Source organism: Stegodyphus dumicola, chromosome 10 (assembly GCF_044657685.1).
Source record: "Stegodyphus dumicola isolate Sdum_Otavi_A_Nest chromosome 10, ASM4465768v1".
NCBI classification, from domain to species: Eukaryota; Metazoa; Arthropoda; class Arachnida; order Araneae; family Eresidae; genus Stegodyphus; species Stegodyphus dumicola.
Genome location: NC_140777.1, coordinates 150,951,128 through 151,023,216, shown reverse-complemented (window position 1 = coordinate 151,023,216; position 72,089 = coordinate 150,951,128). Strand labels below are relative to the sequence as shown.

Below are 72,089 nucleotides of genomic sequence, written 5' to 3'. Positions count from 1 at the left end.
AACATTTTATCTGATATTTTCAACAGTCAGCAGTCTGAAGGAAAAACGATAGCCAAAACCACGTTTCTAAAAGAATTAATCTATTGAAAATGATACCATAAAATCGAAAAGATAAAATAAAAAAAAAATATAATTCGAATTTTGAAAAAATCTCTTCGAGGTGCCCTGGCTCTTGTCTAGATGCACCCTATATATCAAATTTCGTAGTTCTGGGTCTATTAGGTTACGCGCAGCACGAACTAAAGACACACAGACTTCTTCTTTTATTATATGTAGGGATGTTGTGTCATGTGATACTGAAGGAAGAATATGAACCATTCATATGCCATTTTTATAAGTTAATATGTGTAAAAATTATACTTCAAAAGGAATATATTAGCCATCTATTTCAATTCCAAAACGGCATATATACTTTAAAAGTTTTTTTCTAAAAATATTTTTAATACATTAAGGAAATTTTGTAACTTTGTAATTGTAAAAGTTATTTTAAAAACACTAAAATGTATTATGAACATCTTTATTTATGCTTTTTTAAGTAATGATAATATTTATCATAATGAAATCATATTTTAGTCCAAGGTAGAAATAAAATAACTAAAACTACCGTATTTACTCGCACTTTTTCTGCCAATTTTTTATTTGTAACAGTCTAGCTGCGACTATGGTGCGGGGGAAAATGTACTACACCATACTGTACCCTTTTGACGATTTTTCTGCTTCAAAACGGGGGTCCAACTTTTAAGTGAGAGGCACTATTACGTGAGTAAAGACGGTATATACACTCCCCTTTTGTGGTAATAAAATTTTGATTTTTACAAAATTTGTTAAAAATACAGGCATATTAAATATCAGATTTATATAACGTTTAAAATCAAGTTCTATCTATGCAATAAATTGATTTAAGAATATATTATAAAAAGAATTGGTACTTTTCAGTTTCGCCGGCGCAAATCTTGCCAAGCAGACGTTATTGGCGACAACATACCATACACAAGTACTGACGTAAAAAATGTTAACAAATGTTAGCCCTAAGAATTGTTTATTTGGAAGGCATATATTTTAATATCGCTTAATTTTTTGTCTAAAGCCAATAAATAAAGACAATAAATCTGTAAAAAGGCGTTAATTATGAATTTACTATGCTTTCTTGGTTCAACATTGAGATTCGAAGGTTCATATCCCATGACCACAAGTCATCTCACGTAAACTACGCTACAAAAATCTAATTCTCTCAGTAATTATCTACATTAATTTCAAGTTAAATCTTAATTTGGAATACAAGTTTAAATGCAAGAATTATTTCAATTCGTATGAATAGCTAACTGAGAAATTATGTAAAACCGCAATGTTGTACTTCGCTAGTGCATTCTCATTAGATTTGATGAATTCCCTTGACTGTGCCTTTTCTGAATTTTCGCCTTCGGATGAGTGGTGTTATTGCATTCTAATTGACTTAATTACCGCGAATGGCTTTAGGGCCTGGTAAAAATTCTATGTAATTGTTATGCCAGTATTGAAAGAAAGAATCAATCTGATAAGAAATGGCTGCAACTTGTTTCGAGGATGAGGCGCAAAAGGTTCAGCGAGGATATCCCTTTTCGTATCAGTTGTACCATTATTGGCGACTTTATGGCCTGCGCCGGCAAAACTGAAAAGTGCCAAAAAATTCAACAAAAGAAATTTTGTTGCATATAATCCTGTTAAAATTTAATGGACGGAACTTCTAACGGTAGACGTTAAGTATACGGTAATATTATATAATGCGATGCTGCTGCAAAATGAATGATTTTTTCATAACAATTGCCATTTACTCGGCATTAAGACTATTGAAAAACCATTTTTATCAAAAATGTGAATCATTGAAGACGAAATTTATTAAAAAGGAGTTCTAAAAATTCTGTATATTACCGGCAGCGTATGAAACTCCGGCATTGTATAGAATACCTAGGTATTTTACAAAATACCTGGCGTTTTTAGGCAAACTATGAAACATGATAATTATTGCATACTTTACCTAGGCAATGTATAGAACGACTCGGCATTTTGTAGAATGACAAATGCCTTTTAGTCAAAGGATGGAAAAAGTCTTTCGGTGGTCTCTGTGATATTCTGACTGCAAGTTGGCGCTACGCTTCTGCTACACTTTGCGATGTTTACAATGAGCGTACAAATGTATCAAAAACGAATTATGTCTTGTTATATGCAGAGTTTAAAAATTATTAATCCGTAGTAGTCAGAAACTGTTGATTTCATTTTAATAAAAATATTTTCAATTAGAAGGAAAGCATGAAATTTTAAGCTAAAGAACCTTTTATTTATTTATTTATTTTTTGTCCCCATATATAAATACAAGCTTTTTTATCTCGATTTTAATTCCTGCTTGCATCCACTGCACTATTCTGAATTGTTTGCATAACAGCTATTTATTCTAATTTAAAGGTAATTTAGAGCACATATCTTATTTTTCAATGATTTATATAGTAAGAAGTCAGTAGATATGCTATTTTAGTTCAGAACATGCACTATTTCAGTGTAAAATTTTCAAAATATTTCTCTCAGTTGTCCTGGGGCGAAAAATAATTCCCTACTTTCATCAATAGGGCTACTAAATTCATCTATATATAATCAGCATATTAATACACCATGATCTAAAATTTGTATATCTGTTTCCACGACATAGGAATAAAAATATTACTTAAAGAGATTAAATTGTACGTACTGAAGAAGTTTTTTTAAAATTATTAACAAATAATTGTTTTAGAACATCCTACACAATAAAAGTTTAAAAAATGCAGATTTAGATCTCTGTGCAGTATTTGCAACATTGCTTATATTCAAAGCAAGAATAAAATTGTCAGGCCAAAGAAATAGCTATCTTTCTTTGGCATAGATTTTGAATGAAACTCAAACTTAAAGTTGCTTTTTGACTAATTTTAGTACTACACAAGTGTGTTTCTCTTTCCAGTTTCATTTGCATTTTAGATTTCATTGATGTTAACATTCATAAATTAGACATTGAATTAAGTGCATTGCAGCAATTTACATTTTCAGTCATAGAGAATATTGAATTTTTCCAATGAAAATAATGAAATTTTTGATAAAGCTATTGATCAAATCAATCTCAGTTTGTTATAAAGAAAAGAGACACAGACATTATAAAATATATTTTAACAGCACAACAAAGCAAGATAATAACTCTCATGATCACAATATATACTTAAGAAAACATTTAGTAATGTATATCATAAAAATTTGAAAACTTTGATAATAGAAAGGGCACCCTTGAATCTACTCTAACCGAGAGCTGATATCCGAAAATAATGCAACGAATGTGGGCGTGGTTACAAAAGCTAATTCCATTTGGACGAGGTTAAAGTCGGCAGATAATGCTATCAGTGACGTGCAGTCGTTTCTTCTAAAACGATATGACACATCAAGCAGAATCAATATTTATTGGGGACATGTTTAGTGCCACTTTACATTATATTGGTGTGGGCGTGGCCATTCTCACCAATAACGCACGCAGTGCGATTTTGATATTTCACATTATTTACTAATCTGTGGATACAATGTCTATTTACAAATGCACATATTTACATATTATCCGCGGCATATTATTTCATCGTGTGTTGACATCTCTTCTCTCTTGCGTATTTCTCTGTCGGACCCCGGTGCTATGTTCTTTGTAAATGTCCCTTGAAAATCTGATGAAAATTAATTTCCACATGAGTGCGGCATATCTCCTTGAGCAAAGGCGGCGGTTGATGCGGTCATTTATGGGATCCCAAGATCAAAAGGCCCCAACGATATGGGCTTCCACTCGTACATCACTGAAACGAGTCTTTAAATTGTGGGGTAGTTCCCGAAGAAAACGCAAAGCTAATATATTTCAGCGTAGTTAAAGCCCTATTTCTTTGATAATGCAGTTTTCCAAGCCTTCAGTGGCGTCAGAAATGGAGGCAAATATAGGCATGTAAAAATGATGCACCTCCATTTACTTGGAATTTGGAATTATTTGAAAGTAGTAAAATTTGAAATGGCTAGATTTTTGGTGTGAGTTATCTCTATCTTTTCTAACCTTCTTAATGTTTTCATTAATCTTCGTAACGGTAGCCGATACTTCGAATAGTAGGAATATGTGTTCTTGTTAGATTCTGTAAATCTTAAATAATAAAAAAAATTTGAATATTTACAGCTGGTTACAATAATTCTTCCATAAGTAAAACTTCATTTGGTTCGCTTGAATGCAACTATCGACTTAACGGCAGGTTCTTAATGAGAAGGCTTTAGATAGAATCATAAATTCTCCTGAATTATAAAAATCTCCACCGAAATCATATTTCACACTAACATCAATAAATTTTAATCTTTACAATTTTCCGTCTATGTTTAACTTACTCACATAGTGTTGTATAAAAGTCTTTCATATAGTGTCCTTTAATAATATAAATTCCTACACACGGAAATTTGTTAATAATGATATTTAGTCACCACTTTTGTGATGAAATAAATGTAAACACGAATTTTAAGAGGGCCTTATTAGAGCAAGATCATACTTCATAGGATCATTTCTATAGTATGTTTAGCGAGTTCACTCACCGAACTTCGCAAAAATCCCAGCCACGATGATGTGTGAAGGTGTTTTTTCCTGAGCGTGAAGCGGACTGGATTTAGGGCTTCGGCTATTATCGAGTCATTGATGATCGCACCTCTCGCCATTGCGGCGACGGGAAGGAAAGAACTCGTTCTGAGTGGTTTTTTATAACTGTAAGGCTAGATTATGGTCCAGTGAGTTTTTAATCTCTCATTGTACGAAAGTCAATTTATAGTCAAAGAATGTCTAGCAGGACAAATGTGCATTGGCAGTCAAGGAGGTTAGAATACATGGAGATGGTTTCTCTGCTATTACAGTACGAAGAAAGTGAAACACGCCACGTGAGGGCAAGAAAACGATTACCTTACAGAGCGAAGTGAGGTAAAACACCAGCTGGTTTCAAGTTCTCAGTCTGTTTTCTGATTTTGTATGCGTAGATCTGAAAGGCACTGAATTGTTACAGCGAAATAATGTCTACATTTCCATGTAAAGGAATGTTTTAGAACGTGTGTTTAAATGACCTTCAAGAAAGAGTTTGATTATTTTCTTTGTGTACAGTACACGAAGAAAGATATATAGTTCTCAGATTTACCTTTTCATAATAACACTAAGAGTGATATTCGTAATTAACTTATATGTGATGACAAAACGATAAGTAAACAAGGGGAGTGGCAAGCTCTCCATGGAAAAGAAAACAGTTTACTTTAATGTCTGATCATAATTACAATACAGGTGTGTTACCTTTTATATGTTTAACTACATTTTATTTTGTGCTCAAGTAAATATATAATAACTGGATTTGATATTTAGTCACATTTGTTGTGTGAGTTTTAAAATAACAACGTAAAATTTACATATTTCTATCATTGTTTATTCAAATTAAGTGTTTTCGAAACATAAGTAATATTTATCACGTGAAAAATTTGAGAATTATATACATACTTAGAATAAATAAAGTATAATTAAATTACAGTTTGAGTACATAGTTACTGTTTTGTGTTCACAATACTTTTAACACAATACATTCATTAATTACAGGATGCAATCATATAATGTAGAAATTTACATAATGTAGAAATGAAATGAAATGGCAAGAAAAGGAAAGGAAAAAGGGCGTGAAGAATCTGCGCAGGAACAAAATTGGGTGTGGTTAGAGCACATCAATCTTTCTAAGGCACCACTACTAAGGCCATGCTTTCCCCCTTTTTTGGCTTCCCTTCGACTGCGTGGAGGGCATCTCCATGAGTTCTAACCTCTTTGTCGGCAGTGCTTTTCGTGAATTTCATCACTGGGTGGCAATCGCAAACCGCAATGCTTAGGCTATACATTTAACATTTGTAAAATAGCTCGTTAATAACAAGATGTGTATTTCATTTAAAAATTATCGCTCTTTACTAATAGTAATACCGGATGCTATATTGTAGCATGCCATACTGCAAAGTTTTCTTCCTTTTAACAAATTTTTTATGGTTTCATTTAAATAATTAGTCGCAACATATAACTGATGTTACATGTAATACAGATTTAATATAAATATATAATACAGAATTTCTTTAACAAAACCCATCATCACGCAAGGTTTTAAACCTTTAAAATTGTTTTGAAATGTTCTTTTGTATATAAACAAGCTTCTTAATATGTATGTGTGTTCGACTCAATACTTCTCGTCTTACCGTTATTCGAGTGTGCTGTAAAAAATCTCTTTGTCAACTCCAAATTTGTTTGATAGCCAAGTCATATTTAGAATTATTTTTTAATTTAGTTCATTTCATGCAAGTTACTGCTCCCTACTTCTTGTGTACCCTCACAATCCTCATGGAATAAATGAATCTGTCAGTAACACCTTCTAAATCGCTGTAAACCTAGCTCATGTGAATTAAATCTAATTTTTTTTTCCTCTCAAAGAATAGAAATATTTGTGTAAATTTTTATTCTGATCCGCACTGTAAACTTCTGTGATGTGTATTTAGTTTACATTCAGATACTGCGTGCTAAGTGTACATTCAGTGTGTTGAAATCTCAGAAAATGTGCATGCCTATAGTATATGAGCACTGATTATTGATTATATTGCACTATTTATTATGTTCTTACATTACATATTTCTTCATCTTCATGTCATAAAAATGTTCTATCATACTGGACAAAATCTCTGTTTTTTACTAAAATGATATTTTAACCTACTATATATGTATACTGTTTGAGGCATATTTATTTATTTATTTTTTTCCCAATTGCATTGCAATCCACTCTGAGAAGTGAATTCAATGCAATTAAAATTTAAGGATGCATATAATTTATAAGAAATGTTAATTGCATTCATTTTTTATGAAATTTATTACTTTTTAGCTGTACTATCTTTTAACTTTGAGTCAGGTCATTTGAATACTCTCTGTCCTATCTTCAAAATTCTCTAGAGCGTACCTCATTTTAATCAGTGTCATGTATGAGTGTGTTGAACTTGAATTTGTGGTTACCTTGTTGAGTGTTTTGCGATTGTACTTCATGTAATGGAAATTCATGAGGTAATATATGTAAATTAATAGAGAGAATACATTTTTATTTTCTCGAATAAGGCTTTATATTTTATTAAATGCTGTCAACGATATTGAAGTACTTAGTATTCAAATTTTATATTTGATTCATTGCGGTTAATGCCATGTATGTCATTATTATATGCTGGTGATATTGAATTCCTTGGTACAAATGTAGCATTTATTTGGAGACAATTTTACTGAGGCAAATTTAGAGGGTTCGCACGGTTTTAAGCCACGCCCCATTTTGTAAGTAAGTACCCTTCCGCCAGTAAATCGGAACGATCACGTTTATGTGATTAAGGCAAACCTACGACGGATGTCTGCCTGAGAAATGCCTTCATGGAGGAATTTATAAGGGAAACTAACTCGTATAGACGGGACACATCAATGAATTCACAATTCCTTAGCTTGAAGATAGTTTTTTGCGAATACTGATGAGGAGTCTTTACAAAATGGGGCGTGGCGTAAAGATGTGGCAACTCTAGATTTTTTAAACCAATTTGGTACTGATATGAGGAGGGAATACTTGGTAAGTAAATGTTGTTGATTGGTAACGTAACACCCTGAAATTTGTGAAAAATGTTGAAACGAAATTATAAAATTTACAGTATCAATAATCAGTACAAATGTATTCAAATATAGCAACTAATTTGGGTCAGACGCATTATATGATTCATTGTGGTTAATGTCATTATTATATGCTGCCGGTGATATTGGAATACTTGATATTCAGGGTTACTTTGTGATATTGGAATACTTGGTATTATTTTGAATATCTGTAATGTTGCATTACTCTTCAGAGCTCTAAATCTGCATTATTTTAACATTTATCATTTAATCCAACCCCCCAAAACATTATTTGATAATAATTAGGAAGGAAAAAAGTCTTCAGCACTTAAAATCAAATCTCTTTTAGTAATATTTTTCTCTTATGTATTAAAAAAAAAGATATACAATTTTAGATTTTAATTTATTAATTATATATTTAATATAGGGTAGTAAATTATTTTGTTGCCCAGGACAATTGATAGGAATATGATGAAACTTTCGCGGTGAAATAGTTTATGTTCTGAAGCTTGCTAACTTCGTTCTGTATAAATAACTGAAAAGTAAAACAGATGTTCTAAATTTACCTTTAAATTAGCCCCTTCGAGCCGGGTAGCGAAAACGCGCGCGGAGGCCGGCAGTGTCTTCCGCGAACGTCTCTCCAGGGCCGGGGGCTTTTTTGCTACTAAGCCTAAATCCATGAAATTTCCGAAGTATCAACGCATTGTTTAATAATGCTCTATAGAGTATTTTAACGGTTTATGCTTTGTAAATATTTATATATATATATATTTTAATTACCTTATTTCTTCTTTAAATGCACATTTTACACATTTTATTTTAATTACTCACCATTTTAGGACTTTTAACATTATACATCTGAAAACTAAATATATTACTTAAAACTCTCTTTTCGTATGAAAAATTTGGAAAGAGGGATCTACACACAGTCCTACGTTACATTCCTTGAACTAGTAATAACTCATTTGCCGTTTTGGAGTATTTTTCCGAAAATGTGAACAAACGAAGCATCGTCGTCTCATTTTCTTATCAGTCTCTTCTGAACAAAGTTTTGGAAAATGTCTTTCAGTTAATCTTTCAGAATCAATATAAGAATATCAGAATTTCAGAATCAATATTTGAAATATTTTGCATCATTCCGACGCTTCGACATTGCAACGGTAAAAACAGAAAGAATTCACGTCTAACAAGATATAATTATTTTCTAAACACTGAACTGCAAACCGAAATACTCAACGCTTTAGCGCATATAAAACTTCTGCTTACAATAAACAACTACCACGTGCGAATAAAGTGCGATTTAAAGAGACGTCATAAATCACGCCATTCTGAAACATTTAGTTCGCCGTTTGTTTATATAATCAAAAACACGTGTATGTGAGTCATGCTTCTCTTATTTGGAGTAGAAGGTCTAATGTACATGTATCTGAAACCATATGGACATACAGTGCCATCTTGTGGCAGAAATTATAGTTTGAAAAACGTTCCAGGACAAATACGTGGCACAAATTCGTTTCAGGACAAACACATGACAGTAGGTAGTAAACGGGAAAATGCTCTGTCACGCCTGCGTGTCGGCCGGTAGGTGAGTGTGTTCGTTGCTGGCACGTAGACGTGACAGTCGGCGCGAAGGGGTTAGAATAAGAAGCTCTAATAAGTACAATTCAAAATAGCATATATCTAGATGCAAGCAGGAATTAAAATCGAGTGGGATAACTTGAAATTTCATGCTTTCTTTCTAAATAAAAATATTTTTGTTTAGAAGAAATGTATAATTTCTGACTACTAGAGATTAATTGTTATTAAATTTTCCATATAACAAGAGCATACTTGTTTGTGGTATACTTCTGCTCATTGTAAACGTCGCAAAGTGTAGCAGAAGAGTACCGCCATCTCGCGGTCAGTAGAAATTTCACGGAGCGCAGCGAAAACACAAAAGAATAGTTTCACACTAGCACAGGCCTTGAGTATAATTTGGCCTTGACAAAAGAAAATGCGCATGAACTTTCTACCGAAAGAAAGGTATGAAAAAATTTGGGAATGTGCGTTTCTAATTTTATAAAGCTGAGGAGAAAATGTAAAATATTAACTTCTATTGAAAATATAATCTCCGCGTAAGAACGGTCAAAAACTGTTCGCGTATGAATAACTACAGAATGATAAAACTGCAAATTTCAACAGCTCGCTGTGTTGTTCTACACAACGTACCCACCAGTTTAGTTATTCCATCATTAAATGTTCCCATATATAGGTGTGAAATGCAAATTCGGATTGTACTTGCTTCGGCAGTGCATATATTAAAATTGGAACGATACAGAGAAGATTAGCATCTCGTAGATTTAAAAGTTTAATGTTGCCACTCAGCAAAGCATAAAATATTTATGTTTCAGATTTAATCAGAAAACTCAGTGAAATAAAAGAAGTGTGTTGCTAATCAGCAAAACGCAATATTTCCAGTTTAATCGTATTGCAGAACAACTTTTGGAACCAAATTTTAAACACTCTATAGTCCTCTACCCAAAGGTGTGCAATTTGAAACCCGAATTTTAAATTTCGGTTTTGATTTATTTCATATTTGTGGGAATTTAAGGAATTTGTGGTATAAAATTCAGAGATTTAAAAGCCGTTCATAAGCTCTTCATAAGCCGTTCATAAGCATAATCATATTCAGAGATTTAAAAGCCGTTTAAAATCATGAGATATTTATCATTCAAATTTAACCAGAAAACTTGGCGATATAAAAGAAGTGTATTCCCACTCGGCCAAACCAAAAGATAATTTGTCTCTCAAATTAAATTTAAAAAAAACATAGCAATTTAAAGCAAATGGGTTGCCACTGTCCAGCTTAAAATATTTTAATTTTTAAGCGCTGCGTGGCGAAATGTAAGATATTTAATTTTTCTTTCAAATTTATTCTGTTATCAATTAACAATCTAAGAGATTTAAAAGAAAAAAAAAACGCAGATTCATTTAAAGTATGTTACTCTTTTGTTATCAGGACCGGGTATCCATAAATGTATGTATAGATATATATGTTCATGTGTGCATGTACTTATTTATCTGTGTGTGTACACACATATATGCGCACATACATACACTCGTGCATACATATATACGCTTCTGAATCCGGCCCTGATGATAGAAGAGTACCCAAATTATTATTCATTACTAAATAGACGCGCGAAATTACATTAGTTGAATACATTAAAATTTTTATATCAGGCTTTTAAAGAATGTTTCTCGCCACCGCAAATATCGTCTGCGCATACAGTTCGCGTTGGAGTGTTTAATCATATTTTGTAGAAGGATTTTTGGCATTTGAAAGTAAGATACTAACACGCTACCAGATTAGAACCATCATTTACTTCCAGTTCCATTGCCAAAAGTTAGCCACAGAATGTCACGAAATTATGTGCACAGTTTTAGGTACTAACTAGCATCTACGCGACTAGCCTTCGTCTGGCTTTTAAATGTAACGAAAAAATGCCTAAAGGGAACATCAAACGTTAAATTTAAAAACTGTGCGGAATTTTACCTGCAGAACAACTTCTTTAAACAAACACCCACATTTCTTTTTTAAAAAATGTCTTACATGTAACAAAATTACAATGAAATAAACAATATCCTTTAATACAAATTTAACTATCCTAATAAATAAATTAACCAACTTCCCGTTGTAAAATCTTCAGAATTCAAATGGTATAAATGAAGTCATGAACTTTGTTTCCAAAAGAAATAATGCAAAACGTTTTACATAATTGAAATTATATGTAATTAAAACGTAATAGAAAAAAATTGCAATAAAAAAACAATAAATAAAATATGTAAACCTCCTTGCCATTAGCTGATAAAGAGAGGGAGAAAAATGAAAATTCTTTCTGTTGTGCCTAGCGAGACACATGCGCGTCAGAATAAGAAGATTGCGATGTGCATATTGGGTGTCCAAGAAACAAAAGGAAAAACAGCAACATTTTATCTGATATTTTCAACAGTCAGCAGTCTGAAGGAAAAACGATAGCCAAAACCACGTTTCTAAAAGAATTAATCTATTGAAAATGATACGATAAAATCGAAAAGATAAAATAATTAAAAAAAATATATAATTCGAATTTTGAAAAAATATCTTCGAGGTGCCCTGGCTCTTGTCTAGATGCACCCTATATATCAAATTTCGTAGTTCTGGGTCTATTAGGTTACGCGCAGCACGAACTAAAGACACACAGACTTCTTCTTTTATTATATGTAGGGATGTTGTGTCATGTGATACTGAAGGAAGAATATGAACCATTCATATGCCATTTTTATAAGTTAATATGTGTAAAAATTATACTTCAAAAGGAATATATTACCCATCTATTTCAATGCCAAAACGGCATATATACATTAAAAGTTTTTTTTTTTTTTAAATATTTTTAATACATTAAGGAAAGTTTGTAACTTTGTAATTGTAAAAGTTATTTTAAAAACACTAAAATGTATTATGAACTTCTTTTTTATGCTTTATTAAGTAATGATAATATTTATCATAATGAAATCATATTTTAGTCCAAGGTGTTTCTGTATATTACCGGCAGCGTATGAAACTCCGGCATTGTATAGAATACCTAGGTATTTTACAAAATACCTGGCGTTTTTAGGCAAACTATGAAACATGATAATTATTGCATACTTTACCTAGGCAATGTATAGAACGACTCGGCATTTTGTAGAATGACAAATGCCTTTTAGTCAAAGGATGGAAAAAGTCTTTCGGTGGTCTCTGTGATATTCTGACTGCAAGTTGGCGCTACGCTTCTGCTACACTTTGCGATGTTTACAATGAGCGTACAAATGTATGAAAAACGAATTATGTCTTGTTATATGCAGAGTTTAAAAATTATTAATCCGTAGTAGTCAGAAACTGTTGATTTCATTTTAATAAAAATATTTTTAATTAGAAGGAAAGCATAAAATTTTAAGCTAAAGAACCTTTTATTTATTTATTTATTTTTGTCCCCATATATAAATAGAAGCTTTTTTATCTCGATTTTAATTCCTGCTTGCATCCACTGCACTATTCTGAATTGTTTGCATAACAGCTATTTATTCTAATTTAAAGGTAATTTAGAGCACATATCTTATTTTTCAATGATTTATATAGTAAGAAGTCAGTAGATATGCTATTTTAGTTCAGAACATGCACTATTTCAGTGTAAAATTTTCAAAATATTTCTCTCAGTTGTCCTGGGCCGAAAAATAATTCCCTACTTTAATCAATAGGGCTACTAAATTCACCTATATATAATCAGCATATTAATACACCATGATCTAAAATTTGTATATCTGTTTCCACGACATAGAAATAAAAATATTACTTAAAGAGATTAAATTTTACGTACTGAAGAAGTTTTTTTTAAAATTATTATCAAATAATTGTTTTAGAACATCCTACACAATAAAAGTTTAAATAATGCAGATTTAGATCTCTGTGCAGTATTTGCAACATTGCTTATATTCAAAGCAAGAATAAAATTGTCAGGCCAAAGAAATAGCTATCTTACTTTGGCATAGATTTTGAATGAAACTCAAACTTAAAGTTGCTTTTTGACTAATTTTAGTACTACACAAGTGTGTTTCTCTTTCCAGTTTCATTTGCATTTTAGATTTCATTGATGTTAACATTCATAAATTAGACATTGAATTAAGTGCATTGCAGCAATTTACATTTTCAGTCATAGAGAATATTGAATTTTTCCAATGAAAATAATGAAATTTTTGATAAAGCTATTGATCAAATCAATCTCAGTTTGTTATAAAGTAAAGAGACACAGACATTATAAAATATATTTTAACAGCACAACAAAGCAAGATAATAACTCTCATGATCACAATATATACTTAAGAAAACATTTAGTAATGTATATCATAAAAATTTGAAAACTTTGATAATAGAAAGGGCACCCTTGAATCTACTCTAACCGAGAGCTGATATCCGAAAATAATGCAACGAATGTGGGCGTGGTTACAAAAGCTAATTCCATTTGGACGAGGTTAAAGTCGGCAGATAATGCTATCAGTGACGTGCAGTCATTTCTTCTAAAACGATATGACACATCAAGCAGAATCAATATTTATTGGGAACATGTTTAGTGCCACTTTACATTATATTGGTGTGGGTGTGGCCATTCTCACCAATAACGCACGCAGTGCGATTTTGATATTTCACATTATTTACTAATCTGTGGATACAATGTCTATTTACAAATGCACATATTTACATATTATCCGCGGCATATTACTTCATCGTGTGTTGACATCTCTTCTCTCTTGCGAATTTCTCTGTCGGACCCCGGTGCTATGTTCTTTGTAAATGTCGCTTGCAAATCTGATGAAAATTAATTTCCACATGAGTGCGGCATATCTCCTTGAGCAAAGGCGGCGGTTGATGCGGTCATTTATGGGATCCCAAGATCAAAAGGCCCCAACGATATGGGCTTCCACTCGTACAACACTGAAACGAGTCTTTAAATTGTGGGGTAGTTCCCGAAGAAAACGCAAAGCTAATATATTTCAGCGTAGTTAATGCCCTATTTCTTTGATAATGCAGTTTTCCAAGCCTTCAGTGGCGTCAGAAATGGAGGCCAATATAGGCATGTAAAAATGATGCACCTCCATTTACTTGGAATTTGGAATTATTTGAAAGTAGTAAAATTTGAAATGGCTAGATTTTTGGTGTGAGTTATCTCTATCTTTTCTAACCTTCTTAATGTTTTCATTAATCTTCGTAACGGTAGGGTAGCCGATACTTCGAATAGTAGGAATATGTGTTCTTGTTAGATTCTGTAAATCTTAAATAATAAAAAAAATTTGAATATTTACAGCTGGTTACAATAATTCTTCCATAAGTAAAACTTCATTTGGTTCGCTTGAATGCAACTATCGACTTAACGGCAGGTTCTTAATGAGAAGGCTTTAGATAGAATCATAAATTCTCCTGAATTATAAAAATCTCCACCGAAATCATATTTCACACTAACATCAATAAATTTTAATCTTTACAATTTTCCGTCTATGTTTAACTTACTCACATAGTGTTGTATAAAAGTCTTTCATATAGTGTCCTTTAATAATATAAATTCCTACACACGGAAATTTGTTAATAATGATATTTAGTCACCACTTTTGTGATGAAATAAATGTAAACACGAATTTTAAGAGGGCCTTATTAGAGCAAGATCATACTTCATAGGATCATTTCTATAGTATGATTAGCGAGTTCACTCACCGAACTTCGCAAAAATCCCAGCCACGATGATGTGTGAAGGTGTTTTTTCCTGAGCGTGAAGCGGACTGGATTTAGGGCTTCGGCTTTTATCGATCATTGATGATCGCACCTCTCGCCATTGCGGCGACGGGAAGGAAAGAACTCGTTCTGAGTGGTTTTTTATAACTATAAGGCTAGATTATGGTCCAGTGAGTTTTTAATCTCTCATTGTACGAAGGTCAATTTATAGTCAAAGAATGTCTAGCAGGACAAAGGTGCATTGGCAGTCAAGGAGGTTAGAATACATGGAGATGGTTTCTCTGCTATTACAGTACGAAGAAAGTGAAACACGCCACGTGAGGGCAAGAAAACGATTACCTTACAGAGCGAAGTGAGGTAAAACACCAGCTGGTTTCAAGTTCTCAGTCTGTTTTCTGATTTTGTATGCGTAGATCTGAAAGGCACTGAATTGTTACAGCGAAATAATGTCTACATTTCCATGTAAAGGAATGTTTTAGAACGTGTGTTTAAATGACCTTCAAGAAAGAGTTTGATTATTTTCTTTGTGTACAGTACACGAAGAAAGATATATAGTTCTCAGATTTACCTTTTCATAATAACACTAAGAGTGATATTCGTAATTAACTGATATGTGATGACAAAACGATAAGTAAACAAGGGGAGTGGCAAGCTCTCCATGGAAAAGAAAACAGTTTACTTTAATGTCTGATCATAATTACATTACAGGTGTGTTACCTTTTATATGTTTAACTACATTTTATTTTGTGCTCAAGTAAATATATAATAACTGGATTTGATATTTAGTCACATTTGTTGTGTGAGTTTTAAAATAACAACGTAAAATTTACATATTTCTATCATTGTTTATTCAAATTAAGTGTTTTCGAAACATAAGTAATATTTATCACGTGAAAAATTTGAGAATTATATACATACTTAGAATAAATAAAGTATAATTAAATTACAGTTTGAGTACATAGTTACTGTTTTGTGTTCACAATACTTTTAACACAATACATTCATTAATTACAGGATGCAATTATATAATGTAGAAATTTACATAATGTAGAAATGAAATGAAATGGCGAGAAAAGGAAAGGAAAAAGGGCGTGAAGAATCTGCGATCCTTTACGACTACCAGGAACAAAATTGGGTGTGGTTAGAGCACATCAATCTTTCTAAGGCACCACTACTAAGGCCATGCTTTCCCCCTTTTTTGGCTTCCCTTTGACTGCGTGGAGGGCATCTCCATGAGTTCTAACCTCTTTGTCGGCAGTGCTTTTCGTGAATTTCATCACTGGGTGGCAATCGCAAACCGCAATGCTTAGGCTATACATTCAACATTTGTAAAATAGCTCGTTAATAACAAGATGTGTATTTCATTTAAAAATTATCGCTCTTTACTAATAGTAATACCGGATGGTATATTGTAGCATGCCATACTGAAAAGTTTTCTTCTTTTTAACAAATTTTTTATGGTTTCATTTAAATAATTAGTCGCAACATATAACTGATGTTACATGTAATACAGATTTAATATAAATATATAATACAGAATTTCTTTAACAAAACCCATCATCACGCAAGGTTTTAAACCTTTAAAATTGTTTTGAAATGTTCTTTTGTATATAAACAAGCTTCTTAATATGTGTATGTATGTGTGTTCGACTCAATACTTCTCGTCTTACCGTTATTCGAGGGTGCTGTAAAAAATCTCTTTGTCAACTCCAAATTTGTTTGATAGCCAAGTCATATTTAGAATTATTTTTTAATTTAGTTCATTTCATGCAAGTAACTGCTCCCTACTTCTTGTGTACCCTCACAATCCTCATGGAATAAATGAATCTGTCAGTAACACCTTCTAAATCGCTGTAAACCTAGCTCATGTGAATTAAATCTAATTTTTTTTTTCTCTCAAAGAATAGAAATATTTGTGTAAATTTTTATTCTGATCCGCACTGTAAACTTCTGTGATGTGTATTTAGTTTACATTGAGATACTGCGTCCTAAGTGTACATTCAGTGTGTTGAAATCTCAGAAAATGTGCATGCCTATAGTATATGAGCACTGATTATTGATTATATTGCACTATTTATTATGTTCTTACATTACATATTTCTTCATCTTCATGTCATAAAAATGTTCTATCATACTGGACAAATATCTGTTTTTTACTAAAATGATATTTTAACCTACTATATATGTATACTGTTTGAGGCATATTTATTTATTTATTTTTTTCCCAATTGCATTGCAATCCACTCTAAGAAGTGAATTCAATGCAATTAAAATTTAAGGATGCATATAATTTATAAGAAATGTTAATTGCATTCATTTTTTATGAAATTTATTACTTTTTAGCTGTACTATCTTTTAACTTTGAGTCAGGTCATTTGAATACTCTCTGTCCTATCTTCAAAATTCTCTAGAGCGTACCTCATTTTAATCAGTGTCATGTATGAGTGTGTTGAACTTGAATTTGTGGTTACCTTGTTGAGTGTTTTGCGATTTTCCTTCATGTAATGGAAATTCATGAGGTAATATATGTAAATTAATAGAGAGAATACATTTTTATTTTCTCGAATAAGGCTTTATATTTTATTAAATGCTGTCAACGATATTGAAGTACTTAGTATTCAAATTTTATATTTGATTCATTGCGGTTAATGCCATGTATGTCATTATTATATGCTGGTGATATTGAATTCCTTGGTACAAATGTAGCATTTATTTGGAGACAATTTTACTGAGGCAAATTTAGAGGGTTCGCACGGTTTTAAGCCACGCCCCATTTTGCAAGTAAGTACCCTTCCGCCAGTAAATCGGAACGATCACGTTTATGTGATTAAGGCAAACCTACGACGGATGTCTGCCTGAGAAATTCCTTCATGGAGGACTTTATAAGGGAAATTAACTCGTATAGACGGGACACATCAATGAATTCACAATTCCTTAGCTTGAAGATAGTTTTTTGCGAATACTGATGAGGAGTCTTTACAAAATGGGGCGTGGCGTAAAGATGTGGCAACTCTAGATTTTTTAAACCAATTTGGTACTGATATGAGGAGGGAATACTTGGTAAGTAAATGTTGTTGATTGGTAACGTAACACCCTGAAATTTGTGAAAAATGTTGAAACGAAATTATAAAATTTACAGTATCAATAATCAGTACAAATGTATTCAAATATAGCAACTAATTTGGGTCAGACGCATTATATGATTCATTATGGTTAATGTCATTATTATATGCTGCCGGTGATATTGGAATACTTGATATTCAGGGTTACTTTGTGATATTGGAATACTTGGTATTATTTTGAATATCTGTAATGTTGCATTACTCTTCAGAGCTCTAAATCTGCATTATTTTAACATTTATCATTTAATCCAACCCCCCAAAACATTATTTGATAATAATTAGGAAGGAAAAAAGTCTTCAGCACTTAAAATCAAATCTCTTTTAGTAATATTTTTCTCTTATGTATTAAAAAAAAAGATATACAATTTTAGATTTTAATTTATTAATTATATATTTAATATAGGGTAGTAAATTATTTTGTTGCCCAGGACAATTGATAGGAATATGATGAAACTTTCGCGGTGAAATAGTTTATGTTCTGAAGCTTGCTAACTTCGTTCTGTATAAATAACTGAAAAGTAAAACAGATGTTCTAAATTTACCTTTAAATTAGCCCCTTCGAGCCGGGTAGCGAAAACGCGCGCGGAGGCCGGCAGTGTCTTCCGCGAACGTCTTTCCAGGGCCGGGGGCTTTTTTGCTACTAAGCCTAAATCCATGAAATTTCCAAAGTATCAACGCATTGTTTAATGATGCTCTATAGAGTATTTTAACGGCTTATGCTTTGTAAATATTTTTATATATATATATTTTAATTACCTTATTTCTTGTTTAAATGCACATTTTACACATTTTATTTTAATTACTCACCATTTTAGGACTTTTAACATTATACATCTGAAAACTAAATATATTACTTAAAACTCTCTTTTCGTATGAAAAATTTGAAAACAGGGATCTACACACAGTCCTATGTTACATTCCTTGAACTAGTAATAACTCATTTGCCGTTTTGGAGTATTTTTCCGAAAATGTGAACAAACGAAGCATCGTCGTCTCATTTTCTTATCAGTCTCTTCTGAACAAAGTTTTGGAAAATGTCTTTCAGTTAATCTTTCAGAATCAATATAAGAATATCAGAATTTCAGAATCAATATTTGAAATATTTTGCATCATTTCGACGCTTCGACATTGCAACGGTAAAAACAGAAAGAATTCACGTCTAACAAGATATAATTATTTTCTAAACACTGAACTGCAAACCGAAATACTCAACGCTTTAGCGCATATAAAACTTCTGCTTACAATAAACAACTACCACGTGCGAATAAAGTGTGATTTAAAGAGACGTCATAAATCACGCCATTCGGAAACATTTAGTTCGCCGTTTGTTTATATAATCAAAAACACGTGTATGTGAGTCATGCTTCTCTTATTTGGAGTAGAAGGTCTAATGTACATGTATCTGAAACCATATGGACATACAGTGCCATCTTGTGGCAGAAATTATAGTTTGAAAAACGTTCCAGGACAAATACGTGGCACAAATTCGTTCCAGGACAAACACATGACAGTAGGCAGTAGACGGGAAAATGCTCTGTCACGCCTGCGTGTCGGCCGGTAGGTGAGTGTGTTCGTTGCTGGCACGTAGACGTGACAGTCGGCGCGAAGGGGTTAGAATAAGAAGCTCTAATAAGTACAATTCAAAATAGCATATATCTAGATGCAAGCAGGAATTAAAATCGAGTGGGATAACTTGAAATTTCATGCTTTCTTTCTAAATAAAAATATTTTTGTTTAGAAGAAATGTATAATTTCTGACTACTAGAGATTAATTGTTATTAAATTTTCCATATAACAAGAGCATACTTGTTTGTGGTATACTTCTGCTCATTGTAAACGTCGCAAAGTGTAGCAGAAGAGTAGCGCCATCTCGCGGTCAGTAGAAATTTCACGGAGCCTAGCGAAAACACAAAAGAATAGATTCACACTAGCACAGGCCTTGAGTATAATTTGGCCTTGACAAAAGAAAATGCGCATGAACTTTCTACCGAAAGAAAGGTATGAAAAAAATTTGGGAATCTGCGTTTCTAATTTTATAAAGCTGAGGAGAAAATGTAAAATATTAACTTCTATTGAAAATATAATCTCCGCGTAAGAACGGTCAAAAACTGTTCGCGTATGAATAACTACATAATGATAAAACTGCAAATTACTACAGCTCGCTGTGTTGTTCTACACAACGTACCCACCAGTTTAGTTATTCCATCATTAAATGTTCCCATATATAGGTGTGAGATGCAAATTCGGATTGTACTCGCTTCGGCAGTGCATATACTAAAATTGGAACGATACAGAGAAGATTAGCATGGCCCCTGCGCAAGGATGACACGCAAAATCGTGAAGCGTTCCACATTTTTTTCTCTACTTGATAAATCTCTCGAACCTCCGTTGTTTGTATACATTTACGGTTTGTTGAGAAATTCCGCCGGGGCCCCACGAAAGTCTCAAATAATATGAACTCCCATCTTTTATTTTTGGACGATCTGTCATTAACTTAATTTACGACTTCAAAGTGATGACGCTCACAGTTATCATAAAATCTTAAAAGAAAGCTCAAAATGTTTTTATTGATGGAAGTAATTTTTAAATCATTGTGCATAACCTCAGGAGGAAAACATCATTAGTGAAAACTCTGAGAGCCATTGTCTGAAGAATTTGCTTTTGATTTGTGTGACATCATTAAATAATGAAGAATCTACGTGTACATGTATGCTTGAATGTTCCTCGCTGAGTTTTATTTATTTTATATTTTGTGCGAATTTAAGGAACTTTTCATTAAAAACTCGTAGATTTAAAAGTTTAATGTTGCCACTCAGCAAAGCATAAAATATTTATGTTTCAGATTTAATCAGAAAACTCAGTGAAATAAAAGAAGTGTGTTGCCAATCAGCAAAACGCAATATTTCCAGTTTAATCGTATTGCAGAACAACTTTTGGAACCAAATTTTAAACACTCTATAGTCCTCTACCCAAAGGTGTGCAATTCGAAACCCGAATTTTAAATTTCGGTTTTGATTTATTTCATATTTGTGGGAATTTAAGGAATTTGTGGTATAAAATTCAGAGATTTAAAAGCCGTTCCTAAGCTCTTCATAAGCCGTTCATAAGCATAATCATATTCAGAGATTTAAAAGCCGTTTAAAATCATGAGATATTTATCATTCAAATTTAACCAGAAAACTTGGCGATATAAAAGAAGTGTACTGTCTGTCTATGGTAAGAACAGCTCTCGCCAGTTTGTCTGCAGCTGTCTGTTGCCGTAGAAACGAGCCCTAACCCATTTTTCGTAGGGGTGTCTTGAAGACTTACTTCTGAGTTTGCCACCTTGGCGCATTTAAAGATGATTTGGCGATATTCACATTTTGTTTTAGTTTCAAGTAAAATGCTTGTTGACCCTTTGCGTCGACCCCGACATCCAATTTCCGAAAATGAAATTCGATGGCGTAGATAAAGCTTTTGCAGTCAAGAAACGGTCTTTGATTTTTCCGTGTGAGGTACAAGTCGCTAAATTTGCAATCCCTCTAGATGTACAATGAGTAAAAATAAGCTTGTAGGGAAATAAATTTAAAAATCCGTGTTTATTTTTGAAGAAAAATTTTAATTTCGACATTTAAAAAAATCATGCTATTATTTTGCTTCTTTTTTGTTTATTTGTTTGCTTGCAAAATCATAGATGACATCTTAGAAATCTACTTGATTACCCCATTCTCTTTATATAGTATAGACGCACTTCATAAATATAAAATAAATTTAATTTTTATAGTTCTCCCCTCTAGCTGATCTACCGTGAACATTCAAAGCAATTTCTTCAGTCTTTAAATGACGTTCTGCTATGTTTTTATTTCAAAATTTTCTGTTAATTTATTGCTTGTGCTTTAATAATGACTAAAAATTTCATCATTAAATGTATATAGAATCATCTTGAAAGTAAAAGCATTTTTTTACATACCCATGCTCTCAATAAATACTTTTTGCGAACATTTCTTCTTTTCTCATACCTTTAAACTAAACCAAAAGCTGGTTAATTTAATGGCGGAAGGAAGCGAAGGTGAATTAAAATCGAAACTGCTTTTTCCTTAATTACCAGTGGTTTGGGTTGGTTTATATGATTACGGAAAGCCTCCCGGCCTAAGAGGAGGGATGCCTCCATGGAGGGCTTGCTAAGGGAAACTGGCTGTGCGCCCAAAACCGTATCATGTTGCCAAAATTTCTTAAAAGTTAAATTGCTGTCAATCCATGTTTCATCGATGTAAACGATGTGGCGTTCGTTCACTTGCTCTGAGTTTTCTCATTTCGCGTAAATAATTGTTCCTCCAAAATACAATGTGAGGTCTTTCGATAAGATTTTTTTTTTTTTCTACGCATTCCAACGAAAATTCATTGAACACAAAACTTTGCACAAAGAGTCTTTTTGCCACGGGAAGTCTAATTTTTGCCTCAAGACAGGCAGTAATTTCCGCACAGATGGCACTTTCTTTTCTTTGATGTAAAAGTCTTGTATTGTCTGCCGTAGAACGCATTTGTCAAAATCGTAAATTTCACATTTATGATTAGCAGGGCTTTTACATTTCTTTCCAAGTGTATTCAGAAGTTTATTTTCACCCATTGTTGATACTTCGCTCTTCAAAACTTAAGGAAGAGGAATTACTAAAGAGTTCGCCGAAACTTCAGAAGCGCAAAATTCTGCGACACTATACACGATTTGACGTGACTGAGACTTTAAAGGTTGACCTTTCTTAAACTGGAAGGGCATATTAAAAAATTGGCGATTAACAAAGCACTACGAAAATCAAGCTAAATAGAAGCGAATTTGAGCAAATGCTAGCACAAATGATATAACAACGAGAATAAAAAGAGCTAATAGTAATAATATAAGGCTTAAGAAAAGATGCGTGCAGCTGGAATGAAGCCGAGAAGACGAATGATAAACTTCCCTTAAGCCATCAGTCGCCAAAAACAAAATAACAATAAAGCAACCCTTGGTTCGTCCCTATTTGAAATATACTAGCCCTGTTTCTATAGCGACCGCCACTCGCCAGACACCGTGGCGGGAACTGTTCTTACCGTAGACAGACAGTATTACCACTCGGCCAAACCAAAAGATAATTTGTCTCTCAAATTAAATTAAAAAAAAACATAGCAATTTAAAGCAAATGGGTTGCCACTGTCCAGCTTAAAATATTTTAATTTTTAAGCGCTGCGTGGCGAAATGTAAGATATTTAATTTTTCTTTCAAATTTATTCTGTTATCAATTAACAATCTAAGAGATTTAAAAGCAAAAAAACGCAGATTCAATTAAAGTATGTTACTCTTTTGTTATCAGGACCGGGTATCCATAAATGTATGTATAGATATATATGTTCATGTGTGCATGTACTTATTTATCTGTGTGTGTACACACATATATGCGCACATACATACACTCGTGCATACATATATACGCTTCTGAATCCGGCCCTGATGATAGAAGAGTACCCAAATTATTATTCATTACTAAATAGACGCGCGAAATTACATTAGTTGAATACATTAAAATTTTTATATCAGGCTTTTAAAGAATGTTTCTCGCCACCGCAAATATCGTCTGCGCATACAGTTCGCGTTGGAGTGTTTAATCATATTTTGTAGAAGGATTTTTGGCATTTGAAAGTAAGTTACTAACACGCTACCAGATTAGAACCATCATTTACTTCCAGTTCCATTGCCAAAAGTTAGCCACAGAATGTCACGAAATTATGTGCACAGTTTTAGGTACTAACTAGCAGCTACGCGACTAGCCTTCGTCTGGCTTTTAAATGTAACGAAAAAATGCCTAAAGGGAACATCAAACGTTAAATTTAAAAACTGTGCGGAATTTTACCTGCAGAACAACTTCTTTAAACAAACACCCACATTTCTTTTTTAAAAAATGTCTTACATGTAACAAAATTACAATGAAATAAACAATATCCTTTAATACAAATTTAACTATCCTAATAAATAAATTAACCAACTTCCCGTTGTAAAATCTTCAGAATTCAAATGGTATAAATGAAGTCATGAACTTTGTTTCCAAAAGAAATAATGCAAAACGTTTTACATAATTGAAATTATATGTAATTAAAACGTAATATAAAAAAATTGCAATAAAAAAACAATAAATAAAATATGTAAACCTCCTTGCCATTAGCTGATAAAGAGAGGGAGAAAAATGAAAATTCTTTCTGTTGTGCCTAGCGAGACACATGCGCGTCAGAATAAGAAGATTGCGATGCGCATATTGGGTGTCCAAGAAACAAAAGGAAAAACAGCAACATTTTATCTGATATTTTCAACAGTCAGCAGTCTGAAGGAAAAACGATAGCCAAAACCACGTTTCTAAAAGAATTAATCTATTGAAAATGATACGATAAAATCGAAAAGATAAAATAAAAAAAATATAATTCGAATTTTGAAAAAATCTCTTCGAGGTGCCCTGGCTCTTGTCTAGATGCACCCTATATATCAAATTTCATAGTTCTGGGTCTATTAGGTTACGCGCAGCACGAACTAAAGACACACAGACTTCTTCTTTTATTATATGTAGGGATGTTGTGTCATGTGATACTGAAGGAAGAATATGAACCATTCATATGCCATTTTTATAAGTTAATATGTGTAAAAATTATACTTCAAAAGGAATATATTAGCCATCTATTTCAATGCCAAAACGGCATATATACATTAAAAGTTTTTTTTCTTTTTTTAAATATTTTTAATACATTAAGGAAATTTTGTAACTTTGTAATTGTAAAAGTTATTTTAAAAACACTAAAATGTATTATGAACTTCTTTTTTATGCTTTATTAAGTAATGATAATATTTATCATAATGAAATCATATTTTAGTCCAAGGTGTTTCTGTATATTACCGGCAGCGTATGAAACTCCGGCATTGTATAGAATACCTAGGTATTTTACAAAATACCTGGCGTTTTTAGGCAAACTATGAAACATGATAATTATTGCATACTTTACCTAGGCAATGTATAGAACGACTCGGCATTTTGTAGAATGACAAATGCCTTTTAGTCAAAGGATGGAAAAAGTCTTTCGGTGGTCTCTGTGATATTCTGACTGCAAGTTGGCGCTACGCTTCTGCTACACTTTGCGATGTTTACAATGAGCGTACAAATGTATGAAAAACGAATTATGTCTTGTTATATGCAGAGTTTAAAAATTATTAATCCGTAGTAGTCAGAAACTGTTGATTTCATTTTAATAAAAATATTTTCAATTAGAAGGAAAGCATGAAATTTTAAGCTAAAGAACCTTTTATTTATTTATTTATTTTTTGTCCCCATATATAAATAGAAGCTTTTTTATCTCGATTTTAATTCCTGCTTGCATCCACTGCACTATTCTGAATTGTTTGCATAACAGCTATTTATTCTAATTTAAAGGTAATTTAGAGCACATATCTTATTTTTCAATGATTTATATAGTAAGAAGTCAGTAGATATGCTATTTTAGTTCAGAACATGCACTATTTCAGTGTAAAATTTTCAAAATATTTCTCTCAGTTGTCCTGGGCCGAAAAATAATTCCCTACTTTAATCAATAGGGCTACTAAATTCACCTATATATAATCAGCATATTAATACACCATGATCTAAAATTTGTATATCTGTTTCCACGACATAGAAATAAAAATATTACTTAAAGAGATTAAATTTTACGTACTGAAGAAGTTTTTTTTTAAATTATTATCAAATAATTGTTTTAGAACATCCTACACAATAAAAGTTTAAATAATGCAGATTTAGATCTCTGTGCAGTATTTGCAACATTGCTTATATTCAAACCAAGAATAAAATTGTCAGGCCAAAGAAATAGCTATCTTACTTTGGCATAGATTTTGAATGAAACTCAAACTTAAAGTTGCTTTTTGACTAATTTTAGTACTACACAAGTGTGTTTCTCTTTCCAGTTTCATTTGCATTTTAGATTTCATTGATGTTAACATTCATAAATTAGACATTGAATTAAGTGCATTGCAGCAATTTACATTTTCAGTCATAGAGAATATTGAATTTTTCCAATGAAAATAATGAAATTTTTGATAAAGCTATTGATCAAATCAATCTCAGTTTGTTATAAAGAAAAGAGACACAGACATTATAAAATATATTTTAACAGCACAACAAAGCAAGATAATAACTCTCATGATCACAATATATACTTAAGAAAACATTTAGTAATGTATATCATAAAAATTTGAAAACTTTGATAATAGAAAGGGCACCCTTGAATCTACTCTAACCGAGAGCTGATATCCGAAAATAATGCAACGAATGTGGGCGTGGTTACAAAAGCTAATTCCATTTGGACGAGGTTAAAGTCGGCAGATAATGCTATCAGTGACGTGCAGTCATTTCTTCTAAAACGATATGACACATCAAGCAGAATCAATATTTATTGGGAACATGTTTAGTGCCACTTTACATTATATTGGTGTGGGTGTGGCCATTCTCACCAATAACGCACGCAGTGCGATTTTGATATTTCACATTATTTACTAATCTGTGGATACAATGTCTATTTACAAATGCACATATTTACATATTATCCGCGGCATATTACTTCATCGTGTGTTGACATCTCTTCTCTCTTGCGTATTTCTCTGTCGGACCCCGGTGCTATGTTCTTTGTAAATGTCGCTTGAAAATCTGATGAAAATTAATTTCCACATGAGTGCGGCATATCTCCTTGAGCAAAGGCGGCGGTTGATGCGGTCATTTATGGGATCCCAAGATCAAAAGGCCCCAACGATATGGGCTTCCACTCGTACAACACTGAAACGAGTCTTTAAATTGTGGGGTAGTTCCCGAAGAAAACGCAAAGCTAATATATTTCAGCGTAGTTAATGCCCTATTTCTTTGATAATGCAGTTTTCCAAGCCTTCAGTGGCGTCAGAAATGGAGGCCAATATAGGCATGTAAAAATGATGCACCTCCATTTACTTGGAATTTGGAATTATTTGAAAGTAGTAAAATTTGAAATGGCTAGATTTTTGGTGTGAGTTATCTCTATCTTTTCTAACCTTCTTAATGTTTTCATTAATCTTCGTAACGGTAGGGTAGCCGATACTTCGAATAGTAGGAATATGTGTTCTTGTTAGATTCTGTAAATCTTAAATAATAAAAAAAATTTGAATATTTACAGCTGGTTACAATAATTCTTCCATAAGTAAAACTTCATTTGGTTCGCTTGAATGCAACTATCGACTTAACGGCAGGTTCTTAATGAGAAGGCTTTAGATAGAATCATAAATTCTCCTGAATTATAAAAATCTCCACCGAAATCATATTTCACACTAACATCAATAAATTTTAATCTTTACAATTTTCCGTCTATGTTTAACTTACTCACATAGTGTTGTATAAAAGTCTTTCATATAGTGTCCTTTAATAATATAAATTCCTACACACGGAAATTTGTTAATAATGATATTTAGTCACCACTTTTGTGATGAAATAAATGTAAACACGAATTTTAAGAGGGCCTTATTAGAGCAAGATCATACTTCATAGGATCATTTCTATAGTATGATTAGCGAGTTCACTCACCGAACTTCGCAAAAATCCCAGCCACGATGATGTGTGAAGGTGTTTTTTCCTGAGCGTGAAGCGGACTGGATTTAGGGCTTCGGCTTTTATCGAGTCATTGATGATCGCACCTCTCGCCATTGCGGCGACGGGAAGGAAAGAACTCGTTCTGAGTGGTTTTTTATAACTATAAGGCTAGATTATGGTCCAGTGAGTTTTTAATCTCTCATTGTACGAAGGTCAATTTATAGTCAAAGAATGTCTAGCAGGACAAAGGTGCATTGGCAGTCAAGGAGGTTAGAATACATGGAGATGGTTTCTCTGCTATTACAGTACGAAGAAAGTGAAACACGCCACGTGAGGGCAAGAAAACGATTACCTTACAGAGCGAAGTGAGGTAAAACACCAGCTGGTTTCAAGTTCTCAGTCTGTTTTCTGATTTTGTATGCGTAGATCTGAAAGGCACTGAATTGTTACAGCGAAATAATGTCTACATTTCCATGTAAAGGAATGTTTTAGAACGTGTGTTTAAATGACCTTCAAGAAAGAGTTTGATTATTTTCTTTGTGTACAGTACACGAAGAAAGATATATAGTTCTCAGATTTACCTTTTCATAATAACACTAAGAGTGATATTCGTAATTAACTGATATGTGATGACAAAACGATAAGTAAACAAGGGGAGTGGCAAGCTCTCCATGGAAAAGAAAACAGTTTACTTTAATGTCTGATCATAATTACATTACAGGTGTGTTACCTTTTATATGTTTAACTACATTTTATTTTGTGCTCAAGTAAATATATAATAACTGGATTTGATATTTAGTCACATTTGTTGTGTGAGTTTTAAAATAACAACGTAAAATTTACATATTTCTATCATTGTTTATTCAAATTAAGTGTTTTCGAAACATAAGTAATATTTATCACGTGAAAAATTTGAGAATTATATACATACTTAGAATAAATAAAGTATAATTAAATTACAGTTTGAGTACATAGTTACTGTTTTGTGTTCACAATACTTTTAACACAATACATTCATTAATTACAGGATGCAATTATATAATGTAGAAATTTACATAATGTAGAAATGAAATGAAATGGCGAGAAAAGGAAAGGAAAAAGGGCGTGAAGAATCTGCGATCCTTTACGACTACCAGGAACAAAATTGGGTGTGGTTAGAGCACATCAATCTTTCTAAGGCACCACTACTAAGGCCATGCTTTCCCCCTTTTTTGGCTTCCCTTTGACTGCGTGGAGGGCATCTCCATGAGTTCTAACCTCTTTGTCGGCAGTGCTTTTCGTGAATTTCATCACTGGGTGGCAATCGCAAACCGCAATGCTTAGGCTATACATTCAACATTTGTAAAATAGCTCGTTAATAACAAGATGTGTATTTCATTTAAAAATTATCGCTCTTTACTAATAGTAATACCGGATGGTATATTGTAGCATGCCATACTGAAAAGTTTTCTTCTTTTTAACAAATTTTTTATGGTTTCATTTAAATAATTAGTCGCAACATATAACTGATGTTACATGTAATACAGATTTAATATAAATATATAATACAGAATTTCTTTAACAAAACCCATCATCACGCAAGGTTTTAAACCTTTAAAATTGTTTTGAAATGTTCTTTTGTATATAAACAAGCTTCTTAATATGTGTATGTATGTGTGTTCGACTCAATACTTCTCGTCTTACCGTTATTCGAGGGTGCTGTAAAAAATCTCTTTGTCAACTCCAAATTTGTTTGATAGCCAAGTCATATTTAGAATTATTTTTTAATTTAGTTCATTTCATGCAAGTAACTGCTCCCTACTTCTTGTGTACCCTCACAATCCTCATGGAATAAATGAATCTGTCAGTAACACCTTCTAAATCGCTGTAAACCTAGCTCATGTGAATTAAATCTAATTTTTTTTTTCTCTCAAAGAATAGAAATATTTGTGTAAATTTTTATTCTGATCCGCACTGTAAACTTCTGTGATGTGTATTTAGTTTACATTGAGATACTGCGTCCTAAGTGTACATTCAGTGTGTTGAAATCTCAGAAAATGTGCATGCCTATAGTATATGAGCACTGATTATTGATTATATTGCACTATTTATTATGTTCTTACATTACATATTTCTTCATCTTCATGTCATAAAAATGTTCTATCATACTGGACAAATATCTGTTTTTTACTAAAATGATATTTTAACCTACTATATATGTATACTGTTTGAGGCATATTTATTTATTTATTTTTTTCCCAATTGCATTGCAATCCACTCTAAGAAGTGAATTCAATGCAATTAAAATTTAAGGATGCATATAATTTATAAGAAATGTTAATTGCATTCATTTTTTATGAAATTTATTACTTTTTAGCTGTACTATCTTTTAACTTTGAGTCAGGTCATTTGAATACTCTCTGTCCTATCTTCAAAATTCTCTAGAGCGTACCTCATTTTAATCAGTGTCATGTATGAGTGTGTTGAACTTGAATTTGTGGTTACCTTGTTGAGTGTTTTGCGATTTTCCTTCATGTAATGGAAATTCATGAGGTAATATATGTAAATTAATAGAGAGAATACATTTTTATTTTCTCGAATAAGGCTTTATATTTTATTAAATGCTGTCAACGATATTGAAGTACTTAGTATTCAAATTTTATATTTGATTCATTGCGGTTAATGCCATGTATGTCATTATTATATGCTGGTGATATTGAATTCCTTGGTACAAATGTAGCATTTATTTGGAGACAATTTTACTGAGGCAAATTTAGAGGGTTCGCACGGTTTTAAGCCACGCCCCATTTTGCAAGTAAGTACCCTTCCGCCAGTAAATCGGAACGATCACGTTTATGTGATTAAGGCAAACCTACGACGGATGTCTGCCTGAGAAATTCCTTCATGGAGGACTTTATAAGGGAAATTAACTCGTATAGACGGGACACATCAATGAATTCACAATTCCTTAGCTTGAAGATAGTTTTTTGCGAATACTGATGAGGAGTCTTTACAAAATGGGGCGTGGCGTAAAGATGTGGCAACTCTAGATTTTTTAAACCAATTTGGTACTGATATGAGGAGGGAATACTTGGTAAGTAAATGTTGTTGATTGGTAACGTAACACCCTGAAATTTGTGAAAAATGTTGAAACGAAATTATAAAATTTACAGTATCAATAATCAGTACAAATGTATTCAAATATAGCAACTAATTTGGGTCAGACGCATTATATGATTCATTATGGTTAATGTCATTATTATATGCTGCCGGTGATATTGGAATACTTGATATTCAGGGTTACTTTGTGATATTGGAATACTTGGTATTATTTTGAATATCTGTAATGTTGCATTACTCTTCAGAGCTCTAAATCTGCATTATTTTAACATTTATCATTTAATCCAACCCCCCAAAACATTATTTGATAATAATTAGGAAGGAAAAAAGTCTTCAGCACTTAAAATCAAATCTCTTTTAGTAATATTTTTCTCTTATGTATTAAAAAAAAAGATATACAATTTTAGATTTTAATTTATTAATTATATATTTAATATAGGGTAGTAAATTATTTTGTTGCCCAGGACAATTGATAGGAATATGATGAAACTTTCGCGGTGAAATAGTTTATGTTCTGAAGCTTGCTAACTTCGTTCTGTATAAATAACTGAAAAGTAAAACAGATGTTCTAAATTTACCTTTAAATTAGCCCCTTCGAGCCGGGTAGCGAAAACGCGCGCGGAGGCCGGCAGTGTCTTCCGCGAACGTCTTTCCAGGGCCGGGGGCTTTTTTGCTACTAAGCCTAAATCCATGAAATTTCCAAAGTATCAACGCATTGTTTAATGATGCTCTATAGAGTATTTTAACGGCTTATGCTTTGTAAATATTTTTATATATATATATTTTAATTACCTTATTTCTTGTTTAAATGCACATTTTACACATTTTATTTTAATTACTCACCATTTTAGGACTTTTAACATTATACATCTGAAAACTAAATATATTACTTAAAACTCTCTTTTCGTATGAAAAATTTGAAAACAGGGATCTACACACAGTCCTATGTTACATTCCTTGAACTAGTAATAACTCATTTGCCGTTTTGGAGTATTTTTCCGAAAATGTGAACAAACGAAGCATCGTCGTCTCATTTTCTTATCAGTCTCTTCTGAACAAAGTTTTGGAAAATGTCTTTCAGTTAATCTTTCAGAATCAATATAAGAATATCAGAATTTCAGAATCAATATTTGAAATATTTTGCATCATTTCGACGCTTCGACATTGCAACGGTAAAAACAGAAAGAATTCACGTCTAACAAGATATAATTATTTTCTAAACACTGAACTGCAAACCGAAATACTCAACGCTTTAGCGCATATAAAACTTCTGCTTACAATAAACAACTACCACGTGCGAATAAAGTGTGATTTAAAGAGACGTCATAAATCACGCCATTCGGAAACATTTAGTTCGCCGTTTGTTTATATAATCAAAAACACGTGTATGTGAGTCATGCTTCTCTTATTTGGAGTAGAAGGTCTAATGTACATGTATCTGAAACCATATGGACATACAGTGCCATCTTGTGGCAGAAATTATAGTTTGAAAAACGTTCCAGGACAAATACGTGGCACAAATTCGTTCCAGGACAAACACATGACAGTAGGCAGTAGACGGGAAAATGCTCTGTCACGCCTGCGTGTCGGCCGGTAGGTGAGTGTGTTCGTTGCTGGCACGTAGACGTGACAGTCGGCGCGAAGGGGTTAGAATAAGAAGCTCTAATAAGTACAATTCAAAATAGCATATATCTAGATGCAAGCAGGAATTAAAATCGAGTGGGATAACTTGAAATTTCATGCTTTCTTTCTAAATAAAAATATTTTTGTTTAGAAGAAATGTATAATTTCTGACTACTAGAGATTAATTGTTATTAAATTTTCCATATAACAAGAGCATACTTGTTTGTGGTATACTTCTGCTCATTGTAAACGTCGCAAAGTGTAGCAGAAGAGTAGCGCCATCTCGCGGTCAGTAGAAATTTCACGGAGCCTAGCGAAAACACAAAAGAATAGATTCACACTAGCACAGGCCTTGAGTATAATTTGGCCTTGACAAAAGAAAATGCGCATGAACTTTCTACCGAAAGAAAGGTATGAAAAAAATTTGGGAATCTGCGTTTCTAATTTTATAAAGCTGAGGAGAAAATGTAAAATATTAACTTCTATTGAAAATATAATCTCCGCGTAAGAACGGTCAAAAACTGTTCGCGTATGAATAACTACATAATGATAAAACTGCAAATTACTACAGCTCGCTGTGTTGTTCTACACAACGTACCCACCAGTTTAGTTATTCCATCATTAAATGTTCCCATATATAGGTGTGAGATGCAAATTCGGATTGTACTCGCTTCGGCAGTGCATATACTAAAATTGGAACGATACAGAGAAGATTAGCATGGCCCCTGCGCAAGGATGACACGCAAAATCGTGAAGCGTTCCACATTTTTTTCTCTACTTGATAAATCTCTCGAACCTCCGTTGTTTGTATACATTTACGGTTTGTTGAGAAATTCAGCCGGGGCCCCACGAAAGTCTCAAATAATATGAACTCCCATCTTTTATTTTTGGACGATCTGTCATTAACTTAATTTACGACTTCAAAGTGATGACGCTCACAGTTATCATAAAATCTTAAAAGAAAGCTCAAAATGTTTTTATTGATGGAAGTAATTTTTAAATCATTGTGCATAACCTCAGGAGGAAAACATCATTAGTGAAAACTCTGAGAGCCATTGTCTGAAGAATTTGCTTTTGATTTGTGTGACATCATTAAATAATGAAGAATCTACGTGTACATGTATGCTTGAATGTTCCTCGCTGAGTTTTATTTATTTTATATTTTGTGCGAATTTAAGGAACTTTTCATTAAAAACTCGTAGATTTAAAAGTTTAATGTTGCCACTCAGCAAAGCATAAAATATTTATGTTTCAGATTTAATCAGAAAACTCAGTGAAATAAAAGAAGTGTGTTGCCAATCAGCAAAACGCAATATTTCCAGTTTAATCGTATTGCAGAACAACTTTTGGAACCAAATTTTAAACACTCTATAGTCCTCTACCCAAAGGTGTGCAATTCGAAACCCGAATTTTAAATTTCGGTTTTGATTTATTTCATATTTGTGGGAATTTAAGGAATTTGTGGTATAAAATTCAGAGATTTAAAAGCCGTTCCTAAGCTCTTCATAAGCCGTTCATAAGCATAATCATATTCAGAGATTTAAAAGCCGTTTAAAATCATGAGATATTTATCATTCAAATTTAACCAGAAAACTTGGCGATATAAAAGAAGTGTACTGTCTGTCTATGGTAAGAACAGCTCTCGCCAGTTTGTCTGCAGCTGTCTGTTGCCGTAGAAACGAGCCCTAACCCATTTTTCGTAGGGGTGTCTTGAAGACTTACTTCTGAGTTTGCCACCTTGGCGCATTTAAAGATGATTTGGCGATATTCACATTTTGTTTTAGTTTCAAGTAAAATGCTTGTTGACCCTTTGCGTCGACCCCGACATCCAATTTCCGAAAATGAAATTCGATGGCGTAGATAAAGCTTTTGCAGTCAAGAAACGGTCTTTGATTTTTCCGTGTGAGGTACAAGTCGCTAAATTTGCAATCCCTCTAGATGTACAATGAGTAAAAATAAGCTTGTAGGGAAATAAATTTAAAAATCCGTGTTTATTTTTGAAGAAAAATTTTAATTTCGACATTTAAAAAAATCATGCTATTATTTTGCTTCTTTTTTGTTTATTTGTTTGCTTGCAAAATCATAGATGACATCTTAGAAATCTACTTGATTACCCCATTCTCTTTATATAGTATAGACGCACTTCATAAATATAAAATAAATTTAATTTTTATAGTTCTCCCCTCTAGCTGATCTACCGTGAACATTCAAAGCAATTTCTTCAGTCTTTAAATGACGTTCTGCTATGTTTTTATTTCAAAATTTTCTGTTAATTTATTGCTTGTGCTTTAATAATGACTAAAAATTTCATCATTAAATGTATATAGAATCATCTTGAAAGTAAAAGCATTTTTTTACATACCCATGCTCTCAATAAATACTTTTTGCGAACATTTCTTCTTTTCTCATACCTTTAAACTAAACCAAAAGCTGGTTAATTTAATGGCGGAAGGAAGCGAAGGTGAATTAAAATCGAAACTGCTTTTTCCTTAATTACCAGTGGTTTGGGTTGGTTTATATGATTACGGAAAGCCTCCCGGCCTAAGAGGAGGGATGCCTCCATGGAGGGCTTGCTAAGGGAAACTGGCTGTGCGCCCAAAACCGTATCATGTTGCCAAAATTTCTTAAAAGTTAAATTGCTGTCAATCCATGTTTCATCGATGTAAACGATGTGGCGTTCGTTCACTTGCTCTGAGTTTTCTCATTTCGCGTAAATAATTGTTCCTCCAAAATACAATGTGAGGTCTTTCGATAAGATTTTTTTTTTTTTCTACGCATTCCAACGAAAATTCATTGAACACAAAACTTTGCACAAAGAGTCTTTTTGCCACGGGAAGTCTAATTTTTGCCTCAAGACAGGCAGTAATTTCCGCACAGATGGCACTTTCTTTTCTTTGATGTAAAAGTCTTGTATTGTCTGCCGTAGAACGCATTTGTCAAAATCGTAAATTTCACATTTATGATTAGCAGGGCTTTTACATTTCTTTCCAAGTGTATTCAGAAGTTTATTTTCACCCATTGTTGATACTTCGCTCTTCAAAACTTAAGGAAGAGGAATTACTAAAGAGTTCGCCGAAACTTCAGAAGCGCAAAATTCTGCGACACTATACACGATTTGACGTGACTGAGACTTTAAAGGTTGACCTTTCTTAAACTGGAAGGGCATATTAAAAAATTGGCGATTAACAAAGCACTACGAAAATCAAGCTAAATAGAAGCGAATTTGAGCAAATGCTAGCACAAATGATATAACAACGAGAATAAAAAGAGCTAATAGTAATAATATAAGGCTTAAGAAAAGATGCGTGCAGCTGGAATGAAGCCGAGAAGACGAATGATAAACTTCCCTTAAGCCATCAGTCGCCAAAAACAAAATAACAATAAAGCAACCCTTGGTTCGTCCCTATTTGAAATATACTAGCCCTGTTTCTATAGCGACCGCCACTCGCCAGACACCGTGGCGGGAACTGTTCTTACCGTAGACAGACAGTATTACCACTCGGCCAAACCAAAAGATAATTTGTCTCTCAAATTAAATTAAAAAAAAACATAGCAATTTAAAGCAAATGGGTTGCCACTGTCCAGCTTAAAATATTTTAATTTTTAAGCGCTGCGTGGCGAAATGTAAGATATTTAATTTTTCTTTCAAATTTATTCTGTTATCAATTAACAATCTAAGAGATTTAAAAGCAAAAAAACGCAGATTCAATTAAAGTATGTTACTCTTTTGTTATCAGGACCGGGTATCCATAAATGTATGTATAGATATATATGTTCATGTGTGCATGTACTTATTTATCTGTGTGTGTACACACATATATGCGCACATACATACACTCGTGCATACATATATACGCTTCTGAATCCGGCCCTGATGATAGAAGAGTACCCAAATTATTATTCATTACTAAATAGACGCGCGAAATTACATTAGTTGAATACATTAAAATTTTTATATCAGGCTTTTAAAGAATGTTTCTCGCCACCGCAAATATCGTCTGCGCATACAGTTCGCGTTGGAGTGTTTAATCATATTTTGTAGAAGGATTTTTGGCATTTGAAAGTAAGTTACTAACACGCTACCAGATTAGAACCATCATTTACTTCCAGTTCCATTGCCAAAAGTTAGCCACAGAATGTCACGAAATTATGTGCACAGTTTTAGGTACTAACTAGCAGCTACGCGACTAGCCTTCGTCTGGCTTTTAAATGTAACGAAAAAATGCCTAAAGGGAACATCAAACGTTAAATTTAAAAACTGTGCGGAATTTTACCTGCAGAACAACTTCTTTAAACAAACACCCACATTTCTTTTTTAAAAAATGTCTTACATGTAACAAAATTACAATGAAATAAACAATATCCTTTAATACAAATTTAACTATCCTAATAAATAAATTAACCAACTTCCCGTTGTAAAATCTTCAGAATTCAAATGGTATAAATGAAGTCATGAACTTTGTTTCCAAAAGAAATAATGCAAAACGTTTTACATAATTGAAATTATATGTAATTAAAACGTAATATAAAAAAATTGCAATAAAAAAACAATAAATAAAATATGTAAACCTCCTTGCCATTAGCTGATAAAGAGAGGGAGAAAAATGAAAATTCTTTCTGTTGTGCCTAGCGAGACACATGCGCGTCAGAATAAGAAGATTGCGATGCGCATATTGGGTGTCCAAGAAACAAAAGGAAAAACAGCAACATTTTATCTGATATTTTCAACAGTCAGCAGTCTGAAGGAAAAACGATAGCCAAAACCACGTTTCTAAAAGAATTAATCTATTGAAAATGATACGATAAAATCGAAAAGATAAAATAAAAAAAATATAATTCGAATTTTGAAAAAATCTCTTCGAGGTGCCCTGGCTCTTGTCTAGATGCACCCTATATATCAAATTTCATAGTTCTGGGTCTATTAGGTTACGCGCAGCACGAACTAAAGACACACAGACTTCTTCTTTTATTATATGTAGGGATGTTGTGTCATGTGATACTGAAGGAAGAATATGAACCATTCATATGCCATTTTTATAAGTTAATATGTGTAAAAATTATACTTCAAAAGGAATATATTAGCCATCTATTTCAATGCCAAAACGGCATATATACATTAAAAGTTTTTTTTCTTTTTTTAAATATTTTTAATACATTAAGGAAATTTTGTAACTTTGTAATTGTAAAAGTTATTTTAAAAACACTAAAATGTATTATGAACTTCTTTTTTATGCTTTATTAAGTAATGATAATATTTATCATAATGAAATCATATTTTAGTCCAAGGTGTTTCTGTATATTACCGGCAGCGTATGAAACTCCGGCATTGTATAGAATACCTAGGTATTTTACAAAATACCTGGCGTTTTTAGGCAAACTATGAAACATGATAATTATTGCATACTTTACCTAGGCAATGTATAGAACGACTCGGCATTTTGTAGAATGACAAATGCCTTTTAGTCAAAGGATGGAAAAAGTCTTTCGGTGGTCTCTGTGATATTCTGACTGCAAGTTGGCGCTACGCTTCTGCTACACTTTGCGATGTTTACAATGAGCGTACAAATGTATGAAAAACGAATTATGTCTTGTTATATGCAGAGTTTAAAAATTATTAATCCGTAGTAGTCAGAAACTGTTGATTTCATTTTAATAAAAATATTTTCAATTAGAAGGAAAGCATGAAATTTTAAGCTAAAGAACCTTTTATTTATTTATTTATTTTTTGTCCCCATATATAAATAGAAGCTTTTTTATCTCGATTTTAATTCCTGCTTGCATCCACTGCACTATTCTGAATTGTTTGCATAACAGCTATTTATTCTAATTTAAAGGTAATTTAGAGCACATATCTTATTTTTCAATGATTTATATAGTAAGAAGTCAGTAGATATGCTATTTTAGTTCAGAACATGCACTATTTCAGTGTAAAATTTTCAAAATATTTCTCTCAGTTGTCCTGGGCCGAAAAATAATTCCCTACTTTAATCAATAGGGCTACTAAATTCACCTATATATAATCAGCATATTAATACACCATGATCTAAAATTTGTATATCTGTTTCCACGACATAGAAATAAAAATATTACTTAAAGAGATTAAATTTTACGTACTGAAGAAGTTTTTTTTTAAATTATTATCAAATAATTGTTTTAGAACATCCTACACAATAAAAGTTTAAATAATGCAGATTTAGATCTCTGTGCAGTATTTGCAACATTGCTTATATTCAAAGCAAGAATAAAATTGTCAGGCCAAAGAAATAGCTATCTTACTTTGGCATAGATTTTGAATGAAACTCAAACTTAAAGTTGCTTTTTGACTAATTTTAGTACTACACAAGTGTGTTTCTCTTTCCAGTTTCATTTGCATTTTAGATTTCATTGATGTTAACATTCATAAATTAGACATTGAATTAAGTGCATTGCAGCAATTTACATTTTCAGTCATAGAGAATATTGAATTTTTCCAATGAAAATAATGAAATTTTTGATAAAGCTATTGATCAAATCAATCTCAGTTTGTTATAAAGAAAAGAGACACAGACATTATAAAATATATTTTAACAGCACAACAAAGCAAGATAATAACTCTCATGATCACAATATATACTTAAGAAAACATTTAGTAATGTATATCATAAAAATTTGAAAACTTTGATAATAGAAAGGGCACCCTTGAATCTACTCTAACCGAGAGCTGATATCCGAAAATAATGCAACGAATGTGGGCGTGGTTACAAAAGCTAATTCCATTTGGACGAGGTTAAAGTCGGCAGATAATGCTATCAGTGACGTGCAGTCATTTCTTCTAAAACGATATGACACATCAAGCAGAATCAATATTTATTGGGAACATGTTTAGTGCCACTTTACATTATATTGGTGTGGGTGTGGCCATTCTCACCAATAACGCACGCAGTGCGATTTTGATATTTCACATTATTTACTAATCTGTGGATACAATGTCTATTTACAAATGCACATATTTACATATTATCCGCGGCATATTACTTCATCGTGTGTTGACATCTCTTCTCTCTTGCGTATTTCTCTGTCGGACCCCGGTGCTATGTTCTTTGTAAATGTCGCTTGAAAATCTGATGAAAATTAATTTCCACATGAGTGCGGCATATCTCCTTGAGCAAAGGCGGCGGTTGATGCGGTCATTTATGGGATCCCAAGATCAAAAGGCCCCAACGATATGGGCTTCCACTCGTACAACACTGAAACGAGTCTTTAAATTGTGGGGTAGTTCCCGAAGAAAACGCAAAGCTAATATATTTCAGCGTAGTTAATGCCCTATTTCTTTGATAATGCAGTTTTCCAAGCCTTCAGTGGCGTCAGAAATGGAGGCCAATATAGGCATGTAAAAATGATGCACCTCCATTTACTTGGAATTTGGAATTATTTGAAAGTAGTAAAATTTGAAATGGCTAGATTTTTGGTGTGAGTTATCTCTATCTTTTCTAACCTTCTTAATGTTTTCATTAATCTTCGTAACGGTAGGGTAGCCGATACTTCGAATAGTAGGAATATGTGTTCTTGTTAGATTCTGTAAATCTTAAATAATAAAAAAAATTTGAATATTTACAGCTGGTTACAATAATTCTTCCATAAGTAAAACTTCATTTGGTTCGCTTGAATGCAACTATCGACTTAACGGCAGGTTCTTAATGAGAAGGCTTTAGATAGAATCATAAATTCTCCTGAATTATAAAAATCTCCACCGAAATCATATTTCACACTAACATCAATAAATTTTAATCTTTACAATTTTCCGTCTATGTTTAACTTACTCACATAGTGTTGTATAAAAGTCTTTCATATAGTGTCCTTTAATAATATAAATTCCTACACACGGAAATTTGTTAATAATGATATTTAGTCACCACTTTTGTGATGAAATAAATGTAAACACGAATTTTAAGAGGGCCTTATTAGAGCAAGATCATACTTCATAGGATCATTTCTATAGTATGATTAGCGAGTTCACTCACCGAACTTCGCAAAAATCCCAGCCACGATGATGTGTGAAGGTGTTTTTTCCTGAGCGTGAAGCGGACTGGATTTAGGGCTTCGGCTTTTATCGAGTCATTGATGATCGCACCTGTCGCCATTGCGGCGACGGGAAGGAAAGAACTCGTTCTGAGTGGTTTTTTATAACTATAAGGCTAGATTATGGTCCAGTGAGTTTTTAATCTCTCATTGTACGAAGGTCAATTTATAGTCAAAGAATGTCTAGCAGGACAAAGGTGCATTGGCAGTCAAGGAGGTTAGAATACATGGAGATGGTTTCTCTGCTATTACAGTACGAAGAAAGTGAAACACGCCACGTGAGGGCAAGAAAACGATTACCTTACAGAGCGAAGTGAGGTAAAACACCAGCTGGTTTCAAGTTCTCAGTCTGTTTTCTGATTTTGTATGCGTAGATCTGAAAGGCACTGAATTGTTACAGCGAAATAATGTCTACATTTCCATGTAAAGGAATGTTTTAGAACGTGTGTTTAAATGACCTTCAAGAAAGAGTTTGATTATTTTCTTTGTGTACAGTACACGAAGAAAGATATATAGTTCTCAGATTTACCTTTTCATAATAACACTAAGAGTGATATTCGTAATTAACTGATATGTGATGACAAAACGATAAGTAAACAAGGGGAGTGGCAAGCTCTCCATGGAAAAGAAAACAGTTTACTTTAATGTCTGATCATAATTACATTACAGGTGTGTTACCTTTTATATGTTTAACTACATTTTATTTTGTGCTCAAGTAAATATATAATAACTGGATTTGATATTTAGTCACATTTGTTGTGTGAGTTTTAAAATAACAACGTAAAATTTACATATTTCTATCATTGTTTATTCAAATTAAGTGTTTTCGAAACATAAGTAATATTTATCACGTGAAAAATTTGAGAATTATATACATACTTAGAATAAATAAAGTATAATTAAATTACAGTTTGAGTACATAGTTACTGTTTTGTGTTCACAATACTTTTAACACAATACATTCATTAATTACAGGATGCAATTATATAATGTAGAAATTTACATAATGTAGAAATGAAATGAAATGGCGAGAAAAGGAAAGGAAAAAGGGCGTGAAGAATCTGCGATCCTTTACGACTACCAGGAACAAAATTGGGTGTGGTAAGAGCACATCAATCTTTCTAAGGCACCACTACTAAGGCCATGCTTTCCCCCTTTTTTGGCTTCCCTTTGACTGCGTGGAGGGCATCTCCATGAGTTCTAACCTCTTTGTCGGCAGTGCTTTTCGTGAATTTCATCACTGGGTGGCAATCGCAAACCGCAATGCTTAGGCTATACATTCAACATTTGTAAAATAGCTCGTTAATAACAAGATGTGTATTTCATTTAAAAATTATCGCTCTTTACTAATAGTAATACCGGATGGTATATTGTAGCATGCCATACTGAAAAGTTTTCTTCTTTTTAACAAATTTTTTATGGTTTCATTTAAATAATTAGTCGCAACATATAACTGATGTTACATGTAATACAGATTTAATATAAATATATAATACAGAATTTCTTTAACAAAACCCATCATCACGCAAGGTTTTAAACCTTTAAAATTGTTTTGAAATGTTCTTTTGTATATAAACAAGCTTCTTAATATGTGTATGTATGTGTGTTCGACTCAATACTTCTCGTCTTACCGTTATTCGAGGGTGCTGTAAAAAATCTCTTTGTCAACTCCAAATTTGTTTGATAGCCAAGTCATATTTAGAATTATTTTTTAATTTAGTTCATTTCATGCAAGTAACTGCTCCCTACTTCTTGTGTACCCTCACAATCCTCATGGAATAAATGAATCTGTCAGTAACACCTTCTAAATCGCTGTAAACCTAGCTCATGTGAATTAAATCTAATTTTTTTTTTCTCTCAAAGAATAGAAATATTTGTGTAAATTTTTATTCTGATCCGCACTGTAAACTTCTGTGATGTGTATTTAGTTTACATTGAGATACTGCGTCCTAAGTGTACATTCAGTGTGTTGAAATCTCAGAAAATGTGCATGCCTATAGTATATGAGCACTGATTATTGATTATATTGCACTATTTATTATGTTCTTACATTACATATTTCTTCATCTTCATGTCATAAAAATGTTCTATCATACTGGACAAATATCTGTTTTTTACTAAAATGATATTTTAACCTACTATATATGTATACTGTTTGAGGCATATTTATTTATTTATTTTTTTCCCAATTGCATTGCAATCCACTCTAAGAAGTGAATTCAATGCAATTAAAATTTAAGGATGCATATAATTTATAAGAAATGTTAATTGCATTCATTTTTTATGAAATTTATTACTTTTTAGCTGTACTATCTTTTAACTTTGAGTCAGGTCATTTGAATACTCTCTGTCCTATCTTCAAAATTCTCTAGAGCGTACCTCATTTTAATCAGTGTCATGTATGAGTGTGTTGAACTTGAATTTGTGGTTACCTTGTTGAGTGTTTTGCGATTTTCCTTCATGTAATGGAAATTCATGAGGTAATATATGTAAATTAATAGAGAGAATACATTTTTATTTTCTCGAATAAGGCTTTATATTTTATTAAATGCTGTCAACGATATTGAAGTACTTAGTATTCAAATTTTATATTTGATTCATTGCGGTTAATGCCATGTATGTCATTATTATATGCTGGTGATATTGAATTCCTTGGTACAAATGTAGCATTTATTTGGAGACAATTTTACTGAGGCAAATTTAGAGGGTTCGCACGGTTTTAAGCCACGCCCCATTTTGCAAGTAAGTACCCTTCCGCCAGTAAATCGGAACGATCACGTTTATGTGATTAAGGCAAACCTACGACGGATGTCTGCCTGAGAAATTCCTTCATGGAGGACTTTATAAGGGAAATTAACTCGTATAGACGGGACACATCAATGAATTCACAATTCCTTAGCTTGAAGATAGTTTTTTGCGAATACTGATGAGGAGTCTTTACAAAATGGGGCGTGGCGTAAAGATGTGGCAACTCTAGATTTTTTAAACCAATTTGGTACTGATATGAGGAGGGAATACTTGGTAAGTAAATGTTGTTGATTGGTAACGTAACACCCTGAAATTTGTGAAAAATGTTGAAACGAAATTATAAAATTTACAGTATCAATAATCAGTACAAATGTATTCAAATATAGCAACTAATTTGGGTCAGACGCATTATATGATTCATTATGGTTAATGTCATTATTATATGCTGCCGGTGATATTGGAATACTTGATATTCAGGGTTACTTTGTGATATTGGAATACTTGGTATTATTTTGAATATCTGTAATGTTGCATTACTCTTCAGAGCTCTAAATCTGCATTATTTTAACATTTATCATTTAATCCAACCCCCCAAAACATTATTTGATAATAATTAGGAAGGAAAAAAGTCTTCAGCACTTAAAATCAAATCTCTTTTAGTAATATTTTTCTCTTATGTATTAAAAAAAAAGATATACAATTTTAGATTTTAATTTATTAATTATATATTTAATATAGGGTAGTAAATTATTTTGTTGCCCAGGACAATTGATAGGAATATGATGAAACTTTCGCGGTGAAATAGTTTATGTTCTGAAGCTTGCTAACTTCGTTCTGTATAAATAACTGAAAAGTAAAACAGATGTTCTAAATTTACCTTTAAATTAGCCCCTTCGAGCCGGGTAGCGAAAACGCGCGCGGAGGCCGGCAGTGTCTTCCGCGAACGTCTTTCCAGGGCCGGGGGCTTTTTTGCTACTAAGCCTAAATCCATGAAATTTCCAAAGTATCAACGCATTGTTTAATGATGCTCTATAGAGTATTTTAACGGCTTATGCTTTGTAAATATTTTTATATATATATATTTTAATTACCTTATTTCTTGTTTAAATGCACATTTTACACATTTTATTTTAATTACTCACCATTTTAGGACTTTTAACATTATACATCTGAAAACTAAATATATTACTTAAAACTCTCTTTTCGTATGAAAAATTTGAAAACAGGGATCTACACACAGTCCTATGTTACATTCCTTGAACTAGTAATAACTCATTTGCCGTTTTGGAGTATTTTTCCGAAAATGTGAACAAACGAAGCATCGTCGTCTCATTTTCTTATCAGTCTCTTCTGAACAAAGTTTTGGAAAATGTCTTTCAGTTAATCTTTCAGAATCAATATAAGAATATCAGAATTTCAGAATCAATATTTGAAATATTTTGCATCATTTCGACGCTTCGACATTGCAACGGTAAAAACAGAAAGAATTCACGTCTAACAAGATATAATTATTTTCTAAACACTGAACTGCAAACCGAAATACTCAACGCTTTAGCGCATATAAAACTTCTGCTTACAATAAACAACTACCACGTGCGAATAAAGTGTGATTTAAAGAGACGTCATAAATCACGCCATTCGGAAACATTTAGTTCGCCGTTTGTTTATATAATCAAAAACACGTGTATGTGAGTCATGCTTCTCTTATTTGGAGTAGAAGGTCTAATGTACATGTATCTGAAACCATATGGACATACAGTGCCATCTTGTGGCAGAAATTATAGTTTGAAAAACGTTCCAGGACAAATACGTGGCACAAATTCGTTCCAGGACAAACACATGACAGTAGGCAGTAGACGGGAAAATGCTCTGTCACGCCTGCGTGTCGGCCGGTAGGTGAGTGTGTTCGTTGCTGGCACGTAGACGTGACAGTCGGCGCGAAGGGGTTAGAATAAGAAGCTCTAATAAGTACAATTCAAAATAGCATATATCTAGATGCAAGCAGGAATTAAAATCGAGTGGGATAACTTGAAATTTCATGCTTTCTTTCTAAATAAAAATATTTTTGTTTAGAAGAAATGTATAATTTCTGACTACTAGAGATTAATTGTTATTAAATTTTCCATATAACAAGAGCATACTTGTTTGTGGTATACTTCTGCTCATTGTAAACGTCGCAAAGTGTAGCAGAAGAGTAGCGCCATCTCGCGGTCAGTAGAAATTTCACGGAGCCTAGCGAAAACACAAAAGAATAGATTCACACTAGCACAGGCCTTGAGTATAATTTGGCCTTGACAAAAGAAAATGCGCATGAACTTTCTACCGAAAGAAAGGTATGAAAAAAATTTGGGAATCTGCGTTTCTAATTTTATAAAGCTGAGGAGAAAATGTAAAATATTAACTTCTATTGAAAATATAATCTCCGCGTAAGAACGGTCAAAAACTGTTCGCGTATGAATAACTACATAATGATAAAACTGCAAATTACTACAGCTCGCTGTGTTGTTCTACACAACGTACCCACCAGTTTAGTTATTCCATCATTAAATGTTCCCATATATAGGTGTGAGATGCAAATTCGGATTGTACTCGCTTCGGCAGTGCATATACTAAAATTGGAACGATACAGAGAAGATTAGCATGGCCCCTGCGCAAGGATGACACGCAAAATCGTGAAGCGTTCCACATTTTTTTCTCTACTTGATAAATCTCTCGAACCTCCGTTGTTTGTATACATTTACGGTTTGTTGAGAAATTCAGCCGGGGCCCCACGAAAGTCTCAAATAATATGAACTCCCATCTTTTATTTTTGGACGATCTGTCATTAACTTAATTTACGACTTCAAAGTGATGACGCTCACAGTTATCATAAAATCTTAAAAGAAAGCTCAAAATGTTTTTATTGATGGAAGTAATTTTTAAATCATTGTGCATAACCTCAGGAGGAAAACATCATTAGTGAAAACTCTGAGAGCCATTGTCTGAAGAATTTGCTTTTGATTTGTGTGACATCATTAAATAATGAAGAATCTACGTGTACATGTATGCTTGAATGTTCCTCGCTGAGTTTTATTTATTTTATATTTTGTGCGAATTTAAGGAACTTTTCATTAAAAACTCGTAGATTTAAAAGTTTAATGTTGCCACTCAGCAAAGCATAAAATATTTATGTTTCAGATTTAATCAGAAAACTCAGTGAAATAAAAGAAGTGTGTTGCCAATCAGCAAAACGCAATATTTCCAGTTTAATCGTATTGCAGAACAACTTTTGGAACCAAATTTTAAACACTCTATAGTCCTCTACCCAAAGGTGTGCAATTCGAAACCCGAATTTTAAATTTCGGTTTTGATTTATTTCATATTTGTGGGAATTTAAGGAATTTGTGGTATAAAATTCAGAGATTTAAAAGCCGTTCCTAAGCTCTTCATAAGCCGTTCATAAGCATAATCATATTCAGAGATTTAAAAGCCGTTTAAAATCATGAGATATTTATCATTCAAATTTAACCAGAAAACTTGGCGATATAAAAGAAGTGTACTGTCTGTCTATGGTAAGAACAGCTCTCGCCAGTTTGTCTGCAGCTGTCTGTTGCCGTAGAAACGAGCCCTAACCCATTTTTCGTAGGGGTGTCTTGAAGACTTACTTCTGAGTTTGCCACCTTGGCGCATTTAAAGATGATTTGGCGATATTCACATTTTGTTTTAGTTTCAAGTAAAATGCTTGTTGACCCTTTGCGTCGACCCCGACATCCAATTTCCGAAAATGAAATTCGATGGCGTAGATAAAGCTTTTGCAGTCAAGAAACGGTCTTTGATTTTTCCGTGTGAGGTACAAGTCGCTAAATTTGCAATCCCTCTAGATGTACAATGAGTAAAAATAAGCTTGTAGGGAAATAAATTTAAAAATCCGTGTTTATTTTTGAAGAAAAATTTTAATTTCGACATTTAAAAAAATCATGCTATTATTTTGCTTCTTTTTTGTTTATTTGTTTGCTTGCAAAATCATAGATGACATCTTAGAAATCTACTTGATTACCCCATTCTCTTTATATAGTATAGACGCACTTCATAAATATAAAATAAATTTAATTTTTATAGTTCTCCCCTCTAGCTGATCTACCGTGAACATTCAAAGCAATTTCTTCAGTCTTTAAATGACGTTCTGCTATGTTTTTATTTCAAAATTTTCTGTTAATTTATTGCTTGTGCTTTAATAATGACTAAAAATTTCATCATTAAATGTATATAGAATCATCTTGAAAGTAAAAGCATTTTTTTACATACCCATGCTCTCAATAAATACTTTTTGCGAACATTTCTTCTTTTCTCATACCTTTAAACTAAACCAAAAGCTGGTTAATTTAATGGCGGAAGGAAGCGAAGGTGAATTAAAATCGAAACTGCTTTTTCCTTAATTACCAGTGGTTTGGGTTGGTTTATATGATTACGGAAAGCCTCCCGGCCTAAGAGGAGGGATGCCTCCATGGAGGGCTTGCTAAGGGAAACTGGCTGTGCGCCCAAAACCGTATCATGTTGCCAAAATTTCTTAAAAGTTAAATTGCTGTCAATCCATGTTTCATCGATGTAAACGATGTGGCGTTCGTTCACTTGCTCTGAGTTTTCTCATTTCGCGTAAATAATTGTTCCTCCAAAATACAATGTGAGGTCTTTCGATAAGATTTTTTTTTTTTTTCTACGCATTCCAACGAAAATTCATTGAACACAAAACTTTGCACAAAGAGTCTTTTTGCCACGGGAAGTCTAATTTTTGCCTCAAGACAGGCAGTAATTTCCGCACAGATGGCACTTTCTTTTCTTTGATGTAAAAGTCTTGTATTGTCTGCCGTAGAACGCATTTGTCAAAATCGTAAATTTCACATTTATGATTAGCAGGGCTTTTACATTTCTTTCCAAGTGTATTCAGAAGTTTATTTTCACCCATTGTTGATACTTCGCTCTTCAAAACTTAAGGAAGAGGAATTACTAAAGAGTTCGCCGAAACTTCAGAAGCGCAAAATTCTGCGACACTATACACGATTTGACGTGACTGAGACTTTAAAGGTTGACCTTTCTTAAACTGGAAGGGCATATTAAAAAATTGGCGATTAACAAAGCACTACGAAAATCAAGCTAAATAGAAGCGAATTTGAGCAAATGCTAGCACAAATGATATAACAACGAGAATAAAAAGAGCTAATAGTAATAATATAAGGCTTAAGAAAAGATGCGTGCAGCTGGAATGAAGCCGAGAAGACGAATGATAAACTTCCCTTAAGCCATCAGTCGCCAAAAACAAAATAACAATAAAGCAACCCTTGGTTCGTCCCTATTTGAAATATACTAGCCCTGTTTCTATAGCGACCGCCACTCGCCAGACACCGTGGCGGGAACTGTTCTTACCGTAGACAGACAGTATTACCACTCGGCCAAACCAAAAGATAATTTGTCTCTCAAATTAAATTAAAAAAAAACATAGCAATTTAAAGCAAATGGGTTGCCACTGTCCAGCTTAAAATATTTTAATTTTTAAGCGCTGCGTGGCGAAATGTAAGATATTTAATTTTTCTTTCAAATTTATTCTGTTATCAATTAACAATCTAAGAGATTTAAAAGCAAAAAAACGCAGATTCAATTAAAGTATGTTACTCTTTTGTTATCAGGACCGGGTATCCATAAATGTATGTATAGATATATATGTTCATGTGTGCATGTACTTATTTATCTGTGTGTGTACACACATATATGCGCACATACATATACTCGTGCATACATATATACGCTTCTGAATCCGGCCCTGATGATAGAAGAGTACCCAAATTATTATTCATTACTAAATAGACGCGCGAAATTACATTAGTTGAATACATTAAAATTTTTATATCAGGCTTTTAAAGAATGTTTCTCGCCACCGCAAATATCGTCTGCGCATACAGTTCGCGTTGGAGTGTTTAATCATATTTTGTAGAAGGATTTTTGGCATTTGAAAGTAAGTTACTAACACGCTACCAGATTAGAACCATCATTTACTTCCAGTTCCATTGCCAAAAGTTAGCCACAGAATGTCACGAAATTATGTGCACAGTTTTAGGTACTAACTAGCAGCTACGCGACTAGCCTTCGTCTGGCTTTTAAATGTAACGAAAAAATGCCTAAAGGGAACATCAAACGTTAAATTTAAAAACTGTGCGGAATTTTACCTGCAGAACAACTTCTTTAAACAAACACCCACATTTCTTTTTTAAAAAATGTCTTACATGTAACAAAATTACAATGAAATAAACAATATCCTTTAATACAAATTTAACTATCCTAATAAATAAATTAACCAACTTCCCGTTGTAAAATCTTCAGAATTCAAATGGTATAAATGAAGTCATGAACTTTGTTTCCAAAAGAAATAATGCAAAACGTTTTACATAATTGAAATTATATGTAATTAAAACGTAATATAAAAAAATTGCAATAAAAAAACAATAAATAAAATATGTAAACCTCCTTGCCATTAGCTGATAAAGAGAGGGAGAAAAATGAAAATTCTTTCTGTTGTGCCTAGCGAGACACATGCGCGTCAGAATAAGAAGATTGCGATGCGCATATTGGGTGTCCAAGAAACAAAAGGAAAAACAGCAACATTTTATCTGATATTTTCAACAGTCAGCAGTCTGAAGGAAAAACGATAGCCAAAACCACGTTTCTAAAAGAATTAATCTATTGAAAATGATACGATAAAATCGAAAAGATAAAATAAAAAAAATATAATTCGAATTTTGAAAAAATCTCTTCGAGGTGCCCTGGCTCTTGTCTAGATGCACCCTATATATCAAATTTCATAGTTCTGGGTCTATTAGGTTACGCGCAGCACGAACTAAAGACACACAGACTTCTTCTTTTATTATATGTAGGGATGTTGTGTCATGTGATACTGAAGGAAGAATATGAACCATTCATATGCCATTTTTATAAGTTAATATGTGTAAAAATTATACTTCAAAAGGAATATATTAGCCATCTATTTCAATGCCAAAACGGCATATATACATTAAAAGTTTTTTTTCTTTTTTTAAATATTTTTAATACATTAAGGAAATTTTGTAACTTTGTAATTGTAAAAGTTATTTTAAAAACACTAAAATGTATTATGAACTTCTTTTTTTATGCTTTATTAAGTAATGATAATATTTATCATAATGAAATCATATTTTAGTCCAAGGTAGAAATAAAATAACTAAAACTACCGTATTTACTCGCACTTTTTCTGCCAATTTTTTATTTGTAACAGTCTAGCTGCGACTATGATGCGGGGGAAAATGTACTACACCATACTGTACCCTTTTGACGATTTTTCTGCTTCAAAACGGGGGTCCAACTTTTAAGTGAGAGGCACTATTACGTGAGTAAAGACGGTATATACACTCCCCTTTTGTGGTAATAAAATTTTGATTTTTACAAAATTTGTTAAAAATACAGGCATATTAAATATCAGATTTATAAAACGTTTAAAATCAAGTTCTATCTATGCAATAAATTGATTTAAGAATATATTATAAAAAGAATTGGTACTTTTCAGTTTCGCCGGCGCAAATCTTGCCAAGCAGACGTTATTGGCGACAACATACCGTACACAAGTACTGACGTAAAAAATGTTAACAAATGTTAGCCCTAAGAATTGTTTATTTGGAAGGCATAAACATTTTAATATCGCTTAAATTTTTGTCTAAAGCCAATAAATAAAGACAATAAATCTGTAAAAAGGCGTTAATTATGAATTTACTATGCTTTCTTGGTTCAACATCGAGATTCGAAGGTTCATATCCCATGACCACAAGTGATCTCACGTAAACTACGCTACAAAAATCTAATTCTCTCAGTAATTATCTACATTAATTTCAAGTTAAATCTTAATTTGGAATACAAGTTTAAATGCAAGAATTATTTCAATTCGTATGAATAGCTAACTGAGAAATTATGTAAAACCGTAATGTTGTACTTCGCTACTGCATTCTCATTAGAATTGATGAATTCCCTTGACTGTGCCTTTTCTGTATTTTCGCCTTCGGATGAGTGGTGTTATTGCATTCTAATTGACTTAATTACCGCGAATGGCTTTAGGGCCTGGTAAAAATTCTATGTAATTGTTATGCCAGTATTGAAAGAAAGAATCAATCTGATAAGAAATGACTGCAACTTGTTTCGAAGATGAGGCGCAAAAGGTTCAGCGAGGATATCCCTTTTCGTATCAGTTGTACCATTATTGGCGACTTTATGGCCTGCGCCGGCAAAACTGAAAAGTGCCAAAAAATTCAACAAAAGAAATTTTGTTGCATATAATCCTGTTAAAATTTAATGGACGGAACTTTTAACGGTAGACGTTAAGTATACGGTAATATTATATAATGCGATGCTGCTGCAAAATGAATGATTTTTTCATAACAAATGCCATTTACTCGGCATTAAGACTATTGAAAAACCATTTTTATCAAAAATGTGAATCATTGAAGACGAAATTTATTAAAAAGGAGTTCTAAAAATTCTGTATATTACCGGCAGCGTATGAAACTCCGGCATTGTATAGAATACCTAGGTATTTTACAAAATACCTGGCGTTTTTAGGCAAACTATGAAACATGATAATTATTGCATACTTTACCTAGGCAATGTATAGAACGACTCGGCATTTTGTAGAATGACAAATGCCTTTTAGTCAAAGGATGGAAAAAGTCTTTCGGTGGTCTCTGTGATATTCAGACTGCAAGTTGGCGCTACGCTTCTGCTACACTTTGCGATGTTTACAATGAGCGTACAAATGTATCAAAAACGAATTATGTCTTGTTATATGCAGAGTTTAAAAATTATTAATCCGTAGTAGTCAGAAACTGTTGATTTCATTTTAATAAAAATATTTTTAATTAGAAGGAAAGCATGAAATTTTAAGCTAAAGAACCTTTAATTTTTTATTTATTTATTTATTTTTTGTCCCCATATATAAATACAAGCTTTTTTATCTCGATTTTATTTCCTGCTTCCATCCACTGTTCTGAACTATTTCAGTTCAGAACATATACTATTTCAGTGTAAAATTTTCAAAATATTTCTCTCAGTTGTACTGGGCCGAAAAATAATTCCCTACTTTAATCAACAGGGCTACTAAATTCATCTATATATAATCAGCATATTAATACACCATGATCTAAAATTTGTATATCTGTCCACGACATAGGAATAAAAATATTACTTAAAGTGATTAAATTTTACGTACTGAAGAAGTTTTTTTAAAATTATTATCAAATAATTGTTTTAGAACATCCTACACAATAAAAGTTTAAATAATGCAGATTTAGATCTTTGTGCAGTATTTGCAACATTGCTTATATTCAAAGCAAGAATAAAATTGTCAGGCCAAAGAAATAGCTATCTTACTTTGGCATAGATTTTGAATGAAACTCAAACTTAAAGTTGCTTTTTGACTAATTTTAGTACTACACAAGTGTGTTTCTCTTTCCAGTTTCATTTGCATTTTAGATTTCATTGATGTTAACATTCATAAATTAGACATTGAATTAAGTGCATTGCAGCAATTTACATTTTCAGTCATAGAGAATATTGAATTTTTCCAATGAAAATAATGAAATTTTTGATAAAGCTATTGATCAAATCAATCTCAGTTTGTTATAAAGAAAAGAGACACAGACATTATAAAATATATTTTAACAGCACAACAAAGCAAGATAATAACTCTCATGATCACAATATATACTTAAGAAAACATTTAGTAATGTATATCATAAAAATTTGAAAACTTTGATAATAGAAAGGGCACCCTTGAATCTACTCTAACCGAGAGCTGATATCCGAAAATAATGCAACGAATGTGGGCGTGGTTACAAAAGCTAATTCCATTTGGACGAGGTTAAAGTCGGCAGATAATGCTATCAGTGACGTGCAGTCGTTTCTTCTAAAACGATATGACACATCAAGCAGAATCAATATTTATTGGGAACATGTTTAGTGCCACTTTACATTATATTGGTGTGGGCGTGGCCATTCTCACCAATAACGCACGCAGTGCGATTTTGATATTTCACATTATTTACTAATCTGTGGATACAATGTCTATTTACAAATGCACATATTTAGATATTATCCGCGGCATATTATTTCATCGTGTGTTGACATCTCTTCTCTCTTGCGTATTTCTCTGTCGGACCCCGGTGCTATGTTCTTTGTAAATGTCCCTTGAAAATCTGATGAAAATTAATTTCCACATGAGTGCGGCATATCTCCTTGAGCAAAGGCAGCGGTTGATGCGGTCATTCATGGGATCCCAAGATCAAAAGGCCCCAACGATATGGGCTTCCACTCGTACATCACTGAAACGAGTCTTTAAATTGTGGGGTAGTTCCCGAAGAAAACGCAAAGCTAATATATTTCAGCGTAGTTAAAGCCCTATTTCTTTGATAATGCAGTTTTCCAAGCCTTCAGTGGCGTCAGAAATGGAGGCCAATATAGGCATGTAAAAATGATGCACCTCCATTTACTTGGAATTTGGAATTATTTGAAAGTAGTAAAATTTGAAATGGCTAGATTTTTGGTGTGAGTTATCTCTATCTTTTCTAACCTTCTTAATGTTTTCATTAATCTTCGTAACGGTAGGGTAGCCGATACTTCGAATAGTAGGAATATGTGTTCTTGTTAGATTCTGTAAATCTTAAATAATAAAAAAAATTTGAATATTTACAGCTGGTTACAATAATTCTTCCATAAGTAAAACTTCATTTGGTTCGCTTGAATGCAACTATCGACTTAACGGCAGGTTCTTAATGAGAAGGCTTTAGATAGAATCATAAATTCTCCTGAATTATAAAAATCTCCACCGAAATCATATTTCACACTAACATCAATAAATTTTAATCTTTACAATTTTCCGTCTATGTTTAACTTACTCACATAGTGTTGTATAAAAGTCTTTCATATAGTGTCCTTTAATAATATAAATTCCTACAGATGGAAATTTGTTAATAATGATATTTAGTCACCACTTTTGTGATGAAATAAATGTAGACACGAATTTTAAGAGGGCCTTATTAGAGCAAGATCATACTTCATAGGATCATTTCTATAGTATGATTAGCGAGTTCGCTCACCGAACTTCGCAAAAATCCCAGCCACGATGATGTGTGAAGGTGTTTTTTCCTGAGCGTGAAGCGGACTGGATTTAGGGCTTCGGCTTTTATCGAGTCATTGATGATCGCACCTCTCGCCATTGCGGCGACGGGAAGGAAAGAACTCGTTCTGAGTGGTTTTTTATAACTATAAGGCTAGATTATGGTCCAGTGAGTTTTTAATCTCTCATTGTACGAAGGTCAATTTATAGTCAAAGAATGTCTAGCAGGACAAAGGTGCATTGGCAGTCAAGGAGGTTAGAATACATGGAGATGGTTTCTCTGCTATTACAGTACGAAGAAAGTGAAACACGCCACGTGAGGGCAAGAAAACGATTACCTTACAGAGCGAAGTGAGGTAAAACACCAGCTGGTTTCAAGTTCTCAGTCTGTTTTCTGATTTTGTATGCGTAGATCTGAAAGGCACTGAATTGTTACAGCGAAATAATGTCTACATTTCCATGTAAAGGAATGTTTTAGAACGTGTGTTTAAATGACCTTCAAGAAAGAGTTTGATTATTTTCTTTGTGTACAGTACACGAAGAAAGATATATAGTTCTCAGATTTACCTTTTCATAATAACACTAAGAGTGATATTCGTAATTAACTGATATGTGATGACAAAACGATAAGTAAACAAGGGGAGTGGCAAGCTCTCCATGGAAAAGAAAACAGTTTACTTTAATGTCTGATCATAATTACATTACAGGTGTGTTACCTTTTATATGTTTAACTACATTTTATTTTGTGCTCAAGTAAATATATAATAACTGGATTTGATATTTAGTCACATTTGTTGTGTGAGTTTTAAAATAACAAAGTAAAATTTACATATTTCTATCATTGTTTATTCAAATTAAGTGTTTTCGAAACATAAGTAATATTTATCACGTGAAAAATTTGAGAATTATATACATACTTAGAATAAATAAAGTATAATTAAATTACAGTTTGAGTACATAGTTACTGTTTTGTGTTCACAATACTTTTAACACAATACATTCATTAATTACAGGATGCAATTATATAATGTAGAAATTTACATAATGTAGAAATGAAATGAAATGGCGAGAAAAGGAAAGGAAAAAGGGCGTGAAGAATCTGCGATCCTTTACGACTACCAGGAACAAAATTGGGTGTGGTTAGAGCACATCAATCTTTCTAAGGCACCACTACTAAGGGCATGCTTTCCCCCTTTTTTGGCTTCCCTTTGACTGCGTGGAGGGCATCACCATGAGTTCTAACCTCTTTGTCGGCAGTGCTTTTCGTTAATTTCATCACTGGGTGGCAATCGCAAACCGCAATGCTTAGGCTATACATTCAACATTTGTAAAATAGCTCGTTAATAACAAGATGTGTATTTCATTTAAAAATTATCGCTCTTTACTAATAGTAATACCGGATGGTATATTGTAGCATGCCATACTGAAAAGTTTTCTTCTTTTTAACAAATTTTTTATGGTTTCATTTAAATAATTAGTCGCAACATATAACTGATGTTACATGTAATACAGATTTAATATAAATATATAATACAGAATTTCTTTAACAAAACCCATCATCACGCAAGGTTTTAAACCTTTAAAATTGTTTTGAAATGTTCTTTTGTATATAAACAAGCTTCTTAATATGTGTATGTATGTGTGTTCGACTCAATACTTCTCGTCTTACCGTTATTCGAGGGTGCTGTAAAAAATCTCTTTGTCAACTCCAAATTTGTTTGATAGCCAAGTCATATTTAGAATTATTTTTTAATTTAGTTCATTTCATGCAAGTAACTGCTCCCTACTTCTTGTGTACCCTCACAATCCTCATGGAATAAATGAATCTGTCAGTAACACCTTCTAAATCGCTGTAAACCTAGCTCATGTGAATTAAATCTAATTTTTTTTTTCTCTCAAAGAATAGAAATATTTGTGTAAATTTTTATTCTGATCCGCACTGTAAACTTCTGTGATGTGTATTTAGTTTACATTGAGATACTGCGTCCTAAGTGTACATTCAGTGTGTTGAAATCTCAGAAAATGTGCATGCCTATAGTATATGAGCACTGATTATTGATTATATTGCACTATTTATTATGTTCTTACATTACATATTTCTTCATCTTCATGTCATAAAAATGTTCTATCATACTGGACAAATATCTGTTTTTTACTAAAATGATATTTTAACCTACTATATATGTATACTGTTTGAGGCATACTTATTTATTTATTTTTTTCCCAATTGCATTGCAATCCACTCTAAGAAGTGAATTCAATGCAATTAAAATTTAAGGATGCATATAATTTATAAGAAATGTTAATTGCATTCATTTTTTATGAAATTTATTACTTTTTAGCTGTACTATCTTTTAACTTTGAGTCAGGTCATTTGAATACTCTCTGTCCTATCTTCAAAATTCTCTAGAGCGTACCTCATTTTAATCAGTGTCATGTATGAGTGTGTTGAACTTGAATTTGTGGTTACCTTGTTGAGTGTTTTGCGATTTTCCTTCATGTAATGGAAATTCATGAGGTAATATATGTAAATTAATAGAGAGAATACATTTTTATTTTCTCGAATAAGGCTTTATATTTTATTAAATGCTGTCAACGATATTGAAGTACTTAGTATTCAAATTTTATATTTGATTCATTGCGGTTAATGCCATGTATGTCATTATTATATGCTGGTGATATTGAATTCCTTGGTACAAATGTAGCATTTATTTGGAGACAATTTTACTGAGGCAAATTTAGAGGGTTCGCACGGTTTTAAGCCACGCCCCATTTTGCAAGTAAGTACCCTTCCGCCAGTAAATCGGAACGATCACGTTTATGTGATTAAGGCAAACCTACGACGGATGTCTGCCTGAGAAATTCCTTCATGGAGGACTTTATAAGGGAAATTAACTCGTATAGACGGGACACATCAATGAATTCACAATTCCTTAGCTTGAAGATAGTTTTTTGCGAATACTGATGAGGAGTCTTTACAAAATGGGGCGTGGCGTAAAGATGTGGCAACTCTAGATTTTTTAAACCAATTTGGTACTGATATGAGGAGGGAATACTTGGTAAGTAAATGTTGCTGATTGGTAACGTAACACCCTGAAATTTGTGAAAAATGTTGAAACGAAATTATAAAATTTACAGTATCAATAATCAGTACAAATGTATTCAAATATAGCAACTAATTTGGGTCAGACGCATTATATGATTCATTGTGGTTAATGTCATTATTATATGCTGCCGGTGATATTGGAATACTTGATATTCAGGGTTACTTTGTGATATTGGAATACTTGGTATTATTTTGAATATCTGTAATGTTGCATTACTCTTCAGAGCTCTAAATCTGCATTATTTTAACATTTATCATTTAGTCCAACCCCCAAAACATTATTTGATAATAATTAGGAAGGAAAAAAGTCTTCAGCACTTAAAATCAAATCTCTTTTAGTAATATTTTTCTCTTATGTATTAAAAAAAAAGATATACAATTTTAGATTTTAATTTATTAATTATATATTTAATATAGGGTAGTAAATTATTTTGTTGCCCAGGACAATTGATAGGAATATGATGAAACTTTCGCGGTGAAATAGTTTATGTTCTGAAGCTTGCTAACTTCGTTCTGTATAAATAACTGAAAAGTAAAACAGATGTTCTAAATTTACCTTTAAATTAGCCCCTTCGAGCCGGGTAGCGAAAACGCGCGCGGAGGCCGGCAGTGTCTTCCGCGAACGTCTTTCCAGGGCCGGGGGCTTTTTTGCTACTAAGCCTAAATCCATGAAATTTCCAAAGTATCAACGCATTGTTTAATGATGCTCTATAGAGTATTTTAACGGCTTATGCTTTGTAAATATTTTTATATATATATATTTTAATTACCTTATTTCTTGTTTAAATGCACATTTTACACATTTTATTTTAATTACTCACCATTTTAGGACTTTTAACATTATACATCTGAAAACTAAATATATTACTTAAAACTCTCTTTTCGTATGAAAAATTTGAAAACAGGGATCTACACACAGTCCTATGTTACATTCCTTGAACTAGTAATAACTCATTTGCCGTTTTGGAGTATTTTTCCGAAAATGTGAACAAACGAAGCATCGTCGTCTCATTTTCTTATCAGTCTCTTCTGAACAAAGTTTTGGAAAATGTCTTTCAGTTAATCTTTCAGAATCAATATAAGAATATCAGAATTTCAGAATCAATATTTGAAATATTTTGCATCATTTCGACGCTTCGACATTGCAACGGTAAAAACAGAAAGAATTCACGTCTAACAAGATATAATTATTTTCTAAACACTGAACTGCAAACCGAAATACTCAACGCTTTAGCGCATATAAAACTTCTGCTTACAATAAACAACTACCACGTGCGAATAAAGTGTGATTTAAAGAGACGTCATAAATCACACCATTCGGAAACATTTAGTTCGCCGTTTGTTTATATAATCAAAAACACGTGTATGTGAGTCATGCTTCTCTTATTTGGAGTAGAAGGTCTAATGTACATGTATCTGAAACCATATGGACATACAGTGCCATCTTGTGGCAGAAATTATAGTTTGAAAAACGTTCCAGGACAAATACGTGGCACAAATTCGTTCCAGGACAAACACATGACAGTAGGCAGTAGACGGGAAAATGTTCTGTCACGCCTGCGTGTCGGCCGGTAGGTGAGTGTGTTCGTTGCTGGCACGTAGACGTGACAGTCGGCGCGAAGGGGTTAGAATAAGAAGCTCTAATAAGTACAATTCAAAATAGCATATATCTAGATGCAAGCAGGAATTAAAATCGAGTGGGATAACTTGAAATTTCATGCTTTCTTTCTAAATAAAAATATTTTTGTTTAGAAGAAATGTATAATTTCTGACTACTAGAGATTAATTGTTATTAAATTTTCCATATAACAAGAGCATACTTGTTTGTGGTATACTTCTGCTCATTGTAAACGTCGCAAAGTGTAGCAGAAGAGTAGCGCCATCTCGCGGTCAGTAGAAATTTCACGGAGCCTAGCGAAAACACAAAAGAATAGATTCACACTAGCACAGGCCTTGAGTATAATTTGGCCTTGACAAAAGAAAATGCGCATGAACTTTCTACCGAAAGAAAGGTATGAAAAAAATTTGGGAATCTGCGTTTCTAATTTTATAAAGCTGAGGAGAAAATGTAAAATATTAACTTCTATTGAAAATATAATCTCCGCGTAAGAACGGTCAAAAACTGTTCGCGTATGAATAACTACATAATGATAAAACTGCAAATTACTACAGCTCGCTGTGTTGTTCTACACAACGTACCCACCAGTTTAGTTATTCCATCATTAAATGTTCCCATATATAGGTGTGAGATGCAAATTCGGATTGTACTCGCTTCGGCAGTGCATATACTAAAATTGGAACGATACAGAGAAGATTAGCATGGCCCCTGCGCAAGGATGACACGCAAAATCGTGAAGCGTTCCACATTTTTTTCTCTACTTGATAAATCTCTCGAACCTCCGTTGTTTGTATACATTTACGGTTTGTTGAGAAATTCAGCCGGGGCCCCACGAAAGTCTCAAATAATATGAACTCCCATCTTTTATTTTTGGACGATCTGTCATTAACTTAATTTACGACTTCAAAGTGATGACGCTCACAGTTATCATAAAATCTTAAAAGAAAGCTCAAAATGTTTTTATTGATGGAAGTAATTTTTAAATCATTGTGCATAACCTCAGGAGGAAAACATCATTAGTGAAAACTCTGAGAGCCATTGTCTGAAGAATTTGCTTTTGATTTGTGTGACATCATTAAATAATGAAGAATCTACGTGTACATGTATGCTTGAATGTTCCTCGCTGAGTTTTATTTATTTTATATTTTGTGCGAATTTAAGGAACTTTTCATTAAAAACTCGTAGATTTAAAAGTTTAATGTTGCCACTCAGCAGAGCATAAAATATTTATGTTTCAGATTTAATCAGAAAACTCAGTGAAATAAAAGAAGTGTGTTGCCAATCAGCAAAACGCAATATTTCCAGTTTAATCGTATTGCAGAACAACTTTTGGAACCAAATTTTAAACACTCTATAGTCCTCTACCCAAAGGTGTGCAATTCGAAACCCGAATTTTAAATTTCGGTTTTGATTTATTTCATATTTGTGGGAATTTAAGGAATTTGTGGTATAAAATTCAGAGATTTAAAAGCCGTTCCTAAGCTCTTCATAAGCCGTTCATAAGCATAATCATATTCAGAGATTTAAAAGCCGTTTAAAATCATGAGATATTTATCATTCAAATTTAACCAGAAAACTTGGCGATATAAAAGAAGTGTACTGTCTGTCTATGGTAAGAACAGCTCTCGCCAGTTTGTCTGCAGCTGTCTGTTGCCGTAGAAACGAGCCCTAACCCATTTTTCGTAGGGGTGTCTTGAAGACTTACTTCTGAGTTTGCCACCTTGGCGCATTTAAAGATGATTTGGCGATATTCACATTTTGTTTTAGTTTCAAGTAAAATGCTTGTTGACCCTTTGCGTCGACCCCGACATCCAATTTCCGAAAATGAAATTCGATGGCGTAGATAAAGCTTTTGCAGTCAAGAAACGGTCTTTGATTTTTCCGTGTGAGGTACAAGTCGCTAAATTTGCAATCCCTCTAGATGTACAATGAGTAAAAATAAGCTTGTAGGGAAATAAATTTAAAAATCCGTGTTTATTTTTGAAGAAAAATTTTAATTTCGACATTTAAAAAAATCATGCTATTATTTTGCTTCTTTTTTGTTTATTTGTTTGCTTGCAAAATCATAGATGACATCTTAGAAATCTACTTGATTACCCCATTCTCTTTATATAGTATAGACGCACTTCATAAATATAAAATAAATTTAATTTTTATAGTTCTCCCCTCTAGCTGATCTACCGTGAACATTCAAAGCAATTTCTTCAGTCTTTAAATGACGTTCTGCTATGTTTTTATTTCAAAATTTTCTGTTAATTTATTGCTTGTGCTTTAATAATGACTAAAAATTTCATCATCAAATGTATATAGAATCATCTTGAAAGTAAAAGCATTTTTTTACATACCCATGCTCTCAATAAATACTTTTTGCGAACATTTCTTCTTTTCTCATACCTTTAAACTAAACCAAAAGCTGGTTAATTTAATGGCGGAAGGAAGCGAAGGTGAATTAAAATCGAAACTGCTTTTTCCTTAATTACCAGTGGTTTGGGTTGGTTTATATGATTACGGAAAGCCTCCCGGCCTAAGAGGAGGGATGCCTCCATGGAGGGCTTGCTAAGGGAAACTGGCTGTGCGCCCAAAACCGTATCATGTTGCCAAAATTTCTTAAAAGTTAAATTGCTGTCAATCCATGTTTCATCGATGTAAACGATGTGGCGTTCGTTCACTTGCTCTGAGTTTTCTCATTTCGCGTAAATAATTGTTCCTCCAAAATACAATGTGAGGTCTTTCGATAAGATTTTTTTTTTTTTTCTACGCATTCCAACGAAAATTCATTGAACACAAAACTTTGCACAAAGAGTCTTTTTGCCACGGGAAGTCTAATTTTTGCCTCAAGACAGGCAGTAATTTCCGCACAGATGGCACTTTCTTTTCTTTGATGTAAAAGTCTTGTATTGTCTGCCGTAGAACGCATCTGTCAAAATCGTAAATTTCACATTTATGATTAGCAGGGCTTTTACATTTCTTTCCAAGTGTATTCAGAAGTTTATTTTCACCCATTGTTGATACTTCGCTCTTCAAAACTTAAGGAAGAGGAATTACTAAAGAGTTCGCCGAAACTTCAGAAGCGCAAAATTCTGCGACACTATACACGATTTGACGTGACTGAGACTTTAAAGGTTGACCTTTCTTAAACTGGAAGGGCATATTAAAAAATTGGCGATTAACAAAGCACTACGAAAATCAAGCTAAATAGAAGCGAATTTGAGCAAATGCTAGCACAAATGATATAACAACGAGAATAAAAAGAGCTAATAGTAATAATATAAGGCTTAAGAAAAGATGCGTGCAGCTGGAATGAAGCCGAGAAGACGAATGATAAACTTCCCTTAAGCCAACAGTCGCCAAAAACAAAATAACAATAAAGCAACCCTTGGTTCGTCCCTATTTGAAATATACTAGCCCTGTTTCTATAGCGACCGCCACTCGCCAGACACCGTGGCGGGAACTGTTCTTACCGTAGACAGACAGTATTACCACTCGGCCAAACCAAAAGATAATTTGTCTCTCAAATTAAATTAAAAAAAAACATAGCAATTTAAAGCAAATGGGTTGCCACTGTCCAGCTTAAAATATTTTAATTTTTAAGCGCTGCGTGGCGAAATGTAAGATATTTAATTTTTCTTTCAAATTTATTCTGTTATCAATTAACAATCTAAGAGATTTAAAAGCAAAAAAACGCAGATTCAATTAAAGTATGTTACTCTTTTGTTATCAGGACCGGGTATCCATAAATGTATGTATAGATATATATGTTCATGTGTGCATGTACTTATTTATCTGTGTGTGTACACACATATATGCGCACATACATACACTCGTGCATACATATATACGCTTCTGAATCCGGCCCTGATGATAGAAGAGTACCCAAATTATTATTCATTACTAAATAGACGCGCGAAATTACATTAGTTGAATACATTAAAATTTTTATATCAGGCTTTTAAAGAATGTTTCTCGCCACCGCAAATATCGTCTGCGCATACAGTTCGCGTTGGAGTGTTTAATCATATTTTGTAGAAGGATTTTTGGCATTTGAAAGTAAGTTACTAACACGCTACCAGATTAGAACCATCATTTACTTCCAGTTCCATTGCCAAAAGTTAGCCACAGAATGTCACGAAATTATGTGCACAGTTTTAGGTACTAACTAGCAGCTACGCGACTAGCCTTCGTCTGGCTTTTAAATGTAACGAAAAAATGCCTAAAGGGAACATCAAACGTTAAATTTAAAAACTGTGCGGAATTTTACCTGCAGAACAACTTCTTTAAACAAACACCCACATTTCTTTTTTAAAAAATGTCTTACATGTAACAAAATTACAATGAAATAAACAATATCCTTTAATACAAATTTAACTATCCTAATAAATAAATTAACCAACTTCCCGTTGTAAAATCTTCAGAATTCAAATGGTATAAATGAAGTCATGAACTTTGTTTCCAAAAGAAATAATGCAAAACGTTTTACATAATTGAAATTATATGTAATTAAAACGTAATATAAAAAAATTGCAATAAAAAAACAATAAATAAAATATGTAAACCTCCTTGCCATTAGCTGATAAAGAGAGGGAGAAAAATGAAAATTCTTTCTGTTGTGCCTAGCGAGACACATGCGCGTCAGAATAAGAAGATTGCGATGTGCATATTGGGTGTCCAAGAAACAAAAGGAAAAACAGCAACATTTTATCTGATATTTTCAACAGTCAGCAGTCTGAAGGAAAAACGATAGCCAAAACCACGTTTCTAAAAGAATTAATCTATTGAAAATGATACGATAAAATCGAAAAGATAAAATAAAAAAAAATATAATTCGAATTTTGAAAAAATCTCTTCGAGGTGCCCTGGCTCTTGTCTAGATGCACCCTATATATCAAATTTCATAGTTCTGGGTCTATTAGGTTACGCGCAGCACGAACTAAAGACACACAGACTTCTTCTTTTATTATATGTAGGGATGTTGTGTCATGTGATACTGAAGGAAGAATATGAACCATTCATATGCCATTTTTATAAGTTAATATGTGTAAAAATTATACTTCAAAAGGAATATATTAGCCATCTATTTCAATGCCAAAACGGCATATATACATTAAAAGTTTTTTTTCTTTTTTTAAATATTTTTAATACATTAAGGAAATTTTGTAACTTTGTAATTGTAAAAGTTATTTTAAAAACACTAAAATGTATTATGAACTTCTTTTTTTATGCTTTATTAAGTAATGATAATATTTATCATAATGAAATCATATTTTAGTCCAAGGTAGAAATAAAATAACTAAAACTACCGTATTTACTCGCACTTTTTCTGCCAATTTTTTATTTGTAACAGTCTAGCTGCGACTATGATGCGGGGGAAAATGTACTACACCATACTCTACCCTTTTGACGATTTTTCTGCTTCAAAACGGGGGTCCAACTTTTAAGTGAGAGGCACTATTACGTGAGTAAAGACGGTATATACACTCCCCTTTTGTGGTAATAAAATTTTGATTTTTACAAAATTTGTTAAAAATACAGGCATATTAAATATCAGATTTATAAAACGTTTAAAATCAAGTTCTATCTATGCAATAAATTGATTTAAGAATATATTATAAAAAGAATTGGTACTTTTCAGTTTCGCCGGCGCAAATCTTGCCAAGCAGACGTTATTGGCGACAACATACCGTACACAAGTACTGACGTAAAAAATGTTAACAAATGTTAGCCCTAAGAATTGTTTATTTGGAAGGCATAAACATTTTAATATCGCTTAAATTTTTGTCTAAAGCCAATAAATAAAGACAATAAATCTGTAAAAAGGCGTTAATTATGAATTTACTATGCTTTCTTGGTTCAACATCGAGATTCGAAGGTTCATATCCCATGACCACAAGTGATCTCACGTAAACTACGCTACAAAAATCTAATTCTCTCAGTAATTATCTACATTAATTTCAAGTTAAATCTTAATTTGGAATACAAGTTTAAATGCAAGAATTATTTCAATTCGTATGAATAGCTAACTGAGAAATTATGTAAAACCGTAATGTTGTACTTCGCTACTGCATTCTCATTAGAATTGATGAATTCCCTTGACTGTGCCTTTTCTGTATTTTCGCCTTCGGATGAGTGGTGTTATTGCATTCTAATTGACTTAATTACCGCGAATGGCTTTAGGGCCTGGTAAAAATTCTATGTAATTGTTATGCCAGTATTGAAAGAAAGAATCAATCTGATAAGAAATGACTGCAACTTGTTTCGAAGATGAGGCGCAAAAGGTTCAGCGAGGATATCCCTTTTCGTATCAGTTGTACCATTATTGGCGACTTTATGGCCTGCGCCGGCAAAACTGAAAAGTGCCAAAAAATTCAACAAAAGAAATTTTGTTGCATATAATCCTGTTAAAATTTAATGGACGGAACTTTTAACGGTAGACGTTAAGTATACGGTAATATTATATAATGCGATGCTGCTGCAAAATGAATGATTTTTTCATAACAAATGCCATTTACTCGGCATTAAGACTATTGAAAAACCATTTTTATCAAAAATGTGAATCATTGAAGACGAAATTTATTAAAAAGGAGTTCTAAAAATTCTGTATATTACCGGCAGCGTATGAAACTCCGGCATTGTATAGAATACCTAGGTATTTTACAAAATACCTGGCGTTTTTAGACAAACTATGAAACATGATAATTATTGCATACTTTACCTAGGCAATGTATAGAACGACTCGGCATTTTGTAGAATGACAAATGCCTTTTAGTCAAAGGATGGAAAAAGTCTTTCGGTGGTCTCTGTGATATTCAGACTGCAAGTTGGCGCTACGCTTCTGCTACACTTTGCGATGTTTACAATGAGCGTACAAATGTATCAAAAACGAATTATGTCTTGTTATATGCAGAGTTTAAAAATTATTAATCCGTAGTAGTCAGAAACTGTTGATTTCATTTTAATAAAAATATTTTTAATTAGAAGGAAAGCATGAAATTTTAAGCTAAAGAACCTTTAATTTTTTATTTATTTATTTATTTTTTGTCCCCATATATAAATACAAGCTTTTTTATCTCGATTTTATTTCCTGCTTCCATCCACTGTTCTGAACTATTTCAGTTCAGAACATATACTATTTCAGTGTAAAATTTTCAAAATATTTCTCTCAGTTGTACTGGGCCGAAAAATAATTCCCTACTTTAATCAACAGGGCTACTAAATTCATCTATATATAATCAGCATATTAATACACCATGATCTAAAATTTGTATATCTGTCCACGACATAGGAATAAAAATATTACTTAAAGTGATTAAATTTTACGTACTGAAGAAGTTTTTTTAAAATTATTATCAAATAATTGTTTTAGAACATCCTACACAATAAAAGTTTAAATAATGCAGATTTAGATCTTTGTGCAGTATTTGCAACATTGCTTATATTCAAAGCAAGAATAAAATTGTCAGGCCAAAGAAATAGCTATCTTACTTTGGCATAGATTTTGAATGAAACTCAAACTTAAAGTTGCTTTTTGACTAATTTTAGTACTACACAAGTGTGTTTCTCTTTCCAGTTTCATTTCCATTTTAGATTTCATTGATGTTAACATTCATAAATTAGACATTGAATTAAGTGCATTGCAGCAATTTACATTTTCAGTCATAGAGAATATTGAATTTTTCCAATGAAAATAATGAAATTTTTGATAAAGCTATTGATCAAATCAATCTCAGTCTGTTATAAAGAAAAGAGACACAGACATTATAAAATATATTTTAACAGCACAACAAAGCAAGATAATAACTCTCATGATCACAATATATACTTAAGAAAACATTTAGTAATGTATATCATAAAAATTTGAAAACTTTGATAATAGAAAGGGCACCCTTGAATCTACTCTAACCGAGAGCTGATATCCGAAAATAATGCAACGAATGTGGGCGTGGTTACAAAAGCTAATTCCATTTGGACGAGGTTAAAGTCGGCAGATAATGCTATCAGTGACGTGCAGTCGTTTCTTCTAAAACGATATGACACATCAAGCAGAATCAATATTTATTGGGAACATGTTTAGTGCCACTTTACATTATATTGGTGTGGGCGTGGCCATTCTCACCAATAACGCACGCAGTGCGATTTTGATATTTCACATTATTTACTAATCTGTGGATACAATGTCTATTTACAAATGCACATATTTAGATATTATCCGCGGCATATTATTTCATCGTGTGTTGACATCTCTTCTCTCTTGCGTATTTCTCTGTCGGACCCCGGTGCTATGTTCTTTGTAAATGTCCCTTGAAAATCTGATGAAAATTAATTTCCACATGAGTGCGGCATATCTCCTTGAGCAAAGGCAGCGGTTGATGCGGTCATTCATGGGATCCCAAGATCAAAAGGCCCCAACGATATGGGCTTCCACTCGTACATCACTGAAACGAGTCTTTAAATTGTGGGGTAGTTCCCGAAGAAAACGCAAAGCTAATATATTTCAGCGTAGTTAAAGCCCTATTTCTTTGATAATGCAGTTTTCCAAGCCTTCAGTGGCGTCAGAAATGGAGGCCAATATAGGCATGTAAAAATGATGCACCTCCATTTACATGGAATTTGGAATTATTTGAAAGTAGTAAAATTTGAAATGGCTAGATTTTTGGTGTGAGTTATCTCTATCTTTTCTAACCTTCTTAATGTTTTCATTAATCTTCGTAACGGTAGGGTAGCCGATACTTCGAATAGTAGGAATATGTGTTCTTGTTAGATTCTGTAAATCTTAAATAATAAAAAAAATTTGAATATTTACAGCTGGTTACAATAATTCTTCCATAAGTAAAACTTCATTTGGTTCGCTTGAATGCAACTATCGACTTAACGGCAGGTTCTTAATGAGAAGGCTTTAGATAGAATCATAAATTCTCCTGAATTATAAAAATCTCCACCGAAATCATATTTCACACTAACATCAATAAATTTTAATCTTTACAATTTTCCGTCTATGTTTAACTTACTCACATAGTGTTGTATAAAAGTCTTTCATATAGTGTCCTTTAATAATATAAATTCCTACACACGGAAATTTGTTAATAATGATATTTAGTCACCACTTTTGTGATGAAATAAATGTAAACACGAATTTTAAGAGGGCCTTATTAGAGCAAGATCATACTTCATAGGATCATTTCTATAGTATGATTAGCGAGTTCACTCACCGAACTTCGCAAAAATCCCAGCCACGATGATGTGTGAAGGTGTTTTTTCCTGAGCGTGAAGCGGACTGGATTTAGGGCTTCGGCTTTTATCGAGTCATTGATGATCGCACCTCTCGCCATTGCGGCGACGGGAAGGAAAGAACTCGTTCTGAGTGGTTTTTTATAACTATAAGGCTAGATTATGGTCCAGTGAGTTTTTAATCTCTCATTGTACGAAGGTCAATTTATAGTCAAAGAATGTCTAGCAGGACAAAGGTGCATTGGCAGTCAAGGAGGTTAGAATACATGGAGATGGTTTCTCTGCTATTACAGTACGAAGAAAGTGAAACACGCCACGTGAGGGCAAGAAAACGATTACCTTACAGAGCGAAGTGAGGTAAAACACCAGCTGGTTTCAAGTTCTCAGTCTGTTTTCTGATTTTGTATGCGTAGATCTGAAAGGCACTGAATTGTTACAGCGAAATAATGTCTACATTTCCATGTAAAGGAATGTTTTAGAACGTGTGTTTAAATGACCTTCAAGAAAGAGTTTGATTATTTTCTTTGTGTACAGTACACGAAGAAAGATATATAGTTCTCAGATTTACCTTTTCATAATAACACTAAGAGTGATATTCGTAATTAACTGATATGTGATGACAAAACGATAAGTAAACAAGGGGAGTGGCAAGCTCTCCATGGAAAAGAAAACAGTTTACTTTAATGTCTGATCATAATTACATTACAGGTGTGTTACCTTTTATATGTTTAACTACATTTTATTTTGTGCTCAAGTAAATATATAATAACTGGATTTGATATTTAGTCACATTTGTTGTGTGAGTTTTAAAATAACAACGTAAAATTTACATATTTCTATCATTGTTTATTCAAATTAAGTGTTTTCGAAACATAAGTAATATTTATCACGTGAAAAATTTGAGAATTATATACATACTTAGAATAAATAAAGTATAATTAAATTACAGTTTGAGTACATAGTTACTGTTTTGTGTTCACAATACTTTTAACACAATACATTCATTAATTACAGGATGCAATTATATAATGTAGAAATGAAATGAAATGGCGAGAAAAGGAAAGGAAAAAGGGCGTGAAGAATCTGCGATCCTTTACGACTACCAGGAACAAAATTGGGTGTGGTTAGAGCACATCAATCTTTCTAAGGCACCACTACTAAGGGCATGCTTTCCCCCTTTTTTGGCTTCCCTTTGACTGCGTGGAGGGCATCTCCATGAGTTCTAACCTCTTTGTCGGCAGTGCTTTTCGTGAATTTCATCACTGGGTGGCAATCGCAAACCGCAATGCTTAGGCTATACATTCAACATTTGTAAAATAGCTCGTTAATAACAAGATGTGTATTTCATTTAAAAATTATCGCTCTTTACTAATAGTAATACCGGATGGTATATTGTAGCATGCCATACTGAAAAGTTTTCTTCTTTTTAACAAATTTTTTATGGTTTCATTTAAATAATTAGTCGCAACATATAACTGATGTTACATGTAATACAGATTTAATATAAATATATAATACAGAATTTCTTTAACAAAACCCATCATCACGCAAGGTTTTAAACCTTTAAAATTGTTTTGAAATGTTCTTTTGTATATAAACAAGCTTCTTAATATGTGTATGTATGTGTGTTCGACTCAATACTTCTCGTCTTACCGTTATTCGAGGGTGCTGTAAAAAATCTCTTTGTCAACTCCAAATTTGTTTGATAGCCAAGTCATATTTAGAATTATTTTTTAATTTAGTTCATTTCATGCAAGTAACTGCTCCCTACTTCTTGTGTACCCTCACAATCCTCATGGAATAAATGAATCTGTCAGTAACACCTTCTAAATCGCTGTAAACCTAGCTCATGTGAATTAAATCTAATTTTTTTTTTCTCTCAAAGAATAGAAATATTTGTGTAAATTTTTATTCTGATCCGCACTGTAAACTTCTGTGATGTGTATTTAGTTTACATTGAGATACTGCGTCCTAAGTGTACATTCAGTGTGTTGAAATCTCAGAAAATGTGCATGCCTATAGTATATGAGCACTGATTATTGATTATATTACACTATTTATTATGTTCTTACATTACATATTTCTTCATCTTCATGTCATAAAAATGTTCTATCATACTGGACAAATATCTGTTTTTTACTAAAATGATATTTTAACCTACTATATATGTATACTGTTTGAGGCATATTTATTTATTTATTTTTTTCCCAATTGCATTGCAATCCACTCTAAGAAGTGAATTCAATGCAATTAAAATTTAAGGATGCATATAATTTATAAGAAATGTTAATTGCATTCATTTTTTATGAAATTTATTACTTTTTAGCTGTACTATCTTTTAACTTTGAGTCAGGTCATTTGAATACTCTCTGTCCTATCTTCAAAATTCTCTAGAGCGTACCTCATTTTAATCAGTGTCATGTATGAGTGTGTTGAACTTGAATTTGTGGTTACCTTGTTGAGTGTTTTGCGATTTTCCTTCATGTAATGGAAATTCATGAGGTAATATATGTAAATTAATAGAGAGAATACATTTTTATTTTCTCGAATAAGGCTTTATATTTTATTAAATGCTGTCAACGATATTGAAGTACTTAGTATTCAAATTTTATATTTGATTCATTGCGGTTAATGCCATGTATGTCATTATTATATGCTGGTGATATTGAATTCCTTGGTACAAATGTAGCATTTATTTGGAGACAATTTTACTGAGGCAAATTTAGAGGGTTCGCACGGTTTTAAGCCACGCCCCATTTTGCAAGTAAGTACCCTTCCGCCAGTAAATCGGAACGATCACGTTTATGTGATTAAGGCAAACCTACGACGGATGTCTGCCTGAGAAATTCCTTCATGGAGGACTTTATAAGGGAAATTAACTCGTATAGACGGAACACATCAATGAATTCACAATTCCTTAGCTTGAAGATAGTTTTTTGCGAATACTGATGAGGAGTCTTTACAAAATGGGGCGTGGCGTAAAGATGTGGCAACTCTAGATTTTTTAAACCAATTTGGTACTGATATGAGGAGGGAATACTTGGTAAGTAAATGTTGTTGATTGGTAACGTAACACCCTGAAATTTGTGAAAAATGTTGAAACGAAATTATAAAATTTACAGTATCAATAATCAGTACAAATGTATTCAAATATAGCAACTAATTTGGGTCAGACGCATTATATGATTCATTGTGGTTAATGTCATTATTATATGCTGCCGGTGATATTGGAATACTTGATATTCAGGGTTACTTTGTGATATTGGAATACTTGGTATTATTTTGAATATCTGTAATGTTGCATTACTCTTCAGAGCTCTAAATCTGCATTATTTTAACATTTATCATTTAATCCAACCCCCCAAAACATTATTTGATAATAATTAGGAAGGAAAAAAGTCTTCAGCACTTAAAATCAAATCTCTTTTAGTAATATTTTTCTCTTATGTATTAAAAAAAAAGATATACAATTTTAGATTTTAATTTATTAATTATATATTTAATATAGGGTAGTAAATTATTTTGTTGCCCAAGACAATTGATAGGAATATGATGAAACTTTCGCGGTGAAATAGTTTATGTTCTGAAGCTTGCGAACTTCGTTCTGTATAAATAACTGAAAAGTAAAACAGATGTTCTAAATTTACCTTTAAATTAGCCCCTTCGAGCCGGGTAGCGAAAACGCGCGCGGAGGCCGGCAGTGTCTTCCGCGAACGTCTTTCCAGGGCCGGGGGCTTTTTTGCTACTAAGCCTAAATCCAT

General features: G+C 32.7%; 10 non-coding genes and 1 pseudogene across 10 annotated transcripts; all 11 read left to right on the top strand.

Moving 5' to 3' along the window:
* Positions 1–4,546: 4,546 nt before the first annotated feature.
* Positions 4,547–4,756, top strand: LOC146995150 (small nucleolar RNA U3). Its single transcript, XR_015043756.1, has one exon. It is a non-coding gene; the product is annotated as a small nucleolar RNA U3 (small nucleolar RNA).
* A 5,213-nt stretch (positions 4,757–9,969) lies between these two features.
* On the top strand, positions 9,970–10,026 carry LOC146995149 (U6 spliceosomal RNA; annotated as a pseudogene).
* Positions 10,027–14,907: 4,881 nt separating this feature from the next.
* Positions 14,908–15,116, top strand: LOC146995148 (small nucleolar RNA U3). The gene has a single exon (XR_015043732.1). It is a non-coding gene; the product is annotated as a small nucleolar RNA U3 (small nucleolar RNA).
* Positions 15,117–20,350: 5,234 nt separating this feature from the next.
* On the top strand, positions 20,351–20,457 carry LOC146995147 (U6 spliceosomal RNA). Its single transcript, XR_015043740.1, has one exon. It is a non-coding gene; the product is annotated as a U6 spliceosomal RNA (small nuclear RNA).
* A 7,177-nt stretch (positions 20,458–27,634) lies between these two features.
* Positions 27,635–27,844, top strand: LOC118194269 (small nucleolar RNA U3). The gene has a single exon (XR_004759072.1). It is a non-coding gene; the product is annotated as a small nucleolar RNA U3 (small nucleolar RNA).
* Positions 27,845–33,078: 5,234 nt separating this feature from the next.
* On the top strand, positions 33,079–33,185 carry LOC146995146 (U6 spliceosomal RNA). The gene has a single exon (XR_015043739.1). It is a non-coding gene; the product is annotated as a U6 spliceosomal RNA (small nuclear RNA).
* Positions 33,186–40,362: 7,177 nt separating this feature from the next.
* On the top strand, positions 40,363–40,572 carry LOC146995145 (small nucleolar RNA U3). The gene has a single exon (XR_015043754.1). It is a non-coding gene; the product is annotated as a small nucleolar RNA U3 (small nucleolar RNA).
* Positions 40,573–45,806: 5,234 nt separating this feature from the next.
* Positions 45,807–45,913, top strand: LOC146995144 (U6 spliceosomal RNA). The gene has a single exon (XR_015043738.1). It is a non-coding gene; the product is annotated as a U6 spliceosomal RNA (small nuclear RNA).
* Positions 45,914–54,309: 8,396 nt separating this feature from the next.
* LOC146995143 (small nucleolar RNA U3) lies at positions 54,310–54,519 on the top strand. Its single transcript, XR_015043755.1, has one exon. It is a non-coding gene; the product is annotated as a small nucleolar RNA U3 (small nucleolar RNA).
* Positions 54,520–59,752: 5,233 nt separating this feature from the next.
* LOC146995142 (U6 spliceosomal RNA) lies at positions 59,753–59,859 on the top strand. Its single transcript, XR_015043737.1, has one exon. It is a non-coding gene; the product is annotated as a U6 spliceosomal RNA (small nuclear RNA).
* An 8,397-nt stretch (positions 59,860–68,256) lies between these two features.
* Positions 68,257–68,466, top strand: LOC146995141 (small nucleolar RNA U3). The gene has a single exon (XR_015043758.1). It is a non-coding gene; the product is annotated as a small nucleolar RNA U3 (small nucleolar RNA).
* Positions 68,467–72,089: the final 3,623 nt, after the last annotated feature.